The sequence below is a fragment of the Bidens hawaiensis genome, unplaced genomic scaffold (genome assembly GCF_021521415.1).
Source record: "Bidens hawaiensis isolate Kalapana, Puna unplaced genomic scaffold, B.hawaiensis_p1.1 tig00008152_1, whole genome shotgun sequence".
Lineage (NCBI taxonomy): Eukaryota > Viridiplantae > Streptophyta > Magnoliopsida > Asterales > Asteraceae > Bidens > Bidens hawaiensis.
Genome location: NW_027491581.1, coordinates 746,345 through 797,816, shown reverse-complemented (window position 1 = coordinate 797,816; position 51,472 = coordinate 746,345). Strand labels below are relative to the sequence as shown.

At 38.2% G+C, this 51,472-nt stretch overlaps 1 protein-coding gene, 1 long non-coding RNA gene and 2 pseudogenes across 2 annotated transcripts; 3 read left to right on the top strand and 1 right to left on the bottom strand.

The window, feature by feature from the left end:
* Positions 1 to 15,415: 15,415 nt before the first annotated feature.
* LOC143637225 (uncharacterized) lies at positions 15,416 to 18,301 on the bottom strand. Its single transcript, XM_077104667.1, has 10 exons — positions 18,262 to 18,301; positions 17,955 to 18,181; positions 17,564 to 17,869; positions 17,350 to 17,479; positions 17,131 to 17,238; positions 16,956 to 17,058; positions 16,757 to 16,882; positions 16,450 to 16,643; positions 15,716 to 15,843; positions 15,416 to 15,637 (listed from the first exon to the last, which is right to left on the bottom strand). The coding sequence occupies exons 2-9, from the start codon at positions 18,160 to 18,162 to the stop codon at positions 15,753 to 15,755; spliced, it is 1,266 nt and encodes a 421-aa protein (XP_076960782.1). The 5' UTR covers positions 18,163 to 18,181; positions 18,262 to 18,301; the 3' UTR covers positions 15,416 to 15,637; positions 15,716 to 15,752.
* Positions 18,302 to 19,990: 1,689 nt separating this feature from the next.
* On the top strand, positions 19,991 to 24,117 carry LOC143637240 (WAT1-related protein At2g37460-like; annotated as a pseudogene).
* A 6,113-nt stretch (positions 24,118 to 30,230) lies between these two features.
* LOC143637224 (uncharacterized) lies at positions 30,231 to 36,223 on the top strand. Its single transcript, XR_013154392.1, has 6 exons — positions 30,231 to 30,991; positions 31,484 to 32,414; positions 33,140 to 33,266; positions 33,770 to 34,105; positions 34,808 to 35,003; positions 35,091 to 36,223. It is a non-coding gene; the product is annotated as an uncharacterized LOC143637224 (long non-coding RNA).
* A 9,654-nt stretch (positions 36,224 to 45,877) lies between these two features.
* On the top strand, positions 45,878 to 46,653 carry LOC143637239 (chloroplast protein FOR GROWTH AND FERTILITY 2 pseudogene; annotated as a pseudogene).
* The last annotated feature ends 4,819 nt before the right edge of the window (positions 46,654 to 51,472 follow it).

The following is a 51,472-nucleotide window of genomic DNA, read 5'->3' as shown; positions in this document are numbered from 1 at the left end:
ATACCCGGGTATTCTATACCCGAAACCGGAACTGACCCTACCCGTAGGGTATGGATAGGGTATGCCTTTTGAGGTCAATACCCGTACCCGGAACCGTACCCGATTTATACCCGCAAATACCCGGAACCGGTCATACCCTATACACATACCCGATTATACCCGATTCCAATTTTCTAATACCCGAAATAATACATGAGTTTTTATAGTATATTTTTATGTTTACTTCAAAACTTTTATGTTTAAGTTTTTTTAAAATGCATATTATTAAGTAAATAATTTGTGTCTAAGTGGATTTATGGTTTTTGTAATATAGTTTAATTATTTTATAAACTACAAAGCAATTTAAATTTTAAACAAATTTAAAATGAATAAAAAAATTACAAATTCAAAACCGAGTATTAATATCCGGTCATACCCGGTAATACCCGAACCCGATCATACCCTACCCGGGTGCATAGGGTTGAGTTTTTCTCCTCAATACCCTACCCGAACCCTACCCGATTTCTCTCAATACCCGATCATACCCGAAACCGTTCCATACCGAACCGGGGTATTAGAAAAAACCCGATTTATGCACCTCTACGTATATATACTGAAGAGGTATGTACCCGCCTCAACACCAAGCAAGGCGGGTCAACCCACAAGATAAAGACATTATGAAGGCACAAAGCCAAAACCCAGGCGCATCGCGCATACAAAACATGCTCAGGCATCATATGCTCGCGCATCACATACGCGCGCGGCGCATATCGCATGCTCTTGCACATCACATATGCTCGCGCGTCACATATGCGCGTGGCGCACCAGCGCGCGGCGCATATCACACGCTCGTGCATATCACACCTGCGCATGAAATATCTGCGCGTGAGAATAAAAAGAAGACTTCGCGCATTCTCAGGATGGGCGCATATCACACGTACACATAATCAACCTCGTCCTTATCCAAATCAGGATCAGGGCAACCTTGATTGTGCACGTCAGACACTCTTCTAGAAGGCATCTTTTTAAGGAGTAAGAATATGCTGATGTTGACAGCTGCCAAATGAAAGGTCGACAACTCAGCATGACACATGTGCTACCACATGATTTCAACCAACGAGAAAGCGCCAGGTGTCCCAGAGGACACGTGGCGCAGTGCGATTGGAGGAGGCCAACGAGGCTGAGCCCAGCCAGTGGAAACCCTAGCACTATAAATACAGCATCAACTCCACTTTGATGACATATTCATTCACACTCAATCATTGACAGTTACAAGCAGTGATATCACATTCAATCATATTGAATTATATTCACTCACAGTCAGTTACAGAAAAACACACAGTCACACAATCAAGAGTATTCAGCGATTCAGCAATACTCTTGAGATTTCACTGACTCACACTTTATTATCTTCTCCACAAAGATACTGATTCTCACGCCGGAGGGTTACCCCAAAGAGGACCCCTCTGTCCCTTTCTGAGGGGTAAGTAACGGCGCTGTTCATTTTGTAGGTGGAAGAACACGGATTCAAAGGAACCATCGGTGAAACAGTTTAATCATACCCGAGGAAAGTAGATCTGCTACCAGTGAGTAGATCCACGTTTCTTCATTGGCGCCATCCACTGTTACAAACGGCAATCAGATCTCATCCAGATCTACGAAAAAAAAAAATCAATCACCATGGTTTCTGGAGTTCGTAACGTTGATCAAGCTCTGGAGGATATTGAACGTGAGGGTGTTAACGACGGACAGCAGGTTCTGAGGGTTCCGCGTGATTCTACGCGTACCACCAGCAACCGTCCCTTCGTCACAACCCCTCACGGCCAGACTGAAACTCCTCCAGACGATCACACGTTACAAAATATGGCTGGCGCGAAGCTGAAAGGACCAATGGGTCCAGAAGATGAAGCAAACGATCCGAATGAATGGCTCATAAATGAGCAGCGGCGTCTGATGGAAAAGTACACTGAAATGATCAAACAGAAGAAGCTAGCCGACCAAACACAAAGGCAAGCGATTGATAAGCAGCCTACAAAAAGGCCGCGCGCGCCGGAAGAAGGGCATTCTGTTCACACTGCACACACTGAGTTCAGTGATGAAGAAGTGCATAGCATGAGGAAGACAAGGGATACTCATGCAGGAGGCTCGCAGCTCCGCGCGCCTGTGAACATGGCGCCTGGGGCCAGAGCAGATCTGGATCTGCACATGCCATACAGCCCACCGGTCAGAGGGCAAGTTGACGTAACCACACCCTACAGACCAGCCATCCTGGTAAAACACTCAAAGTTTACTGCGCGCATCGCGCAGGCTCCCATCCAGCACAAGACCAAGATGCCAAGTGGTCTGGGCAAATATGATGGCACAACAGATCCAGATGACTTTTTGCAGGGTTTCTATAACACGGGAAACCTAGAGAGCTGGACGATGCCAACATGGTGTCATATGTTTGCTCGCTGCCTCACGGGCGCTGCGCGGGTATGGTTCGAGAGCTTGCCGACAGGGCAAATTGATGGGTTCGAGGAACTATTAGAAAAGTTCCAAGCCCACTTCGTACAGCAGCGCAGGCACACGCGCGATCCTGATGACATCATGCACTGCATACGCAGGAATGATGAAACGATTGAAGATTACATCACTCGTTTCAATCAGGAGTCCCTGGCAATCGGGGGCATAACTGAGCAGCTCCTGCGCGTGGCCTTTATACAAGGCGCGCGCAGTGATCAGTTACGACGAGCTCTCGTAAGCAAAGATGGTATGCCCACCACGTGGGCCAAGTTAATGGAGGCATCGCGAGTTTTCGCGAGAAATGAGAAACAGATTGCCCAAGATAGGGCAAGAGAAAGAGCGCATCAGGCTGAATCACCGCGCAGCAAAGAGAAGAGGGCCAAACAGAACTCTGTATGGTCCAGGTTGCAGCCAACAAGTTTTTCTTCCGCGGAAAAACAAGCGCAACCAAGCTCACCCCAGCCCCAAAAGGATGCTCGTAAACACGGGGAGGGTGACAAGAGGGAGGGCGGCAGAGATCCCAGCAGACCTCTGCCAAGAATATGGACTCCCCTCACTAAAACACCTTCACAGGTGTTAAGTACTGAGAATGTCCAATTCAAGCCTCCCAAACAACTACACTACAAGGGACCGCAAAACAGTGGCAAATATTGTGAATTTCACAGGTCCCCGGGCCACAACACCGACGCATGCCATCATTTAAAGGATGCGATCGAGAAGGATGTAAAGTCGGGCAGGCTGGCTCACTTGGTAAAAAACCAAAGAATAGAAGATGAGCAACCGGAGGGAGCCTCTGCCAGCAAGAAGTACAAAAGAATCTGTGTGGCTGAGGGGGGACGACAAGGGCAGACGTCAAGAAAGAGAAGCGCGCAAATTCACGGAGATTGGCGCGAGCAGCAAGTCATCTTCCCAAGAATCAGGGGAGGCCCTTCAATAAGCAGTCCTCTCGTCATTACCACACACATTGCTCATTACGAAGTGTCAAAGGTCCTGGTGGACACTGGAAGCGAATCTGACATTATGTATGAGCAGTGTTTCAGAAAGTTAGACCCGGCAGACCAAGCGCGGCTCGAAATTGTGAACGCACCAATCTGTGGTGTCTCAAATGAAATCATACATCCCCTAGGCCAGATTCAGTTTGAACTAACTATGGGGGATGATGAGCACAAGCGAGCCGAAGTTGTCAACTTCTTGGTCTTGCCCACCACGTCATGCCACAATATGATCCTGGGTAGGGGAACGATTGCCCAATTTAATGCTGTACCGTCGCCAGCGCACGGCGCATTGGGGATCCCTACACCAACAGGCGTAGCATTTGTTTACCGCGATCATTTGTGCGCAGTGACAAGCACGCCGCGGGAAGGGAGAATGAAACTTACAATGGCTGACAATGCGCCAGAGAAGTGGATTTTAAACCCAAAATTCCCAGAGCAAACGGTCACAATTGGCGCTACCATTTCAGACGAAACGAGATTGAGAATGAAAAAGTTGCTTACAAAATACACGTCGGTTTTCGCGTGGCAACACTCCGATATGACGGGGGTCCCGCGAGACTTGGCGCAACATTCTCTTAACACGTTTAAGTCGGTGGAGCCAATTGCACAGAAAAAGAGAATCATGGGGGATGAAAAGGCGAAGGCCATGAATGAGCAAGTGGAGGACCTGTTGCGCGCAAACATCATCCGCCCAATTCGATACCAGACATGGGTAGCCAATCCTGTGATGGTAAAGAAAAGCAATGGGTCATGGAGAATGTGTATTGACTTCAAGGACCTCAACAAAGCATGTCCGAAAGATTGTTACCCCCTCCCAAACATCGACGCAAAGGTGGACTCCGTGGCGCCATTCAAGCTCAAATGTTTCCTGGATGCCTACAAAGGCTATCACCAGATTCAAATGGCACCACAGGATGAAGACAAGACGGCCTTCAGAACCGACAAGGGTGTTTTTTGTTACACAAAAATGCCCTTTGGTTTAAAAAATGCGGGCGCAACCTATCAGAGACTTATGGATTCGGTTTTCAGTGAACAAATCGGAAGAAATCTAGAAGTCTACGTCGATGATTTGGTGATCAAGAGCAGGGAGGAGAGACAAATGCTCAAAGACATCGAGGAAACCCTTCAGCGCCTAACGGAGGTTAACATGAAGCTCAACCCGAGCAAATGTACTTTCGGCGCAGAAGAGGGGAAATTTCTTGGTGTAATGGTCACTAAGGATGGTTTCAAGGTGAACCCTGAAAAGGTGGAAGCCATCCTTGACATGCCTTCACCATCCACCATGAAAGAGGTTCAGAAGCTGAATGGTAGATTGGTGTCAATCAACAGGTTCCTAGCGAACCACGCCAGCAAATCTACTCCATTCGTTAACACCTTGAGGAACTGTTTGAAGAAGAGCCAATTCAAGTGGACGCCTGAGGCTGAGCAAGCTTTCACTGAGATAAAAGAATGTCTCATTAAATTGCCAGCGCTCACAGCTCCACTTCCTGGCGAGACCCTTACATTGTACCTGTCAGCTGGAGACCGCGCGATCGGCGCAGTATTATTGGTGGATCGCAAGGGGATACAAACGCCGATATACTATGTGAGTCGGGTGCTCACAGACCCTGAGACGCGCTATTCCATAATGGAAAAGTTAGTTTTGTCACTAACACACGCGTCGCGCAAGCTCCATAGATACTTCAATGGTCATCCTATTGAAGTTCTGACTGGTTACAACATCCAGCAAGTTTTGCGACGCCCCGCGCTCTCCGGAAGGCTGACAAAGTGGGCGCTGGAATTAGGTGAACACACGATCACTTATAAGCCCCGTCCAGCGATAAAGGGTCAAGTTTTGGCGGATTTCATCACGGAAATCCCAGACGGAAAGATTGAAGAAGCTCAGCGCGAGGTAGATCCTCCGCGAGCAAATGATGAAGAAGATGTTTGGAGGCTATTCACTGATGGAGCCTCCAACAGCGAAGGGTCCGGCGCAGGCCTCAAACTGATGGACCTTGATAATCGTGAATATACTTATGCTATCAGGTTGGACTTCAAGAGTACCAACAATGAGGCTGAGTATGAAGCCCTGCTGGCTGGTCTGCGCATCGCGCGCAAGTTTGGGGTTAAAAGACTAGAGGCGCATGTTGATTCTTACTTGGTAGCTGCTCAGGTCAACGGCCTATATGACGCCAAGGAGAACACAATGCCTCTGTATCTAGAGCAGGCAAAAAAGCTCGTTGAGCAGTTTGACTTCTTCAGAATAATACACATCTCGCGCAGCGAAAACAAGTCCGCTGACGCGTTGAGTAAAATGGCATCAACTAATTTTGATCACTTTGGCAAAGATGTCAGGGTGGAGGTAATGAGCAGCCCGTCAGTGCAAACGCAATCGGTCCTTGTAATTCATACAACCCCTTCATCCTGGATAACTCCAATAACAGAATTCCTGATGAAGGGGAAGTTACCGGACGATCGCGCACAGGCGAGAAAGATAAGACACAAGGCACAGAACTATGAATTACTTGATGGTACATTATATCGGCGCTCTTATCTTGGACCGCTCATGAAGTGCCTGGATGCTGAAGAAGCAACCTATGTGATTAGGGAGATTCATGAAGGAATCTGTGGAATTCACGCTGGCCCGCGCATGGTGGTTGCCAAGGCGATGAGCTCAGGCTACTATTGGCCAGGCATGTACTTGGATGCGCTAAAAGAAATCCAAAAATGCAAGGCATGTCAGAGCTACGCGCCAAACACCATGCGTCCAAAGAACAACTTGATTCCAGTCACCTCCGCATGGCCTTTCCACAAATGGGCCATTGATATTGTAGGGCCCCTGCCGCAAGCGCAAGGGCGAGTGAAATTTTTGGTAGTGGCGATAGACTATTTCACAAAATGGGTTGAGGCCAAGCCACTAGCAAAAATCACAGCTGAGGCGATGAAGCAATTTATCTGGAGCCACATCATTTGCCGTTTTGGCCTTCCCATGGAAATTGTGAGCGACAATGGCAAACAATTCACTGACAGGAAGATATCAAGCTGGCTCAGAGAATTGCACATCAACCAAATCTTCACATCCGTCTACCACCCTCAGGGGAATGGTCAAGTGGAGCGCGCGAATCAAAGTTTGCTAAATGGGCTGAAGAAAAGGTTGGAGGGAGAATCCCATTCTTGGGTCGAAGAGTTACCTAATGTCCTGTGGGCGCACAGGACATTAAGCAAAACTAGCAATGGCGAATCCCCGTTCAGCCTAACCTATGGGACAGAGGCTATGATCCCAGCAGAAATTGGATGCCCATCCCATAGGGTACTCATGATGAGCAAAACTGATAACGAGCGCGAAAGAAGATTGGACCTTAACTTGCTTGAAGGGCGCAGAGAAGCGGCTATCATTAATGAAGCCAGATACAAGAAAAAGCTGGAAAAATATTATAATCAGCGCGTTAAAGAATGCCACTTCAAGAAAAATGATTTTGTCCTTCGAAACAATGAAGCTAGTCGCGCAATACCCCCAGGAAAAATGTCCCCCAATTGGGAGGGACCTTATCAAATTTCAGAAGATTTGGGGAAAGGCGCGTACGCTTTAAAAGATTTGAATGGAAAAAAGATACCGCGCTCGTGGAACGCGGCACAACTTAGAAAATGCTTCATGTAAAAGTTCAAATTTGTAATCAAGGCTTTTAAGCCATCATGAATGATGATTCGCGCTATCTTTCAATATTTGTCGCGCTATCTTTCAATATCTGTTCTATTACCTTTGCATACATGTTTCACACTTCCTTTATTAAATTGGAACAATATGACAACACTATATTGACTTCAAAACAAAATAAAGCGAAGTAAAACATACATGCGCGAGCCTTAGCTCAAACGCGTTAACGAGTCTTAACTCTAAAACGTCAGGGCCTTAGCCCAAACTTACGAGCCTTAGCTCAAACACGTTAATGAGTCTTAACTCTAAAAACGTCAGGGCCTTAGCCCAAAACAAAGAGCCTTAGCTCAAAACACTCACAAACATCCATCTTACATCCCGCGCAGCCTGATCATAAAAATCCTTAAACACAACTAAGGCAAAGTACATGCCATATCATGTTAAGGTCTCAGGTCGAGGCCGCGCGCGGAATCATAGTGGATATCTGAGTAACACAAGCTGACATGTAATGGCTAAACTCATACTTCCATACCGCGCGACAACGACGCGCGAAAAAGAAAATAACGAAGGGTTAGCGCGCATGTCAGCATGACCAAGATACTGCGAGAACCACAAACAAAATAGAACAGAGGTTAAGTGAATAATTTCCATACAACCTTGTTCTTATTTTAACGTGCAAGCATATCTTATATCTACACAACCAAACATGAAGAGATGAATGGAAATGCGCAAGATATGAAAACGAGAGAACAAGTTTCATTCCATTGGATCGAAATTTACAAGTATGATGAGTTACAAATTACAAGTATAAAAAATAATTATACAAAATTTGATGAAGGGCTTCTCAAGTCTCCACGTCGACGTCAGCCGCTTCATCACCCTCATCATCCCCCCGCAGCATCTGGCGCGGTCTGCTCCTCATCCCCGAACTGACCATAGTCAAGTTCTTCCTCCTCATTGGAGTCTTCGATCACAACGGTGTCACGAGCAGATTCTTTCGCCGCGCCAGAGCCGCTGGCAGGGGCAACATCCCCAGCGCCACCATCATCGCCACCAGCCCTCTCGCAATCATCAAGCAACTTCTTTAGCGCGCCGAGGTCGGGCTGGTCAGCAAGCGCAGCTATCTGTAAATCATTAGAAAAGTAATGAGTACAAAACACTTAGAAAAGTTAGTCAAGAAAAAATCATTATGATCAAGGTACCTCCATAAGGATGGGGATGGGAGTATTCATATACTTTTCCCCCACCGCGGCCATGTCCGCGCAGGCCGCATCGCTCTTGTAAGGGTACTCGGATGGGTTCTTCCTCAACATGCCATATTCATACCCATCCGTAAACCCTTCAGCTCGGCCCACCAAACGCGCGGCGGCATTGCAGTCCATCACAAGGGCTTGAAACTCGGCGGAATATTTCATCGCCAAAGCGCAGCGAGCCATGCCCTGTGACACCAGCCATTGGCGATCCTGCGCGAGGCCAGCAACAGACGTCTCGAGGGCAGGAACCTGAGAGTTTAATAACTCAACAGTTTCCTTAGTCTTTTTTAGTTCCTCCTTATCAGACGCTGCTGCCGCCAAAATTTTTTCTTTCTCCGCCTGCGCAGCACCAAGTGCTTCCTGGCTAGACGCCGCCGTCGCTAAGGCCTCATCTCTATCGGCCTGCGCGGCCGCCAAATCCCTTTTCAGGCGCGCAACCTCGCTCTCCAGTGATGATTTCTCAGTGATACTCTGGACGATAGCTTGGTCACGCGCCTCGGCCTGCTGTTCCAAGACACGCACTCTGCGCGCGTACTTGGCAACTTCGGCCTCCGCCAACTGCTGCTTCTCCCGCGCAGCTTGGAGCTCATGCCCGCGCTTGATGTATGCGGTGTTGGCACTTGCTCTGTTTTCACTGAGCTCCGCCTGGAGTTTCTCAGCTCGCGCGCGAGCATCAGACAGGTTCCAGGCGGCCACCTTAGCCTCTCGCTGGGCTTCCACAAGAGCGTCGCGTACTTTAACATAATCACGACGAAGCTCTTGGGAAGCAGCGAAGAAAGCCGACCCAGCGAAAACATGGTCGTTCAGCAAGTCCGCGCGGGTGCGCTCCTCCTGATACCTCCTTTCAGTAGGAGGCACGGCATGAGCCCAGAAGTCCTCGCATACGCCCATGGATTGAAAGGAACTCTCTTCATTAATATTCCATCTAGGGCGGTAAACGGGGACACCTTCCTGCAAAACACAAGAAAAGTTCTAAGTCATAAAACATACTTATATGGAGATACGCGCAGCGGACCAACAAATCAATACATACCTGCGGGGATGAAGCAGGAAAGTCAGCGCCAGCCCCACCAGAGGTCTGCGCTGCGAACACTTGCGGCATCGCAGGGCTGGCGCGGTCTCCCAAGGAGTCTTCAACTTGAACCCCCTCGTCCTCCTCGTCTTCTTCAACAGGCCTCTTCTCCTGCGACCTGGAAGGCTCCAAACCAGCCTCGCGGGGAGGGCTGCTTGCAGGAGGAGGCGAGGGAGGTCTCGACGCCGCCAGTTCGGCGCGCAATACGGTTTCCTGCTCCTTGGTAATCCCAATAAGGGGAGATTCAGCACTAGCAGGAGCAGGACCAGAACCAGCGGCGCCGGAAGTGCCGCCGGGAGTATCACCAGCAACTGTTGCGCCAGCTACAACTCCTATGAACAAATAAACAAGGAAAAATTGTTTATGACTGACTCCAAAGGGAAAAATTTAGAAGACATATGTGCAAAACTTACCTTGGCGCAATTCTGTTCGCGCATCGAACATCGCCATAAAATCCATTCTACCCTTTTCAGAGGGTAGAACAGGGGACTTCGATGGAGTCCCCGGCGCAGCCGTGGCACCTTGTGGCGCCTGCGGCTGATCTGTTACCGTCGCTGCCTCTGCAAACATTTAAAGGAGCAAAGGTTTAATAACAATTCAGCCAGATGAAGATAAATAAAGTATACCTGTTGCAGGCGCGGCACTGCTTCTCTCTTCAGCCGCGCGAAAGGAGGAGGCGACGCCACCATACCTCAAGTGGACAGGAGGTCTGCCCACTCTCACAGGCAGAGAAGCTAAAGAAACCTTTGTGGTAAACACCTGGGTTTCCTTAGGTCCCTTCGTTTGAGCATGGGGATGAGCGACAGGGGTGTCCTCTTTTTTCTGTTTCTTACTGGCCCCTGCGCCAGATTTCCCCTTAGCTTTGCGCTTTAGTAGAGGCGCCTCCTCTTCCTCCTCCTCCTCTTCCGCGAGCTCTAGCTCGTAGTTTTCAAGCGCATCTACAAAAACAAGCGACAGAAATGTTAATAAACTTGGGTATTCTAAAGGAATGAGCAGCAGTGCGAAGACTTACCAGGCGCGTCACCGTCAAAGTCAAAATCCAGATCTACTGGGATGAACAGGTCATCGAAGCGATCCGGGAAACCAACCTCCCCAGCGCCAAGTTCGACGGAGCCGCCCTCCACATGTTCATCATAAGCGGCAAGGATGTAATCCTTGGTGACTGCGCAAAGCCAAGTTAAATGATATCAGCAAAAGAACGATGCTCGCGCAAATATAAAAAAAAAAAAAAAAAAAAAAAACTTACACAACCCGTCGACTTGGATAACGGGCTCAAGCGCGCTGTCGGCCCAGAGCCTGCTCATGCCGACCCCAACCAGCGCCTCCTCGCAAATTTTCTTCGCGGGGGATGGTTCGGCAGTCAGTTTCTTAACCCATGCGCCAGTTGGGTTCTTGAGGACACCCTCATCCGCAGGCGCAGAAGTGATAGAGCGCATGGTCATACGGATGGGGATCACACCGGCCTTAATGTAAAAAAACCTCTCAGACCAGTCATGAAGGCTCTTGAATGAAACAGTGGAGCACTTCACTTTCTGACTGCGAGGAATAAAAGAGATCCAATTGTCTTGGATCTTGGCCTTATAAAAATATTGAATGCGCCGAGGAGTGGGTTTCTCGCGCTGGGATTTGCACATGAACTCAAAGTGAGTCACGCGCACGAGTCCAAACGGATGGACTTGGGATATGTGAATCCCATAGAACTTCAACAGTGCACCCACAAACCTTGTCATCGGGAGACGAAGGTTGCAGTGGGAGAAAAAGTGGCTATATAGGGATATATAGCCGGCAGGCGGGTCCGCCGCCGTTTGCCCGGACCTAGGCAACATGCAGCCAAACAGGGTGGGAAAGCCCTGAGAGGTGATCAGGTTGTCGAGATCTGCCTGCTTCAATTTGCAGGGGATTTCATTCCACCTTTTGGTGGCCTTGGTCCTCCCTACTTCCTCCGATGTGGTCTCAACAACCTTCTTCCCCTTCCCCTTTTGCTTCAATGTCGACATCACCACAGATTTCACACGGCGTCTTCGAGAGGCAACGGAGGTGATTGAAGGGCTAGACGAGTATGAACTATCAGACATACAACTGTAATAGCCGATAATCGAGGATTCGAATCGATGTAAACACTCAAATCAGAATGTGAAAGCAGAAATTTGAATTTTAGCAACAATGAAGATGAAGATAAAAATTTCCTAAGGGCCTGCTTTTATAGGCCCAGGAGAGAGAAATGAGGCAGCTGATCGGGTTTCACGCGCCCCCACTCGCAGGGGCAACCCAACGAAGGCGCGACACGTGTCCCTAACAGCTGTGTGAGGGGACAAAAAGATGTAACCGACCTGCCACGGAACAGAGACGCGCCCCCACTCGCAGGTACTAACCAATGCGAGTGCGACACGTGTTCAACACAGCTGTGTGAGGGGACGTGAAAGGCAACTGTAGCACCTCGAGCACACGAAACGTCTGACACGTTTACGGCGCACGTCATCACCAACCAACCACGTGTTTGGACCTTTCGTTTTCAACCAAATGGATAGAACTTCGCGCGACGATGGAAACAACCAAGAAAACGACAAAACCCCCTATAAAAGGACAATTCAGTGAGTCTAATATCTATCTTACCACGCTCGCGCAAGATAAGACACACATTAGACTGGGGGGGCTTGAAGAGGTATGTACCCGCCTCAACACCAAGCAAGGCGGGTCAACCCACAAGATAAAGACATTATGAAGGCACAAAGCCAAAACCCAGGCGCATCGCGCATACAAAACATGCTCAGGCATCATATGCTCGCGCATCACATACGCGCGCGGCGCATATCGCATGCTCTTGCACATCACATATGCTCGCGCGTCACATATGCGCGTGGCGCACCAGCGCGCGGCGCATATCACACGCTCGTGCATATCACACCTGCGCATGAAATATCTGCGCGTGAGAATAAAAAGAAGACTTCGCGCATTCTCAGGATGGGCGCATATCACACGTACACATAATCAACCTCGTCCTTATCCAAATCAGGATCAGGGCAACCTTGATTGTGCACGTCAGACACTCTTCTAGAAGGCATCTTTTTAAGGAGTAAGAATATGCTGATGTTGACAGCTGCCAAATGAAAGGTCGACAACTCAGCATGACACATGTGCTACCACATGATTTCAACCAACGAGAAAGCGCCAGGTGTCCCAGAGGACACGTGGCGCAGTGCGATTGGAGGAGGCCAACGAGGCTGAGCCCAGCCAGTGGAAACCCTAGCACTATAAATACAGCATCAACTCCACTTTGATGACATATTCATTCACACTCAATCATTGACAGTTACAAGCAGTGATATCACATTCAATCATATTGAATTATATTCACTCACAGTCAGTTACAGAAAAACACACAGTCACACAATCAAGAGTATTCAGCGATTCAGCAATACTCTTGAGATTTCACTGACTCACACTTTATTATCTTCTCCACAAAGATACTGATTCTCACGCCGGAGGGTTACCCCAAAGAGGACCCCTCTGTCCCTTTCTGAGGGGTAAGTAACGGCGCTGTTCATTTTGTAGGTGGAAGAACACGGATTCAAAGGAACCATCGGTGAAACAGTTTAATCATACCCGAGGAAAGTAGATCTGCTACCAGTGAGTAGATCCACGTTTCTTCATATACCATGATGAAAAAGAAGTCTCTTTAACATGTTACCTAACAGTATCTACATGACCCACCATTCCTAAGCTTCAAACCAACCAAGCCGATTTGTATATTTTCCAAAAAAACTAGTTTCTACTCAACCTGGTTTTGACCAAACCGGATCAGTTACAAGTCTAGAGGTGTACAAAACCGGTTTTAAATCCAAACCGAACCGGTTTGGTCAGCGGCTGGTCAAAACCGGTTTAGAAGCAAGTAAGATCGGCCTGGTCACGTCGGTTCGGGTCGGTTTATAAACCGGTTTTTCTCAAACCGGTTTGGTAGATATTAAGGGGAAGCGGTCATGAAAGTGAGGGTTTTTTTTAACAGCTCTAGAACCCGAACGGGTTTGGAGTTTGGACTCACAAGCCGATAATATCTTTGATGAATCATTGTAAATATAGGCCAGTCCAACAACATCACTTGATGTGGAGGGAGCCTTCCTAAATTAATTCCTAATTCAAAACCCTCATTCCATTTTCTTCATTTCCATCTTCAATCAATGGCCGTGAGCATCTCAAGAAATACGGCAAAGTGGCCTTAGTCGTCCACTGCTCCGTCGAATCCGCCTTGGAGAAACTCCGGTTCAAGCAGCTCGAATCCGTCTTCGATAAAATCGGTCCGAAGGAAGAAATGGATCAGGAAATTATTGGCGGTGCTTTGTAATAAGGCTTTGTTTCCTTTGAGAGTTCCGGTTACGATCGCTCTTACGCCTCCGATTGCTAGGTTTTTAGCCAGGAGAAGGATTATTATGTGATGATGAATTTTTATTTGTTTTTTTTAGGCCAAATGTTTTGGGGCTTTCTTATTATCAACTTATTATATATATATGAAATGGTTATTGGTATAACTTAATATTAAGTAATTCTACATTTCCTCAGAAGCTTGTTTTGTTGAATGACAAATTCATCTAGTGTTTAAGAATTGGGATTGCTAATGTAAGCACCTTAGCATGATTATGCTTATTATGTTTATAATACACCAAGAAATAACTGAGCGATATCAAACTGCTTATTGTAATGTAAACAGCTCGTTTCACCTACAAATAAGTTGACAAGCATGATCCCTCATTTCATTGTAACATTCAGTACCGCTTGTTCTTAAAAAAGCACAATACGCAGATAAGTTGTTAAAACGCATACGTATTTCTTCTTTAATTTTCGGGCCTTATCGGAAAACGTTAAGCACCAGAACGCATTTGTGGGTCAGCTCTTTGCTTATACAACAATTTTTGTTCCTCGAGTGTGAATTTTTTTGAGGATATTTGGTTATGAGTTTGGTTTGTGAATGAAAATAGTTTTTGTATTTCCTGGACCATATATGTTTACTCTTGAGGTCTGGCCGTGTTATTTTCTTCAAGTTGTTGATCTTTGTATGCTTACATGTATAACTATATAGCATATTTGAGGGGTTTTTTTTGTTAAAACCAATTTAAAGATTAGGCTTTTAGAATTAGTAACACAAAAAAAAATATTTGATCTTTAACATATGTTTCTTTTTAATCTTCATATCTAATTTCTTGTGATTTTTAAAACGGCTAACTCAAACTCTCAACATAGAGCATTGTAGAGACATCTTTACATCACTTTTGGTACCACTAATTAATTGATGTGTGGAAGTATTCGCCAATGTTGTTCCGCTAATTAATTGCTTTCAATTAAAACCCTAGAATGAACCTACTGGTGAAGAATTGAAGGTTGAAGAAGAAGAATTGAGTTCATTTCGGTTGTGGTTCTACAAGGCATCGATGGTGGTTGGTTTCATGATTTATGTAGGTGGTGTCCATATATTGCATGTTTGATCATAGCTATGACAAATTGCTTGGGCGAATTATTCGTGAATGGGATGCATGTTACATTATTATTTTGAAATACCGATTGTATCATTGTATTTAAAGTTAAAAAAACTTGATTACATGTGGTAGTGTGCATAGTGTGGTTCATTGCAGTTTGAATTAAACCAAAACTTCGGTTTATAGATTTTTGAAACCTTTTGGTTTCAGCTTTTTGGGTTTCTGATTTTGTTTTGGTATTAGTCCGGTTTCGGCTTTTTCAGTTTTTGCTATTTGAGTTTGAAATCTTTAGCTTTAGGCCAAAAAAAAAATAAATTCAGGTATTAATAATTATGTTAATTATTTAATAATTATATTTTCAGGTGAAGTAGAGTAGACTTTTAACTGAACGTGGTTGAAAGTGCCTAAAAGTTGACTACAGTTTAATAATAATTCTGATGTGTTCTTTGAGCTTGATTCTGATACAAGTGGTGCTAAAACTCGGCACCATTCCTAATGTTTATGGTTTTGAGTATTATAATATTTCATCATTCATTTTGGGGCTAGCAACACTTATTTGCAAAACAAAACAGAGACAAAAGGATCTAAAACAAACAGCACATCATACCATAAATTAACCACATTCTCACAAATGTTATCATTGTCCCTAATCATCCAGCTCCAGCTCCAGCTCCTTTCAAAACTGCTGCAATTTCCTCCGCAATCAGAGCTATACAAAACACTCCCAATTACACCTACCAAATCAACAACAGTTATAATAAGTCGAAACACAACATTAAGATCAAGCACATGAAATCAAAGGCTTGGCTTACTCATGAATGAAAACAGATATGGATGTTGAAACCAATATCAAGAAGTTGGCCTCTGTTGCAACACCAGATCATCAGCAGAGTAGTAATCTGCTATGAGCCGGTACATGTATGATGGATTATGCCCTCCCCTGCAAACAAACAGAATTTAATGAACAATGCAATACTACACACACATACATATATGGAAGAATTTCATATATAGCCCTACAAACTTAGAAGATATCAAATAAACCAAACTCATTAACAGACTTTAATAAATGACCGTTTTACCCTTGTCTAAAAGTTCTAATGTATGCCCATCTTTAACTTCAAAATTTGCTATTTATCCATTTTTAGCTTAATTATTTTCCTTTATAACAAAAACAAACAGAAGTCGGTAAACAGATGCGATGAACCGATGCAATAATATGCTCTAATGCGATAATATAATGCACTAAGCAGATGAAGACAGAGACAGATGTGATTACGGTTGGTTCGACTATCTGGTTCAAGTTAGATTGCTTATCATGCGATTATACCTGTCTCGTTTATCTACCCATTCAAAAAAGAAACGACGATTAACTTCGTCATCAAAATCCAAATAAAAAATACGGTTGAAACAAATATAATGAAAAGGAGGGTAGAATGGTCTTTAAAATAATAATTCATTAAATTTGGGTATATATGATATATTTAATTTTGGTTGGGTATATATGAAACTAAACCTGTAAATATATATAGACAAGTGAGCTTACGTGTCAGTAATAAATAGGCTGACGAGCTTTGGCGGCACATAATCAAAAACAGGGTTAACAACATGAAGAAGCGGGGACCCGGTTCCCGTGCCAAAATCCATGCAATCTGAAAACTCGCCGAAGTCCAGCAACTCAGATGGAGACTTGAGCTCATTCAGCAACACCTCTGGGTTATGAGGATACAAAGGACATAACTGTCATTTGCCCCAAAACAACAATCATTACAAAAACTAGGCTTTCAGCATACCTAAAAAGGTTGTACAAAATCATACTAGTTATGTGCTGGGAGTGTTATTAGTGATATTACCTTGTGAATGCCTGCGAGAACAACAAAAGGGACAGCGTGCCTTTGAGCCGCTAGTGCAACCATATTTAACCCGACTGGAGCTATCACACCGCCATTTGCCATGACAGCATGGGCCCCAACAATCACCTACCATCATAATAACATTCTAAAATGTAACTAAAACAAAAGAAAGCAGTTAAGTTGATGATGCAAGACATACCATGTTCACACGTGAAATCATGGCAAATACAGCAGAATCAGTAATTACTGTTGTCTGCAGTCCTCTAGCAACTAGTTCCTTTGCAAGAGTATGCCCTTGATATCTGTACAACAATAACTCGTTTAATAAGCTTGTAAAAAGAAAAGAAGAATATAATAACATCTCTTAATCAAACCTTGGAGCACCCTCGGCTACAAACACCCTAAATGATCTTTTCTTTTCCTTAGCAGCACAAAGAAATTCAATTACAGTTCCCGAACTGCCTAGCGTTAATATAACCTCACTGCAGATAGATAATTATAATATAAAAATAATGATACATACGACCTACTAGTTAACAAACATGCCTACTTATATAAAGATAATAATAATGAAGCTGGGATGAAAAGAATACTTATGATGAATATGCTCGACAGCCTGCTCAGCTATCAGTTCATGACAGGTGGCAATATCTTGAATAAGCTCATTGACAGCCTCAATCACATTATGCTTTAGCTTCCGACTCCTTGAGTTTTTATCAGTAGCTGCATGTAGAGCATATTAGAATAAGTGATAAAGCAGCATAATAATAAGATTTAAGTTTGTAGAAATATTAGAGAGGCAGTTACATTTAGTCTTGTCTTCAGAATCACCAGCAGAAGATGACGAGTGGTGAAGAGCTGCTGATGCTGATGCTGATGCTGCTGCAGAGTGGGGTGGAATGTCTTCTAGAAGAGTCTGCAAGGAAGGAGGCCTGAGGGTGGTTCTAGCGGCAGCGGCAGCAGCGGCGGCTGATACAAGTGGATGATTGTCTTCTTCATCGTCATCACTCAAGCCTTGTAAGTTCAAGCCGCCAATGGAAGCCGTTGTTAGTGAAACATCTTCCTCTCGGATGATATGTAGCACACGCCTAACAATATTTCCAACAGCAACTTCTGCAATCACAAGTGAAATTGGTGTTTCAACCTTCTTAGGCCATAACAGTAAAAACAACTAAATAATAATAACTAAGTAACTAACCGACGAGATTAGCTTTGGTGAGTTGTTCTCCGATAGCCTTAATGGCATGAATAAGAGCCCCGGCTTGATTAAGATTGGGGAGCCTCTGCTGGGAAATAACGGAGCGCAGAAGCTCAGCCGTGAGTTTGGCAGTGGTCTTTGAGCCCTCAATCTTACGCTTTTCAAGGTTGTTTAAGAAAGCACTAACTAGGGCATGGGTGTCCGGCATGATGATGATTATCCTTTTACTTCAATAAAGATGATTCTTCTGTAAGTTATCCGGTCACAAATAATAAAACTATAATTTCAATCAACAATTAATACTTACCACCGTCGAATACTCAGACGAGACGAGGAGGACGGAGAAGTGGACCACCACCGCTGGTTACTAATCACCACCACCACCGTCGGTCGTCAAAGAAATCAGAAGGTGAAAAAACCGCTTCAATTTTGTTAGGGTTTCAAAAGTAATATGGCAATGTACATGATTGGAAATACTGAAACCCGGGTTTGATAATAATTTTGAAAAAATACACGTTTTTTGGGACGGGTTTAAGATTTTCAGTATATCTAATCACCCGATAACATTGACCTATTTACGATAACATTGACCTATTTATTTAAATTATGTACCCGAATTACCCAACATAACTTTTTTTTATATATATGATATACATTGAAAATTAAAATATTTTAACTGTATTTCATTATATGTTTCCCATTTTTCATTTAGCCATATCAGTTTCGTTAAAAAAAATCCATCAGACCATAACTTTTTGGTTTCCAAATTTTCATATTCAAATTCTAATCCATGAGAGATGTCGCAATTCTGAAATGCTCGTCTTCTCCTTAATCAATTGACGGGACGACAAACTGTCTTAGTATTGAAAGCATTTGTAGCTTTTTTTTTCAATATATGGATTACAGTTTTCAATGTCATTTTGATAACCAAATTAAGATAATATTGCTAACAGGTATACCCGATACCCGGTGGGTAATTACCCGATAAATACCCAACGGGTCTGGGAATACTTAGACCCTTCCCACACACGATCCATTGCCATACCTAGGGCTGTTCAAAACCGGATATCCGAACATTTCGGATAGTGAAAATCACTATCCGAATCCGAATCCAAAGTTTCGGATATCCGAAGTTCGGATATCCGAATCCGAATATCCGGAAAAAAAATACTCACTCCAATATGATATAATATATATATATATAGGTGAGGGTTATTCTAAAAAGAAGTTGTTTCCTAGGAAAACAAGGAATAAATCATAGCTATTGGATCATGTTAATCAATGGTTGAGATTTAAAATTACCAATAACCGACATAGTTTCCTAGAATTATTTTTTCACCATGGTTTGTAATGCCAAATGTCAAAAAATTGTTGGTTCTTACCATTCCTATGAAACTCTTTATTCTTATTTGAACTCTTTTATATATATATATATATATATATATAATTTCTCACTGTGCAGGGAGACATTCAACTTATGGCAGACACGGGTTTGGAAGCTTTTACATTTTCAATATCTTGGTCCAGACTCATCCCAAGTATATTGACTTAATACTCAATCTAATATCTGTTATAACATATATGTAATTCAAATATTCAATTAATACTCACTCTAACAATAAATGATGGTGGCTGAATGGATGTTGGATGGGATGGCGACGGGACGGGATACTGATGGCCGGAGATGGTGGCCGGAGTCGGAGACGGTGTTTTAGAATACCGGATATTAAGTTAGAGAGAATGGGAGAAGCGCAGATTCATGCTATGTGAGATATTGTGATCTAGGGTTTGTGTATAATGTAAATAAAATTAAAAAATATTAAAATTAAAATACCGGATAATTCGGATTTTTTATCCGAAAAATCAGAAAACTACTATCCGAATTTTCGGATATCCGGGATTCGGATATCCGAATTTTCGGATATCCGAATTTTAGGATAGTTCGGATACGGATAGTCGGATAATTCGGATACGGATTCGGATCCGGATCCTAATAAATAGACACGAAAGGGTAGCATATTGCCATAAATATAGCAATGAATAAGCAAGTAGTAAATGAGTTTTTTAAGAAGCGAAAACCCTATTTTGGAGTAATTTTTTACAATTCAGGCGAGCGGGATTGAATGTTATTTCAAAAGTTGCTCTCAATGAAGGAATGAGTAGTTATCTATTTGTCGTTTATGGCCATGCTATTGCCACCATTGTCATGGCACCTTTCGCCATCGTTCTAGACAAGTAATTATTACTTTTGTAACATACACTGGTTTAATATTTAATCTTTATTTATTTTTGTAAGGCCCCGTTACCTGTGTCTCACTTTGGACGTTGGATTTACACATAAACGCAGTTCTAAATATCAGAGTTAATTGAAACTTTCGCGGAAATAATAAAACTTAAATCATTCGTTACAAACATTCATATTTTGTCTTTTAAAACATGACTTAAGTTATAGTATCAAACAACAAGACAAATCTTCATATGTCAGTCTCGTCCAATCTTGCCATGGGTCCCTCTCCTCAAGCTAATTGTTTCAATCTATTCACCTGCGTGCATACTAAAAGTCAGCTACGCTGAGTGAGTTCTAGTTAATACAAGTAACATACAATACGTTCTTATATTACATACTTGACCTTCTTTACTTTCTTTCATACATGCGTAAGTATATACTTTCATTCTTACTTTCATATATACTTTCCTACTTTCGTATTTCATATTTTATCTTTCTTTACATACATACTTATACATTTTAAAGAGCTTTTCGCCTTATAACCTCACAGATATTATTGGGGTCTGCCACCCTTAAAGAGCCTCTCGCCCTCATTCACAGATATTATTAGGGTCTGCCACCCTCCTTCATAGATATTATTAGGGTCAGCCACCCTTTACCGTCAATTCCTTCATATCATACTTTTCTTTTTATTTTTATAAATCTTATATACTTTCTTACATACTCATTAATCTATAACATACATACATCATACATTCAACATATATAAACAATCACATCTTTAAACTATCTCCTAACAGTACACGCAATATTCGAAGATCGTTCATGTACCGTCAAGCATCCATTCATAACCTTCACATATATCATACTAGGCATACACTTACCACTTAAGGTAAGTGTATTAACTAATCATATCGAGTATGCACACAGCCCCGAAAACATAATAAGAAATGGGGTTAGAAACTCACCTGGATCCGGTTACGCTTGGAGCCAATAGTAATCCCTTTCTTTAATTGTGCACGGCTAACTGTTAAATATATATTTGTTAAATAACCGTATAATAATTAATTAAGTCGGTATTTTAGTTAACCAATGTATTTTCTAAGTTGGGCTCGTTTGTTTAGTTTATGATGATGGGCTAGTTTTGTCATAGATAGGATACGAGCTTAACAACTTGTGGACTTAGTTAAGTCAGCCCAACTGTCCATTAAGGCATCTGGGCCTAACTGGGTTCAGGCCCAAACCAAACAGAAACTGGGTGGCTGAGAACTCAAGACAGAGAACCCCTGTTGACCGAGAACCCATGTTTGACCGAATTCTCATGTTTGACCGAGAACTCCTTATTTGACCGAGAACTCAATGGCCAGAACTCAATGGCCGAGAACTCCTCGTCAGATGCTTTCAGCTTAATTTTGGAATCCTTTATCAGCTCAGGTAGCTGTTGATGGTTTTTTTTATCACTAATTTTGATAACATAAGATACTTTTCTTATATATTTTACACTCATTATCCATCCATCATCAAGATCTAACCCGCCCTTGGCATAAAGCTTGAACCTTTAGGTAGCGTTTGGTATGTAGGAATGACAGAGGGAATGGAATGATTCATTACGTGGGAATGAAGAAAGTGGTGTTTGGTTACTCAATGGAATGGAATCATCCATTACACATGGAATTTCATTCCATCAAAACCATTCCTTCCCACCCCCTTCTTTTTTTTTTCATTTCATTCCTCTCTCACCATACTTTCTCAACACCACCACCACCTAACAACAACCACCACCACTATCATCGCCGCCACCACCATAGCCACCGCCACCACCTGACCGTCACCGTCACCGTCACCACCACCACCACCACCTTAGCACCAGCGCTACCACCGCCACCTGACCATAACTGCCACCACCACCATCTAACAACAACCACCACCACTATCATCGCCACCACCACAACCACCCACCTGACCATCACCGTCACCGTCGCCACCACCTTCGTCTCCACCAACACCACCTTACCACCAGCGTTACCACCGCCACCTGACCATAACCGCTGCCACCACTGTCGCCGCCACCCTACCATCGCCATCACTACCAATGCTACTACCCCCCCCCCCCCCCACTACCACAACCACCCCGCCTAACTGCCACCACCATCGTTTTCGTCGCCGGAGCTACCACCACCACTGTCGCTATTTCAGTTTTTTGTTTTTGGTATTTTGGAACAGGAATATTTTTATTATTTCTATTTCATTCCTACAATTTTTTGGATACCAAACAACATAAAGTAATTATTTATTTCATTCCTATAGGTCAACCAAACAAGACAAAGGAATGATAATGATCCATTTCATTCCCTTGTTCATTCCATTTCTTCTCTCATTCCATTCCCTCTTCATTCCATTACTTTCAACCAAACATATCCTTAGGGCTAAAGATGTTCAAAACTAGATCTAGGGTTTCTTTAAACGACCCGTTCATAATCATAAGTTCTTTAAGTCCATTTTAATATCAAGTTTGCTACTTTATGGTTCGTTTAAACCCAATCTACTATAGGGCTTAATTCCATGGCTAACCATCCATAAAAACATAAGCTTCAACGATCAAGAACGTACCTTTGAACGTTTTTAGGTTACGGTTCAACTTGTTTATCAACCTTTATCTTGTATCTAGCTTGTGTAACCAATATCTATCGGTATTCGGCTTGGTTTTGGTCTTGGATCTCTCTCTTTCTCTCACAGCCGATGATGGGAGAGTGTGTGTGTGTTTTGTGGTGTAAGCAAATGTGTAGAATGGGTGGAAATGGAAAGGATTAGGGTTAAAGGGGTATTTATACTCCCTTAAACCGATGGACCTAAGACTCATCTTTGCTTTTTAGTTCATAATTAATTCCATTTAATTAGCCTATTTATGTTCCATATTTATTATTTTATTATTTTTTTACTAACTCAAGTAAACTTTCCCATCGTAATAAGTAATAATATATTAAATGTTATTATTCGAAATTTTGGGATGTTATAATGTTCCCTTATATATTTTACTAATTACAACTTTTGTAACATGAGAATAAGGCCGAAGGTGATCAAGTCAACGTTTGTGAAGCTTATGCTGCTTGCACTACTGGAGTAAGTTGAAAATTTTGTTAATAATTTCAATAAGAAAAACATGTGATAATGGTATGATGTTATGACTTATGTTTAAATAATTAACCTATATTTCTTGTTTGATAGACCAGGTATTGATCGTAATCTTTATTTTCTAGGAACGAAAGCAACAACTGCAACATTTACAATTTCAATGTCCAATGTTCTTCCTACTATAACTTTTGTCATTGCATGCATTTTACGGTACAAAAAAATGTTCACACAAAATCAATATTATTAAAACGCACTATATAATTAGAATGAATTAAGATTTGATTGTTGGTTGACTCACGCTTGAGGTGGTCAACCTAAAGAGTATCCACGACCAAGAGAAAGTAGTTGGAACAATTACAACCGTTACAGGAGCCATGCTTATGACACTGGTTAAAGGCCCGGTTTAAGAGCTATTTTGGGTGAAATGACGATACAACAACAAAAATGTAGTGAACAACGGTGTAGATTTACATCATTCTCTCAAGGGCGCTATTATGATCACAATTGGATGTTTTAGTTGGTCTTGTTTCATGGTTTTGCAAGTAAGAATTTATATATATGATAGATATGATAATCAAATATTGCTAACAATGTTCTTTTTCATTATATAGGCAATTACACTAAAGTCTTATCCCGTTGAGTTGTCATTAACCGCTTGGATTTTTTTCTTGGGCACAGTTGAGGGAGCAATAGTAGCATTAGTGATGGAGAGAGGTAACTCGGCAGTTTGGGCTATAAAGTGGGACACCACACTAGCTTCTAGCGACAATATACAGTGTAAAATTGAATCTTTATAGGGGATGAATTAAATAAAAACCAATAAGATACTCGAAAACTCATGAAAACCACTTTTAAACGATAATTTTTAAAGTTTTTATTAATTTTTGCCAAAATAAAAAAAATTACATGTAGCTCGTGAAGATACATATAGGTAACTTGCAATATACATATATTACCTCGTATCAGATCCATATATGTAATTTTACGAGCTACATACAGCAAACTAAATTTTAAAATTTTTTTAAGGTTTTTTTTGGCAAATATTAATAATATACAAAAAATTAAATGATAAAAAATAAAAAAACTTATTGTTTAAAAGTGGTTGTCACAAGCTTTCAAGTTAAATATGGTTTTCATTGAAACTCTCCCCTATCTAGTATCTAGTATCAAGAATAAAACAAACTACTATTAAATATACATTTTGGGCATTTGGCACATTTAACTAGTATAAACTACCAAGTAGGCAATATGGTATATGTAAACTGGTAACTGATACGGCCACATATCTTGGTCAAATCGGTTATTAAAATAGGGGATAGCGGGTTAATTAATTTAGTATCGGTTATTATTCTATTAATAAATGGTAGCTAAAGTTTAGGGCAAATTATTATTCTACTAATGTTTATTTATATATTTTGTTATAGTGAGGATGATGTCAATTTTTATTATTATCTAAGTACTGGGTATTCTAACCTTGTATCGAAGACTTCCCATCTCGAATTGGGTTATTGTGTTACAATAATTGAATCTTTTGTTTTTGAGTCTAGATTCTAGACTCTATCATTTGGTTCCATTGCCATAAAAAAACATTTAAAGGAAGTATGGTGCAAACCGAGGGTAGTGTGGTAGCAGTCTTACGTCTGATCAAATCGCCACTCAATTGGCGGTCATCGCCGCCAAGCTCGACACCATACTCTCACGATTGTGGAGTGATGATGCAGAGATCAAGTCCCAAGTGATAAGGGATGGTAGCTATTGTGACAAACGGATAAGGGTCGGAAGAACATGGGGATAGAGGATAATTTAATGTTCTACAAAAGAGGCGAGATGGTCAACTCTTATAGCCAGAAAAATCATCATCGGATTTTGGAAATTAAATATAATGAACCTAATGCCATGAATCTGGTCCTTGAATCCGAGTCCAAAGTTGGCCATACAAAGCCCAACAGTACCCTAGTAGCAACACCTGCCTTCAAACATAACTTATTGGTTGTTACTCAGTCATCGCAATCCACTCCTAAAATCCTTCCACGCATATTTGATTATGTGAATCACGTACGATTCCTAACATGCAAACTATTGGAATCAGGGGAAGGGGAAAAGAATAGCGACTTTGAACAACTAAGTGTAGTTACAAGGGACACACATGAATAGAAGGAAATCTCTTAAATCAAACGGTCATCAAGGTGGGAGCGTAGATGCAAAAGACAAGGAAATCGTATGGCCTTCATAAGCTGCTCTAGATTACAGATGTATCTATGAAGCGGGTCAGCCTATAATTGAATGGTTGATTGCTAGGCACAACTATTGGATTTTCGACTTGAGGACGAGTCGTTTGTACGGCTGGGATGTATTGATACAGTCCCATATCTTGGTCAAATCAGTTGTTAAAAGAGGGGATAGTGGGTTAATTAATTTAGGATCGGTTATTATTCTATTAATAAATGGTAGCTAAAGTTTAGGGCAAGTTATTATTCTACTAGTGTTTATTTATATCTTTTGTTATAGTGAGGATGATGTCAATGTTTGTTATTATTATCAAGTATTAGGTTTTCTTTAACCTTGTATCGGAGACTTTACACAGTTTGTTTCTTATGAGATGTCAATTGAAGGTGTTTATTGGTTTAAGATCTTGAGATTAAGATGAAGGTTTTTGCTTGTGAGATTCTTAGTTGGGTTTATTGATTTTAATTATGTGGCTTAAGTGACAAGACTTACTTTGTTTTTTCTCCTGATTGAATCGTGCACACCAGGTGTTTGATGAAATGTCCAAATGATATTTTGAATCAGAATATGTTTTGAAAGAAACCCGGACTAAAAATTAGGTTTTTAGGTTCATTTAGGTAGAATCAAAATAATTACCACTAAAGTTTTTTTCATGATAATCACTCACTCAAACTTCTTCTTTATTTGGAGACTTTTAGTAATTCTTGTCTTGAGACATAATTATCTTTGCAGTGTAGTTGTTGAAGTTTTGAAGGCGGATAGTCTCCAAAAGCTTTGATTTGGAATGGCATGGTACACCGATCGAAAGTGGATGTATGAAAGGATTGATAGTGACGGATTTCTTAATTCTGAATATTGTGACAATGTGGATTTGTTTTTGGACTTCGCTTTTTCTAATGGTGTTGTTGATACGAGGGTGAATATGCATGGTGAGACCATACGTGATATAAAATGTCCTTGTTATAAATGCCAAAATATAAGTTATAGAGACAAAGTCACTGTTCAAAAACACTTGTATAAGGAAGGTTTCATGCTTCGCTATGAAACATGGAGTGAACATGGTGGAAATACCATGCGTGACGTTGGGCAATCTTCTACGGACATGGAATTTGATGATAATGATGACGGATACAAACGCATGGTGTTGGATAGCATGCGTGCTTGTGGTTATACTTAAAGTACTTTGGAAGGAAATACACCGAATCCAGAAGCAAAAAAATTCTATGACATGTTACAAGCCGCTGATGAACCTTTATGGGTAGGGGAGAAGGCTACGAATTGTTCCAAGTTACAAGCTGCCACAAGTTTCTTGACATGGAAGTCACTATTTAATGTGTCAACTGCAGCTTACAACTATAACATTTCCATGGTTAATGCATTGCTGCCTGAGGATAATAAGCTCCCGAAAAGCTTTTACGATACCAAGAAGAGTTTAGAAAAGTTAAGTCTTTCTTATGAAAAAATTGATGTTTGCAAAAACCATTGCATGTTATTCTATAAGCAAGACAAGACATTGAAACAATGTAAATACTGCAAGGAATCTCGTTATAAGAGTGGCAAGAATATCATCATCATCATACTCAGTATATCCCACCAATAGCAATGCTATGGTAGGGTCTGAGGAGAGTAAGATGTAGACAACCTTACCTCTATCCCATAGGGATAGAGAGGCTGCTTCCGGTGAGACCCCCGGCTTGATAGTAGTTTTGCATCAAGCCTTGGACATAAGGCACATAGCACTCAATCATCGGGACACCGGCTGATTGGTGCATGTGCCCTTGTCTTTCGGCTATCAACGCCACCACATGATGCCTGATTAACCTTCCGCCACTTTTAATGTTATTTTCATGAGATTAGTAAAATAACGTCAAAATTAGTGCAATTTTACTTTTGCCCACCCGAGGGTTCACACATATATACATTATATGCGCGCACCGCAAGCAGGGCGTATAAGAGTGGCAAGAATAAGGTACCTAATTTGGTGATGTCTTACATGCCAATTGGTCATAGACTTAAGAGGTTGTATATGTCTGAAAAAACAGCCAAAGATATGACTTGGCACCATAACCACCACACAAAGAAAGGTAGCATGGCACATCCAAGTGACAGCATGGCTTGGAAACATTTTGACTCGGAGAATCCTGAATTTGCAAAAGAGATTCGAAATGTTCGTCTTGGATTATGCACCGATGGATAAGAATGGATTTCGAAAATCAACAAGATCAGTATTGGGACCTCCACTTGAGTTAACTGGTTGGGAAGTATTTGAAGAAGTCTCTAACATCCCAGTTGTCTATGAAGGTGTAACATGTAACCCAAAACATAGAGATCCAGAATTTGGCAAAACCCATAATTGGGTAAAGAAAAGCATTTTTTGGGAGCTTGAATATTGGCCCATGTTGTTAATCAGGCACAACCTTGATGTAATGCATATTGAGAAAAATGTCTTTGAGAATATATTTCAATTGGTGATGGATACTTCTAAAACAAAAGATAATGTTATGGCAAGGAAGGATGTGGAACAATTTTGCAATCGACCATCATTACATCTTTCACGTGGGAGCAATAATAAACTCTTAAAACCAAAAGCAGCATACACTTTAACCAAAGAGGAGGTAAATCATGTTTGTAAATGGTTGAAACAAGTAAAGTTTCCTGATGGTTATGCATCAAATATAGGGGGATGCGTGAACGCTACACAAGGATCCTTCTACAACTTTAAAAGCCATGATTGTCATGTCTTCATGCGACGATTGTTGCCTATCGCCTTACGAGGGATGCTACCAAAACAAATATGGGAGTCGATAGTAGAGCTGTGCACATTTTTTCGTTTAACATGTTCAAGGGTTCTACACACCGAAGATTTACGTGAATTGAAGAAAAGTGTTGTGGTAACTATTTGCAAGTTAGAAAAAATCTTTCCACCTGGGTTCTTCGACTCAATGGAACACCTTGTTATACATTTGGCCAATGAAGCTATTATTGGTGGTCCGACGCAGTTTAGGTGGATGTATCCATTTGAGAGGTAATGTTTTAACTTAACAAAGTATCATTTTTACATATTAAATCTTAGATAATTGCTAACACTTTTCACCCCATTTTCTAGGAAATTGGGTCGATTAAAAAGAATGATTAGAAACAAAGGGAAGGTTGAAGGTTCCATTGTTCAGTCTAATCTCGTGGATGAACTTTCTAACTATTGCTCTTTGTATCTTGAGCCGACAATTCGTGAACCACACAATTTTGCCCCTAACATTCCTTGTTTTTCGAGTATTGATCCTCGGTTAAGTATATTTAAATATCCTTCTCGAAGATTATTTGAAAAGGGTGGAGAGGACAAAGTTCTTTCAGATAAAGATAGAGACACGTCTCATACTTATATATTGCTTAACTGTCACGAGCTTCTCGAGTCCGTTTGGTTATTTGATAAAGAGTTAAGAGATTCTTTCCCGAGCTATGACGAAGCAACCCTTGATAAAATGAAAGATAAGGAGTTTGCTAAGTGGTTGCTGATCCATGTAAGCATTTTAACACATCTTTGTTGTCTTAATATTTTAGCATAACAAAAATAATAACACACTTCTATGAATGTAGGTTATGAATGTTCCAAATAAAGAACATTTAAGAGACCTAGCCCAAGGGCCTCTTACTTATGTGAAGTCACACAAGGGTTATTTTGTCAATGGTTACAAGTTTCACACACAGACAACTTATGATGGCCAAGTCACACAAAATAGTGGTGTATGTGTCAAAGGGGCTACATACAACGAACATGAAATTGACTACTATGGATTACTAGATGAGATCTTAGAGTTGGAATATCATAGCACCATAGGGCGTTGCGTGGTTGTTTTGTTCAGATGTACTTGGTTTGATCCTGTGAGAGGGGTAAGGGTAGACCCCAAAACTCATATGGTTGATGTTAAACCCACAGCTACAGGATGCATTGACGATCCCTTTATCTTAGCATCGCAAGCGCAACAAGTGTATTATACATCATATCCTTCAAAAGCAAAGGAACTAAAAGGATGGTTAGCAGTTGTAAAGACGACCCCAAGGGGAGTTTACGAACTCGCACAAGATGTTAGTGAAGTGGATAATGTTGGTAATGCGGATGAGGAGAATTTCTTTCAAGAGAATGAACGGATAGAATGCACGGTAACGGATGATCTTCTCCCCATTTCTTTTGTACATGAGGATGGAATATTAGAAGAAGTAGAAAACATGGATAATGATGAAGAAGTTGACGTCGAAGCCACCCATTTAGCTTATGAGGATTTTGATGATAACGACGAAGAAGTTGATTTTAATGATGAAGATTCTGAAGACGAAGATTTTGATGATGGAAATTTTAATGAAAATTTGTAATAACCAGACACTACAAAAAAATTGGCCTACGGCAACCTTTATTTCACAAAAAAAGCTGCATTAGCTAAAGTTGCATTAGACCTAATGCAACCTTTTTGTTAGATAATGCAACTGTTTCTTTCAATTGCAACCCTTTAAAAGTGTTGCATTTGAAAGAAACAGTTGCGTTATCTAACAAAAAAGTTGCACTAGATCTGATGCAACTTCACCTAATGCAGCTTTTTTTATGAAATAAAGGTTGCCTTAGGCCAATTTTTTTGTACCTTCTTGTTTTGAGATTATAGTTTTAGCTGAACATATGTTCAAATTGATTATACTTTTGATGGATCTGGCCAATTGCAGTTTTAGTTTCGTTAGTAATTTAGGTTCAGTTTGCTTTTTTGTGTTTAGTTTCACTAATTTTGCTGTATGTTCTCCGATAATTGCTTGTTGTATGTTCGTGTAAAAGGTATGCTGACAAAATGCAGCATTAATACTTTGCCCTTTTGACCAGATTTGTGCATAGCAGATTTGTGAAAAGCAGTTTAGGCTCAAATTCAGACCAAAGTGCCCCTGCACATGTTTGACCCATGTTTACCATGTTTCAGTTCATAAATATTTGGTATGACTATAAAAAATATAATGTTTATATAATATCTAATGTTGTGAGAGTTAAACGAGCCTAGTTAGTTATACGAGTCGAGCTCTGTGAAAGTTAAACGAGGCTAGGATTGGGAAGTTGCTGGAGGATCTTGATGTGTTGGCGGGAACTATTTTGGTTTGGGTTCAATTCAGTTTTTTTTTTTTTGAGTTTTTGGTTTGGGTTAGGTTCAGTTTCGGTTTTGATTTGGGTTAGGTTTCGGGTTTTTGGTTTTGCATATTTACCCATGTTTCAGTTCATAAATATTTGGTATAACTATAAAAAATATAATGTTTATATAATATCTAATGTTGTGAGAGTTAAACGAGCCTAGTTAGTTATACGAGTCGAGCTCTGTGAAAGTTAAACGAGGTTAGGATTGGGAAGTTGCTGGAGGATCTTGATGTGTTGGCGGGAACTATTTCGGTTTGGGTTCAATTCAGGTTTTTTTTTAATTTGGGTTAGGTTTCGGGTTTTTGGTTCCGCATATTTACCCATGTTCCAGTTCATAAACGAGTCGAGTAACTAACTATTGGAGTGACTTTGGGCCATTGTTAGAAACAAAACTAGAGTTATTCTTGGAACGAGCTTTTGTATGCGGTTTTTCTTAACGCAAATATTCCCTTTCTGGGAATTCAACGACCACCACTAACGCCACCTGTTCATTGCCGGTGGACAGTAAGTTCATATATAAAATAAACTCGAATTTCCATATAAGCTTATTTTATTTTAAATTGCTAGTTGATGTACTACACATAAGCAAAAAATAAAATAAAACCTATTTAGGAGAATTCACTAGTAAAAGCTAGCTGAATCATACACAGCTCACAGCTGTTATTTTAAGACTTACAAGCTAAAATAAGACTTACATGGTAAATAATTGAACTATCAAAAAACCATAGGGTAAATAATAAAACTTACAGGGTAAACACTACAATTCTCCTGGTTATTTTAAAGTTTATGTTAAAAACACGACCTCTTTGGTATTAACGCATCTGCTCCTCTGTCACCAATTCTCCTGGTTTTTGAATCATAAATCGATGTCGTATCGCTTTTGAATTAATCGTCTGGTTCGTTTTCTCGTCACTCATGATTGTGAACGATATTGTTAGTATTCGCTTTTGAATTCATAGGTTTTTGAATCGATCGTCTTAACGATTAGGTTATATTGTTAGTATTAACGCTTGCTGGTATCGATGATGATTGACCTAAATTAACTATCCGATTGGAGTGTAGTTATATTGTTAGTTCAATTTAGGTTTTGATAGATCCAGAATTGATGTTATTGAATTTTGATTTTAGGTACAATTAGGTTTATCCTAGGGTTTTAGAGATGAATCTAGTGTTTCAGTGATTGTTCGAATAAAATATTCAATGATGTTAATGTCACATTTAGATGTTATTCTTCAAATCATGTGGCACAATAATATATTGAATCTCTAATTTGTTTGAGCAGTAAAGAATTGGTTTATATTTATTTAATAGATACATGAAATATCTATGATATATTTTTTTTAGTTATCATGGCACGCACTATGGGTTGAGGTAGTGTTCAATCTGGTGGTCTAGGTGTCGGGCGGTCTGGTGGTGTTGGGCGGTCTGGTTGTGGTGGTCGAGGTAGTAGTCAATGTAGTGGCCTACGTAGTGTTCGAGGTATTGGGCGAGGTGGTGATCAAGCTGGTGATGGAGGTATTGGGCAAAGTAGTGGTATAGGTAGTTGTGATAACACTAGACCACAGTCGGATGCATATCATGATCCCTTCGTGCCTTCTCCCAGTGATGATGATGATGATGAGTCTACTGTTCATGTTGCTAGGTGGGGACATGCTTCCCAAATTCAAGTACCAGAACCAATTAACCGAGCATGGATTTGGATCGAAGATGGACAGTAAGTTCATATATATATATATATATATATATATATTTCCATATATGTCTCAATCGCCTGTATTAATTCCTATATTTCCTCATTTGTTTTGATGTGTTTAAAATGGTATTAGCTGCATTTTTAGGATTGCAAACTTGATAGTTTTTAATTTCATTTGCCTTTGTAGTTGATTGTTGATCTGATGTGTACTGTTACTGCACACGAATATATGACTTGTTTCCAGCCAACTTACAACTTACCATGCTTATTTTATTGTAAATTGCTAGTTAATGAACTACACATCAGATGCCACATAAGCAAAATATAAAATAAAACTTATTTAGGTGCAGATAAAAATGAATCAGCAGGTAAATTCAAATTGCTTATTTTATTGTAAATTGCTATCAGATGCTTATTTATTTGTAAATTATCTTTATGTGCGGATAAAAAAAATTATATGAAAATTTTCTTTCCAAGGTAACAAAACATGTTGTCTCGGGTACTTACTTCAAGATACTCATCTAATCCGCATTTAACTTATATGTGTTATATTATATTCTTCAGTGCCATTATAAAATGATGTTGGTAGCTTAGGGCTTACTTCAAGTTTTTTTCCTCTTCAAGGTGGAAGGTGATTTTATATGTGTATCATCTGTTATGCCCTTATGTGATAGAATTTGACTTCTCAACTTGTATGCTAATTACATTTATGCTAATGATTGCTCATAGCCTCCTTTAATTTGTAGATTTAGTAATCAGGAGACTTCTACCAGGATTATTGGATTAAATATAAAGCATATGTGGTCCAGTCCATGAGACAGCTGGAGAGATGTTTCTTACGATGACAGGACGCGGTTGTTTGAGCGTTTTAAGGTGTGTATACATAGAAATTTTTTTTTTTAATATATTTTGTATACCGGTCTGGTTTAGAAACTTTTGAGGTGGAAATCTTGTACATTCTTTGATGGTTAAGAGAGGTTAAAAAGATAATCAAGAATTCCTGGTTTACATTTTTAATAATTTTTTACTACATATTAAATAACATTACTAAGTATAATATTACAATAAAAGCTACCCAATGGGACCAATAAACATATAATTACCTTTCTTCCCCTGACCAGTTCGTATGTATTTTGGGGTTCGGGTCAGTTTCAGGTGGAATCTGCAAACTTGTTTAGCTAACTAGTTGTGTTTGGGCCAAGCGCAGCGGTTTGCGGGTTGACCTGTTTAACCCCATTTTTATTTAATATTTTTAAAAATATATTTTATTTAGAATATATGCATGTGGTGTTAGGGTTCATGTTTAACACCCCTAAAAACAACCCTAACCTTATTGGACCATTTTGTATACTTATTAAAAGTTTTTTTTTTCATAGTGTTATTTTCAGTGGGAGGAGAAATGGAGTCCAGAAATTTCGGGATATTGGGAGAAGTGCATAGCGGGTAAATTTCCCGATTTGTTGAGTAGGGTACGAAAGAAGGCCACAGAAACGGCGAGAAAACAAGGTTTTGTAGTTGGAGATGATTTGACCATTCTTGAAGACTTTAAACCATCTTGGATAAGAAGTGGGATATGGAAAAAAATGATTGCAAATTGGAATACACCAAAATGGAAGGAAAAGTCCAAAAGAAATAGTTCTAATAAAAATAAATCAACTCCCGTGAAGCATACACTAGGATCTCAAAGCTATATGACATTAAAAAGAAAAGGGGTAAAGTATAACTCTCATTTTTATTTATGACTTTTCTGCTTACAGTTCCTAAGATACCTGAATGCCATTTGGATATTAGTTGCATGCAAGTAGTAGATTGATTAAATTGAAATTGAAATTAAAAATTTAATGTTAGATGCTAGCTTGTTTATTAAATGAAATTTTAATGTTAGATGCTAGTTTGATTATTAATTGGCTCTAGTGTTTAGTCAGCTGTAGATGTTCGTGGGAATATAGCTAGAATACATTTGGCATTTTGTATCTTATTGATAATGAGTTATGGTATCAATTTTAGTATGTTTCTAGATGGCTAGGAATGGGTGTATGTAACTTTAGTCATGATTTTAGTTAAAATGATTGATTTAATTTGCTGCAATGGAAACTATATACGTATAGTAACTTCTCAAGATCCAATGTGTTTCTATGTCTGATCATTATAGCTTCCTATAACTTCTTAGACCTTAAATGAGACCCCTCTATTTCTCACATAATTGGCACTAGTCCCTGTCCCTCTTAATTGCATACACATACTGAAATTTAGTATATTTTTTTGGGCAATATTTGTTTAAGAACCTGATCCAATTTAGCATGTTATAAAATGATTGAACTCAAAACTGATATGAAATATATGTTTATAATTTCTGATTGAACTTATTTGAAGCTGAATTTAAGGAGTTTTATTTGATAATTGCACCTTTGTAGGAAACGAAACTTGGGCGTGAGTTGACAACACATGAGATGTGGACGCAATCGCATTGTAGGAAAGGAAGTAGGCATTTGGATAAAGATTTAAGCAGTTTGCTAGTTTCGGAGGATGATTCGGAAGGAAGTTTTGAAGAATAAAATTTGAATTGGGTTGATGATAGGGCAGAGGAGACATGGGTAAGTTGACTAGTTAGTAAAATCCAAACAAATTTCAAAAGATAAAAACAGTGAAATTCGAATAATGTTATTATGTGGATTTAATAATAGGTTAATTACAAAGGATATGTTGAGAAGTATGGGGAGAAGCGTAGTGAACATCCCAAATTTGACCAAGACTTGTGGTCACGAGCTGCTGGGGGCGTGAAGAGAGGAAAACTGTATGGGTTAAGCAATGTTAGTGGCACGCGTGTGCATGTCAGACAAGACCCCGAGGTATGTTAACATAATTCATTTTTTGAAAAAAAGAAACTTGAAATAGGTTTACAGTTTGGTCTGAAGTCAAGGAGAGGGCTGTATAAATAAAAAATAAATAAAAAACAAAAATAAAATAATAAGTTAAGCATTTGGAGGCTTGGAAATTAAATTGTCAAAAACTTGGAACATTATAATATGTGTTTCGGGTTACTAACGGGCTATTATATGTGGGACAAGGGTACATGGAACATAATCCAAAGGAATATGCAGTTTAGCCGTTTATAACCTGTTTATGTCAGCACGTTTATAGTTTGTTTATAAGTCGCCGGCCCGTTTACAACTCGTTTATAACCTGTTTATGTCAGCACGTTTATGGTTTGATTATAAGTCATCAGCCTGTTTACAAGTTGTTTATAACCTATTTATTACAGCCCCATTATAATTTGATTATAAGTCATCGGTCGTTTATAACTTGTTTATTTCTTACCCGTTATCACTTGTTTTGTAGATTGAAAAGTTGAACTTGGTTATCAAGGAGCTCGTTAAGGAAAAAGAAGACGAGAAAGAAAGGTTAAATGGTATAATTGCGGAGTTGGTGGCTGAAAAGGAAAAAGATAAAGCGGAGAAAGATGCAATGCTTGATAGGATGACAAACATTGAGGCAATGTTAAAATCTATAGTTCAATAGGCAATTCTCAGTTTTTTTTAAGTTAGATATTTGAATGTTTGGATATCTTGAATCTATGTTTAAAATAGTTTATTTTAGAATGTTTGATAATTTGGGCTATTTTTTAACGCTATTCATTATTTTTTTACAAAACTACTTGACAAACAAACTTGTTCCAATACAAAACAAGTGGTTAGAAAAATGGTTGCAACAAAAAAATGATTCGGTAGCAAAATCCAATAGCAACAATGCGGTAGCAAAATTTGGTAGCAAAAATGCGGTTGCAAAATTTGGTAGCAACAATGCGGTAGCAAAATTGGGTTGCAAAGATGCGGTTGCAAAATTTGGTAGCAACAGTCAGGTCGCAACTATCAGTTGCAATATTTACTACCTTTCATGTGGTCTCAAATATCCGGTCGCAAAAGCATCAGCCGTCGCAAATTGGTGGCAATAGGGCAACTGCGACCAGCCTTTTTCCTACCACGTTTTTCGTTGCAAAGTGGTCGCAACAAAGCAGTTGCTACCGTTTTGTGACCAAAATATTCGTCGCAATAGCTCTGTTTTCTAGTAGTGAAAGAAAATCATGGAAAAGATGTAGTATAGATACAAAATAAGCTACCAATAAGCTATCAAGTTTAAGGTAAGAGAAAATGAACATTTCTAATATAGGTTTATTGATCACATGTAATTAATCTACTTATGTAACTATGATATTGAACTCACTTTATAGAAGATATCAATAAAAAAATGATGTATACAACTGTGCTTGAAACGTGTCATGCCTTACCAAGTTCTCTATGGCACAATTCCTTCTTCTTTCCAATATATATGTGGAAGCCCTGTAGTCAGAAGTAGTAGCTAGAAAGGTATTGAAGGAAGAAGAATGTAATAAGGTTAAGTATATATCTATAAAAAAAGGCAAATAATATATAAGAAAATTACAGAAATAGGATTTCTAAAATGTAGGAAGACGGACCCATAGACAGAGAAACATTATCAAAGAGCAGCGGATTACTTTTATTGTGCATCCCTTTTTGAATCCTTTTTAATTGCCCCATTACATAGCGGTAATTAGACAAATTTTCACAATAAACACTTGAGTTTATCAATCAAAATGATATTATTCATGTTTTCCAAAAAGAGCTTAAGAATGTATATCTAGTCAATAAATTTGATGAAGTCATATGATTTGCTTAAAAGCATTCACATCCCATCTTATATCTTTAAATCCAAAATTACACTAAAAATCACCATATGTTTTCTCTCATTTCAATTAAATAATACTATTTTTTATACCTTTATCATTACCATTTCTATTTCCTTCACTCACAACCACTTTCAAAATATATTAAAAAGATATGCGGTATGAACAATAATTTTTCAAATATACTGAAAAACCAATACGTTTTGTAAAATATACAAATTCTTCACTCACAACACCCTAGATAACTCTCTAAATTATAAAAACACTCCTCACATAAAATAGGGGGTTGGATGAGAATGCTCTAAATTCTCCATGACTCCATACATTCGGTTATTTGTTTATTTCTTTATTGAAATGTCAAGTATTTTGGTTATTCTTTTAACTTGAATCCAAAACACGTTTGTGCTTATTTGTTTATTTGGGTATTTTTGCATTTAGGTTTATTTGGTGATGAATGGGAGCAATTAGGTTTGGATGCAAGTAAGAGGATATGGGATTGCATGTAGCAGTTTTTATAGGTTGACGTTTTCTTTTCGTGCTTATATTGACTAAACATATCTCGCTAATTGTGATCAAGTCATTGTCTCCATCTAAACTCACGGTTTTTTTTATCATCTTCTTGGTAGGGGGCTATTAGCGTGAGTTGTCATATGCCAAGAATCTTGTCTTTACCAACTTGTTCATTGTTGTCTTTACGGTCCTTATTCATCTTCTTTGTTATAGCTTTAAATCTTGTATTGTTGAAGTTCTAGAGTTGTTTTAGTCCTGGCTATGTTGATCAAGAATATTTGTATTGTTTGTGTATTTTCTCTTTGTCTTGTTAACGATATTGTAGGTCTATATACTAGATTTCGTCTTCAGGGTCGATAATAAAGTTTCTGGGTTGGGTATTTTGACGTTCTTATGGTAATTTCATGATTGTTGACATTTTCTTATGTCAATGCAATGCTTCACCAACAAATTAATACTTCTTCATGCATATGTTAAAAATACCTCATTATTATATATAATAAGAGAAAAGTTTGGCGCCGCTGGACTATGATTGGTCCGTTTGGCGGCGCCTGATTGGGTCAAGTATTATATATATTTTTTTGTTTTTCACTTTTTGTTTTTTATTTTAAATTTGATGATTAAACGGTTATTTGCGTCGACTCACCACCACAACACTTGGAACAGACAACGCGTTGGACTTACCAACGACTGGATTTTACGGACATTTTTGTTTTAGTTCCAGGACCATAAAGAAAGTAACCAAAACCGACCAAATTGATGTCGACTCACCGCCGTAACGTCGAGACCGACAGCGCTCGAGTTTTACTGGGGTTTTATCAACCGAATAAACGTCATTTTAGATATTTTATTTTTTATACGTTAATTTATCGAACCTTTTTTATGGGGGTTTTAACGCTTAGGTTTTGCTAACATTGTTTATACGGTACCGTAACAAACGTAACTAAAATCGACCAAATTCATGTTGACTCACCGCCACAACGCTGAGTACCGACAATGCTCGGTTTTACCAACTTTCAGGTTTTAATGGCCAAATAAACGTCGTTTTAGATATTTTATTTGTTTTAACGCTATTTTATTTTATTTGCGTCTTAGGATTTAGGGTAACGTGACAAGTATAAGCATATCTAACCAGTCCCGACGCAACGCGCTGGGTAATTTACTAGTTACTAACAAAAGATAAGCATGCCATGTACGTGTTTCATTCATTATAGCTCCCATGCTCACAAAAATATAATCATTCATATTCATTACCAAAGTTTCAAACGGTGGGGAATCTTGGAAGTCGAATGCTCCCGCTCACGGGCTGCAATGGTGTCGGTCCCATTTGTATATCAAACTAACGTCTTAGCTAAAAGAAAAATGCCGAATCTAAACCAGAATACATAATTAAAAACATTGACTTGCTACTTTTTTTTGTTCTTTTATGCTACATATATCTAATATTTTTTATGTATGCATATAAGTATAATACATTGTTGGTTTTCCCCTTTGTAAGTAGCATCCTCATGACTATGGATGAGCAAATTAAGTACTTGTATCGATTGGTACCGGTACCGGTACGGTATCCCTCCCTCTGAAGCGAGTTTCATTCTTAATTACCCTAGACACATAGGCTGACTTCATTGTCAGAAATGGTTCCTTGAGACCCTTGAGCTCGCAACACAAAACAACTACTTTGGCTAGGATAACCCGATTACTAGTTAGGTCCAAGCCATAACTCTCATCAGATCTTGGAAACATGGCTTTTGGATACAATTACCACAATTATTTTACTTGCTGACATTACAAGGTACATTGTTGTATTCAAATGCTTAAAAGTTAAAACCTCTTATTTATAGAAAAAAAATTATAGCATAATTATGATGTTCGGTTTAAACCAACCTATGTCCACTGACTGAAACTAGGGTATATATTATTTCCATGTCTCTTACTCTTGTGTGGAATTACAAGTATAAGGATTACTTTATAGAGACTAATTAGAGTTTATAGACTAGAGAATATGAAAACTAGAGCGAGCTTAATCAAAAAAGAATAAGGGTGTTACGTGCCTTGATTTACATCCATGCACTTCCATAGTAGTGGGGAACATGGATCAATCAGTAACTATTATTATTATTATTATTATTATTATTATTATGTTTTTAATTATTATTAGATAGTGGTGTTAATAGTGGTGATGGTAGTTATTTCCTTAAGGCTTTAAAAAGCCATGCATGTTTAACTTTTGAAGTATGAATGAAAATATTAAGGTTTGATTAACCAAGTCTCTTCCAAAAGACTCTAGTTTCTATCTGGTTTCCGTCTATTTTCTTTGTACCATTTGATTAACGAACACGGTTCGTAACAATAGGATTTGGAATTTGTTGTCTAATATTATTATTCTGAATCCAAAATTTAGTTGAATTAAGTCAGCATTTGACTTAAAATAGTTACTTTATAAAATCAATAACAACCATTAATCATGATTATTATAGGCCCAAAAGAATAAGAATAATTGGGTAACTGACTGCAGGGGTAGCTAGGTAATTTTACATTTATCTTGGCAATAACTTTTATTACCTATATGGTCACATTTGATACGTGGATCTTTGATCGTGTATATGCTTTTACTCGCCTAAACACTCTATACGAGAATATTAATACGTGCACGGGTCTATATGTGAATAACAATGCATACATGAACCTGTATGTGATATGGTGTCGTGTATTATCGCATTGGTTTTAGACATTATTGATGAAAAAAGAGTCGTGTATTCTCATTATTATATTAAACCGTATAAATAAAGAAACAAACTTCAATCCGGTTACCGTTTTGATGATTTTGCATCGTCAATGATGAACTGGATGGCAAGATTCTCATAATACAATTGGGCTTAAAACGCCATTCGAAAACCTCCTTAGGTTGGCTGAAAAACAAGAGCTTGATGTGTTTGTATAGAGATTCCTTTTCTTTTGTAATGTGATGGTGTTTTTGGTTTGTTGTCGGGTGACCTCTAGTTAGCAACAAAAAACAGAGGGAGGTAGGAGTGGTGGGTTGCTATACATCATCATCATCATCGTACTCAGTATATCCCACCAATAGCAATGCTATGGTAGGGTCTGAGGAGGGTAAGATGTAGACAGCCTTACCTCTATCCCTAGAGAGGCTGCTTCCGGTGGGTTGCTATACGTGTTTATATAATTATATGTATAAGGTTTAAATAACCTTTTTATAAAAACATTGAAAGAATTAAAAAAATTTGAATCTATTGAGGTGAATTGCTCATTGTAATAATGAGAGGTTAAATACATCAAAATAGTTAAATGAGGAAATGTTGTATGTTTGACTATACTAGTCAGTTGCCCGCGCAAACGCAACCGGTGTTAGTACGTTTGTAACCTCACAATGGTATGTGCGTAACCCGAAGGTGATATGCATTTAACATGGCCTCGGACGTGTAACCAGTGCTAGTAAGCACGCCACTTAACGCTTATGCGTGAGCAACCTGGTCTGTATAAACAATGTCATCCAGGTAACTGATGCTTGAACGCGCGTAACTGGTGGCGAAAAGCAAGTAGCAAAGATTAAATGTAAAATAATTTCAAAACCCAGTCCGTTTTGACATGAACCCTTTCGATCTAAACTCATCTCGACATGAACTAAATTAGCTCTTTTTGTATTAACATGTTCCAACCCTAATCTGTTCCAACACATTAGCCGAACCTGCTCAACCCGTTGTCGGTAATAACTGATCACGTAACATGTTGGTTTTTAAAAAATTAATAAACTATACCAATACTATACGTCTATACTCAAGTTAAAGAGAACAAAATGTTCGTTTTTATGGTGTAATTTTTTACAAAGTATATTAACGTGTGAAAAAGTTACAGCCGTTAAAAAGTCGTGGGGTAGGTGGTTTATAATTAGGGGGAAATTTGTAACTATTTAATATATTAACAAAACTTGATTGAAGTTGAAGGATCATTATTGTATATTATTTTGGAATAAACAAAGACTATTTTACCCATACATTCTTAAAATTTTATGCATTGTTACTTGTATTTCATGCAACAAGAGTGGTACCTCTTAAAATTTAAGATGTCTCTCACTTCTATATTATATATAGTATAGATATAGATATACATATAGATATAGATATTTAAATTTAAACCAAAAATAGTTTCATTCATTTGCTAATATTTGATATACTTTATTTTTCAATTAACACTATGACTTGGCACAAAGGGGTGTTTGGATGTGCAATTTAGAAGGGATTTTTGGGAATTGCAGAATAAGCATAATTGGATAACTGGCTGCATAAAACTAGGGATAGCTAGGTAACCAGCCTTTTTATAGTAGACAAAACCACAAAATTAATAATTAGTTTGAGAGCATTCACATCTCATCCCCTATAATTATGTGTGGAGAGTTTGTAAATTATAGGATGTGGTTGTGAGTGATTGTGAGTGTAAATTATAGGGTGGAGAGAGAAATGTAGTGAATTTTTGTAAATTTGGGGAAACATTTGGGGAATATTGTTTGCTCATATTTATTTTTTAATATTTGTTGGATTGGTTGTGAGTAGAGGAGAAAGAAAACTGTAATGATAAAGGTATAAAAATATTATTTAATTGAACATGAGAGAGAATTGTAGTGTTTTTTAGTGTAATTATAGAGATAGGGATGGAGAACGGGTTGAGAATGCTCTGAGTGTTATATTTATATGGTTATGTTAGATACGTGGATCTTTGATCGTGTATATGCTTTTACTCGTCTAAAAATCAAAAACATTTTTCATTTTATATGTGAATAGTAATACATAAACGGGTCTATATGTGATATGGTGTCATATATCGCATTAGTTTTAGACATTATTGAAGAGAAAAAGTGCTGTGTTTATCATGGATAAATGAGTGATTTGTTTACGACATGGTTATATAAGTATAGGATACAAGAAACTGATTATTTTGTGCTTTTTTTTAATTTATATTTTGTTTAACCAAACACTTCAAATCTCTGTAACCATTGGAGATGGGATCATCTTTGATTTAAAAGGGTGTTTGTGCTGTAATTCTGTAAATAAAGAATATGATTATTTTGTTAAAACAGTTAAATTGTTATCGTGAGAGTATTGCTTAGTATCATAGTAAGGGACAAAGAAGTTATTTTGTAAACAGAACTCATTCCAACAATGAAACGACCTGAAAGGTTCAAGAACCATGTTAATGGGTTAAACGAATCAAAAACTTAAAAGTGCAATGTATCGTTGTAATGCATTACACATATGTATTATTCGGACCTACAGTGGTTTCGAATGGCGATTCAAGCCCAATTGTATTCGGAGAATCATGCCTTTACATTCATCAATGGCAATGATGCCATGGTGGTGGCAATGCAAATCCGCCACAAGGTTTTATTGAAAGCGCGTCTTAATGATCTCGTATCTTTTCAATCTTCACCACCACCACTAACAATATTAACAATCACAACTTCCTTCCGGAAATCTAGATTCATGTTTTTGGCATCGGTTTTAATGAACTGATATCGCTACAATATTCTTAATCTGGATTTTGTTGTGTTTTTACAGAATGAAAGATTGGGATTAGTAAAGCTAATCCCAATCATTCATTCTGTCAAAACACAACAAAATTGTTTGAAAACAAATACAGGAGTTTTGAAAATTCAAACTGTTATGACTTTATTTATGTACATAACATATATAAATATATATGGTCAAATTCAGAATTTGTAAACTAGATATAGATAACCGTAACAAATATTTCCAGGATTGTATTACACTAAAACTTTGATTTTTTTAATATGTTATTTTTCGAAAACACAATTGCATGCGAACCCTAAAAATAGAATAAAAGAAACAACTTCATGGTATTTTTGTACCAGGATTTCAATATGCGGCAGTTTAGAAGGGATTTTTGGGAATTGCAGAATAAGAATAATTGGATAACTGGCTGCATAAAACTAAGGACAGCTTGGTAATCAGTCTTTTCACAGTAGAGAAAATTTACAAAATTAACAATTAGTTTTGAGAGTTATACCTATGTGGTTATGTTAGGCACGTGGATCTTTGATCGTGTATATGATTTTCCTTGTCTAAAGTTCAAACATTTTTCATTATATACATGAAAAATAATTCACATGGGTCGGTATGTGAATAACAATGCATACACGATTTTATATGTGATATGGTGTTCTGTATCGCATTAGTTTTAAGACTAGTCATTATTAATGAGAAAAGGTGTTGCGTTTATCATGGCTAAATAAGTGATTTGTTTATGACATGGTAATATAGGCATAGCGCACAAGAAACTGATTATATTTGTGATTTTCTTCTATTCAAGTATGATTTTTTCCCCCAAATAGGTAATCGTAATCATATTTTGTTTTAACCAAACACTTCAAATCACTGTAGCCATTGGAGATGGAATTATCTATGATTTAAAGGGTATTTACAGTGCTGTAAGAATATGCAATTCATTTATGGTTGTTAATAATGTTAAATTGTTATTGTAATAGTATTCAATAATGTTTGTTAAAAATGTTAAAATATGAACTTGAAGTTAGTTTTATAATTCCTTTTTTGTGTCTACATGTTTCTATTTCTGAGTTCATTCTCCTCTGTAGTAGCATCACCATTTTAATGTAACAAATAGGGGCGTAAACGAGCTAACTCGAGCTCGAGTTCGGCTTGTTTTAAACTCTATTTCCAAAGCTCGAGCTTCTTTTTAGTAGTTTTCCAAGCTTGAGCCTGGGTCATTTAGTTATTAATTAATCTATATACAGTTATAATTATATATAACACAGTATTTATTATTAGTTATTTTTATCATAATTTTATGCATAATAATAATAATAACTATATAAATATATTTAATATGTTATTACATAATAATTTGGCTCGTTTAGGCTAGTGAGCCATCTTGAGCTTGATAAGTGAAGCTCGGGATCAGTCTTGTTTATTAAACAAGCTTATTTTTATGCTTGAGATTGGGCTCAGGTTTAAGCTTGCCTTGAGTTGAGCATTCAGCAAGCCGATCTCAAGTAGCTCATGAGCGTTGTGGCTCGCTTACATCCCTAGTAACTGTTAACAAACAAAGTCATATATGCTTCTGGAGGTTGATATCTTATAAGCTATGCTTTTTCCAGTTCTTCAAAAGTCGAGGTGGACCTAAATGAGTCGCATCGTCTTTTTTGTATGCCAAACTTCCCAAAAAAAAAAGAGAAAATGTTGCAATTATTATGCATCACAAATAATGTGAAATGAAAGTTTGTAATCGTAAATTTGTAATGGGATGGAAGCCGTAGAAAGCATGTTTATCGAGCCTTTGCAGGCTAGGTTGTTAAAAGGCGCAAAGTGCTCGCCTGTCTCCTAGGTTAGAGGCGTAAAAACAGCGCACGCCTGGGACATAAAGATAATGCTTTGTGGGTCAGTAATTGTTTGCAAGCATTCTGGTTTAGTGGCATCCCTACCAAATCACATGCTATCACAATGTCTTGTCAATTTATAGTTTCATTATTTAGTGAATTGGATATATTAAATATTTAAACATGTTTATCATATCCTACTTGGATGATACATTGTTTCTCAGTGATTCCCTAGTTGCTTTCTACATGGTGTCATGGTAGTTATTGGTCACATTCTTGGTCTCTTTTACTATCTACTAAAGCTCATAACTTTGACCCATTCGTGTGACTGGCCTGCTCTTTTATCTTAAACATGTTAAATACTTAAAACAATAAAGTTTGAGAATGTGTTAAATGGGTTGAATGGGTCAACCTAGGGGCGTAAACGAGCCGGTTTGTGTTGAGCTGTAAATCTAAAGCTCTAACTACGCTTGTCTTCATTAATTGATTTATATACATTTATAATTATTTGAGATATCTATATATTTTTACTTATGATCTGAATATATAGCATAATCAATATTATTTAATTAATTTTTATCATAAGTTTGTATGCAATAATAGTTATTGTGTAGGCATATATTTAATATTAAGTAAAAAGTATGTGAATAACAGGCTCGTTTAGGCCAGCTTGAGCTCGATAAGTGAAGTTCGGGCTCATGCTCGTTTATTAAACAAGCTTTTTTTTTTGGCTTGACTTGATTTGAGCTTTTAGCGAGCCGATATTGAGTAGCTCAGAAGTAGCTTGGCTCATTTATGCCTCTAGGTCATACCAGCTCAAAGTTGTCTAGAGTCTATACAACGCATACGACCTCCCAATGCTTACCATTCAGTGATAGGGATTACGACTAAAATGATTTTGTAAGCATGGTTGTGTTTGCAGGTCAAACCATCAATATCTCGTTTTTTCAGGCAGCTGCTGCTGGAACAGTTATTCTGCTTTCGGCTCTCGCTTTCATCATCCAACCCGTTCTTGTCTCACCAGCACTCGCCTCGTTCCAAACCGCAACCAAAACCGGCCCGGGCCCGCTTGTTAGAAGCGAGCTACTAAGCAGCGCATGGACTGGTTTCTTCGCTGGCTGCTTACACACACTATCCGGACCCGACCACCTTGCTCAATTGGTCGGTCACCAGTGGAGAGTGCCCTCGTGGGCAGGTAATTTTTGGTTTACTTTTCCTACTCTTAAAAGACCGACTCCACATCGAGATAATAAGAACATGGGGAACCCGAGTTGTCGGTTTCACCCTTCTTGTAATCGGGGCTATGGGAATCCGTGAAGTCCCAGCCCCGTGCTTTGCATTGGAAAACGGCGAACGAGGCTTCGTTAACAGACCCAAACGTAACCAAGAAGAACAAAATTGGGTTTGCAACGGGTATAATCCACGGGTTACAACCGGATGCACTTATGATGGTTTTGCCTGCACTTGCACTCCCGTCAGGTGCGGCCTTTTTAGGTATGTTTTTGGTGGGGACCGTAATCGCGATGGGGAGCTATACGGTTTTTATCGGGTCGTGTAGCCAGGCCTTGAAGGACCGGATCCCGAGAATCACTGAGAAGCTTACTTGGATATCGTCAATGGTGGCGATTGCCCTCGGGCTCGGGATTATCGTTAGCCAGTTTTTTGGGTTTAGTTTGTATTGATTATGTTTGTACTTTGTGGTTTAATGAAATGAATGTATGTACTGGTTGTGTGACAGTGTAGTTGATCAGCTATGGTCCATAGTTGGTTATCTTGCATTTAACTTGTTGAACCACCGGCAAGCGCTGAAAGAGTCAAGGTCGCATTTGCTGCGAGTTTCAGAACTGGATCCGGATTCCGGGACCCTGGCTTAACCAGTTTGGAATTTAACTATATATGGAAAGTACAAGCCATCGAAAGCAAAAGCAAAAAGATTAGATCGATTTGGTTAAGCTGACCTGACCGCATTAAGGAATGCTCTTTTTTTTTTATAAAAAAGTTAAAATACTTTTTGCGAAGTTCATATTTGGGCTGGATCGGAGATGACCTAGAACCGGCTCTTTTAAAAAAATCAGTATTGACAAATTTGATTCAGCCGGTTTATAGGATAATTCTTAGTTTAACTGATGATACCAACGGTCAGGTTGCGTAAATTCGCCCTAACAACTTGTTTTGATGATTGGTTTTGACAATTCTGGCTTATTTTTTCTTGTTAAAACCGTTGGTTAATATTTAAATATGTTGAGTATTAAAAATTGTTTATCCACATAATAAATGGGCTTTTTAGTGGTATCAAATGTGATGGAAATGTGTCAATCGAGCGTGTTTTAGAGTTCCAATCTTCGACAAATGTAGAAAAAAAAAGTAAAAGTTAACAAATTGCATATTTTAGAAATAGAAAAATTAGATAAATGAAAAGAATAAAGGTACAAGGTTATAGGCCACGTTGTTGTACTGTCAAATGTTAACTGAATTGTGAGCCACAGTGCCATACCGTGTTAATCTTAAAATGACCGAAGCAACAAACTTGCTACGGTTTAGATGGTCCATTCGGTTTCATGGTTTATAAACTCCTCGCGGGAAGTCGTGAACATCAGTGTATAGCCGCTTTGGTCCAGGTTTAATATTTCAGTTTTGTGGGTCCGAATAGAATTGTAATGTTGTCGACATGGTTGCATCTAGACATTATGATTATGTTTCAAACGACTATTATATTCCTGATTTAACATTTTATATTTCCTTTTTCTTTCAGTCAAATATCAAATAATTCTCTTTCTGTCTCGGCTTCAATCTTTTCAAACTAGAATTTATGAATCATAATATATTTGACTAGAATATTCAATTAATTGATTATTTAAGTGGTAGATATTTTAAAAAATTTTAATAACAGTTAAAAGAGAAAAGTCTTAAAAGATCAATGTATAACAACTATTAAATATAAAAAAATAAATAATAAAAAAATCCGTCAAGGTGTCAATTATAATAATCATTTGGTGATGATGGTTCAGTGGTAGAGACAGTCTTTAAAACACTAGCTAAGATGTTTTATGTTCAATTTCCAAATAGTACAAGGATTTTATCTTTAAAAGAAATCCATAATAATCACAGAACAAACATGGCGTAGCTAGGAAAGTCGAGGGAACAGTTTGGTAAACGTATTTGAATGGTTAGAAGAGGACTTTCGGAGTTGAAAAGGGTGGTCTTTTTTCTACCAAATTGAAGTTTTTGCAACCTTCTAGGACTTACAAACATTTAGCCATTTAGGCATTGTTCGGTATGAATGTTTGTTCACACCTTTCATATGTTGTTATTCTACTTTACTTGGTTAGTCGGTTAGTATTTTGATGTCCGTTAGGCACTCTTTATAATCTCCATTCATATAACTTTATTCAACTTCAAAATCATCTACCGCCCCTGATTAGTGAACTAGTTATATGGACATGCTGTTTTTATTACTGTCTATTATTGATGCTCGAGAGAGAATTTGTTATAACAATGTTATATTTGCTGTATCCATTAGTATAGCGGTGACATTTGTGACATTTTAACAATGGACGTTATTTATTTTAATATGATATGGATATATATCGTTTTACCTGATTATTTATCATACTTATATTTAAACTTGTATGCACCGAGCAATCTACCAACCACATTTTTCTTTCCCTACATCGGGTAGTAATGGGTGTGATCGAGAGTTGTATAAAGATTGCTACTTGCATTAATAAATAACATTAAAAAGTTTATTTTATAAGAAATTACATAATATTAAATTCGGTATTTACAGTTAAATAAATCTTATTATCAAATATACACATTCAAAACACGATAAACTCTTGTAGTCTTGTGCATCCATTTTATTAAATGCAATTAAATCACGAATACAACCATGTTAAAAGTATATATTGAATAATCAACCTTGACATTTTCAGATTACCAATATAGCCATTTTCTTTTTATTTTATTTATTTTCTCATAAAAATGTTTTTTATATCATATACTTTTATTTAACAAATAACGTTTTTATATAAATTATTTATTTTAAATAATTTTTTTTACCAATTAGTTTTATTTTACAAACATGTATTCTCATTATGCAACTAACTATTGTAATTATGTAAATAAATTTTCATTTCTAGAATTAACTTTTTTTTTTTTTATTATGGGCCCATGACTAAACATGTATAGATAATTTGCGTCACACAAGGATACCTTGTGTCAAAGCCTAAAATCTACCGCACCAGACTGAAAACTATTATGATGTATATGAGTTGGCACGCCGAAATTTGTTACGTCAAAATTATATGTGTTGAGCTATAGGTCAATGCTAATTTTAGAAAGTCATGGTTATATATTTATTTCATTCACTGATGTGGTTTTTTGTTTTATAAATGTCTCAAAATTTTAATATCAAATACACGCATTCAAACACGTAAAAGTTTTATATATCCATCTAATGTATACTATATATAATATAGGAGTGAGGAACCTCTTAAAATTTAAGAGGTATCACTCTTGTTGCATATTAAAGTACAAGTAACAATGCATATAATTTTAAGAATTTAGGGGTAAAATAGTCTTTGCTTATTCTAAAATAATATACTATAATGGTCCTTCAACTTCAATCAAGTTTTGTTAATATATCAAATAATTACACATTTACCCATAATTATAAACCACCTACCCCATGGTTTTTTAATGGCCGTAACTTTTTCACACGTTAATATTTTTTTCTAAACAAAATACACCATAAAAACGACCTTTTTGTTCTCTATAGTATTGTTATAGTTTATTAATTTTTAAAAAAACTAACATGTTACGTGATCAGTTATTACCGACAGTGGGTCGGGCATGTTCGGCTAATGGTGTTGGAACGGGTTAGAGTTGGAATAGGTTAATACAAAAAGAGTTAATTTAGCTCATGTCAGGATGAGTTTAGATCAAAAGGGTTCATGTCAAAACGGGCTTCGGGTTAAAACATTTTCGGGCCGGAACAAGTTCGTCAAAACAGACTGGGTTTTGAAATTACTGTACATTTCATCTTTGTTTCTTGCTTGTCGCCACCAGTTACGCCGTTCATGCATCAGTTACATGGATGACATTGTTTATACATACCGGGTTGCTCGCGTATAGGCATTATGTGGCGCGTTTATTGGCATTGGTTACACGTCCGAAGCCACGTTAAATGCATATCACCTTCGGGGTACGCACATTCCGTTGCGAGGTTACAAACGTACTAACACCGGTTGCATTTGCGCATACACCGCTGCATCGCGCGGGCTACTTGCTAGTTATATACAAAGTCACACATATTTTAAACTACAAACACACACATTTTTTAAACATCTAAATTTAAACTTTTTATTCCATCATATAAACTGAATCCTCGTCATCACTCATCTAGAGAGAAACACATTTTCTCAACACCTTAATACCACTTGACTGTTCAAAGGCCCTTAGTAAATGCAATTTTAAATATGATATTATACCTCTCTCGTTCTCTACAACTTCTCCCAATGAACCAAAATCGTCTAAAACTTTATAGTTTATAATACAAAAATCAAAAGCATAAATCATGCTTTTAAATCTACCCTTTTTATTCCATAACAAAAACTGAATCCTCATTACTTAAGAAGAAAAACGTTTTACAAACACAATGATACTAAGGGGTGTTTGGGATTCTTTATTTTATCTTCTTATACCTTATTTAAAGCATAAGGAATAAGTTACAATGTTGTAACTTATACCTTATACACTCACAAAACCCAATTTTTCCAAACACCTTATAACCCATAAGTTATAAGCTATAAGGAGCAAAAATAAGAAATCCCAAACAGCCCCTAATTAAGTGGGCAATTTTAAAATTTTAATTACCATATTACACTTCTCATTCTTTACAATAGCTTCACCCAATGAATAGAAAAACGTTTAGAGCTTTAAAACCCGAAACCATAAGTCTTACTCTCGTTATTCGTAACTCTTCAATTAATTTTAAATAATGTAACACTTCACATATTTATTGTTTAACCGTATTTATTATTGGTAAAATGTAGCATCTGGATTCTAGATGGAAGTTTTTTGCCTGTATTAGTATACTCCGTTGTTAAAAATCTACATCTATATCTACATATTCTAATAAAATAAAATAATTATGGAACTTGTCATGTTTTGGTTAATTCTTACAATTTTTTTACCTCCAAAACTAAGATCTTTGTTAACCTTAATATATGTAATATATAAATAATTATTTACTTTCCTTTTATACTCTATTTATATTATATGTATATATTTTTATAAAAATAAATATTAATATGTTATTTTACTATATATTTCAAAATACTTGGTGAAATTCAGAAATCAACTACAAACCATGTTTGTTAAAAATTGAAAAGAATATAATTTCAAATGTTATCATTAACATAATGTAGTATGTATATCATATAAGGTTGTAAAGAAAAAACAAAACTCGAATATGCTTTCATTTTACAAAGTAATTTTTTT

Coding starts and splice junctions, on each gene's coding strand:
- LOC143637225 (XM_077104667.1), bottom strand. CDS start 18,162: ATGCCGGACACCCATGCCCTAGTTAGTGCTTTCTTAAACAACCTTGAA. Junction 17,059..17,130: donor GTAGCCGAGGGTGCTCCAAG/GTTTGATTAAGA, acceptor ATTGTTGTACAG/ATATCAAGGGCATACTCTTG. Junction 16,644..16,756: donor TTCTCGCAGGCATTCACAAG/GTAATATCACTA, acceptor GGCAAATGACAG/TTATGTCCTTTGTATCCTCA.